We start from the raw sequence: 68507 nt of genomic DNA, 5'->3' as shown, positions 1-68507 counted from the left end.
TTTGCTGGTTTGTGTAAAGATGATAATGTTCCTCCCGGAAAAAAGGCCGCTTGCTTTGCGTGGAACGATTTCCGTTGCTCGCAATATGCTATCAGTTATCACCTGTCGACGTCACACGTGACGCATGCAGGACGTACGTGGACGGTAGTCCGTTGTGCGCCGTGTTCTTCAGCTCCGCCAGACGCGCGCGCCAAAACAAAACCAGTTGCTAGCTACTCGATCAGTAGCTTGCAGCAGCGACGTACGTCGCGGCCGGCCAGCCGGACCTGGCGAAACAATAATGGCACGTCGTTGCTGGCCGGCGCGAGGGACCAATGGCCACGCGCCGAGCACGTAACGCCGCCGGTGGTTCCCCGGCGACGACGGAGGAAGAAAAGGAAAATGCATGGCCGCCCGGGAATGAACGTTCCTTAAAAAGGTTGCAAATTTTTTAAAAGATGCTAGAGAGATTCTCGTTAAAACAAACAGTCGGGAAAGGGAGATTCTTTTATCGTTAGGTACAGTAGCATACCTAGCATTGCATACCCCGCAGGGATGGACGTAACGAGAGCCGGGTTGGTTGGGCATTCACTGTTGCTTGCCTGGGTGTCATCAGCCATCCATCACTCGTTAGACAATGGCAAGAGGGCCGGGCTACTCCGGTGAGCCGGTGCCGTCCCCAGGACGGCGTCCATCCGGACAGCGACGGCTCGGGGCCGCGGCACTAACGCAGCAGCGAGCCGCAATTAGTGCCGTGCTCCCCTGCGATGACGACGACACGGGTCTGTCCGTCTCTCTCACTCATGTCTGTCCCTGCTCTCAGATTGTGCCCACTCCGAAAGGCACTCACGAGGGAGCCGTGTGGTGGGCTCGGCTGTTAGGCGGCCCTGAGAAGGCTTGGGCTGTGTAGTAGAGACCTGGTCAGGCTTGATGGGCCTCGTGGCCTGATTCAAACTGGGCCAAAAGTAGCGACGAATGAACCACCACAGGCCTTGAGTCACACTTAGAGAACGAGGCCCAGGAAATTTCCCCATTTCCTCGACTCTCCCTTCCCCAACGCGGCTCTCGAAATCCCCCGCTTCCGCAATTCGTTTCGCTTCCCGGCGAGCCCACCGCCGCAGCAGCGCCTCGCGTCCCGGTTACCATGGCTTCCGGCGAGGGGGACGGGGAGGGGTGGGAGGCGGCGGTGCGGGCGGAGGTGGGCGCGGTCGGCTGGTGGGACGACCCCGACGGCGCCGACCTCCGCGCCAGGTTCAAGGCCTTCACGGGGCAGCGCCGCGACTGGCCCCAGCCCACGCTCCTCTTCTGGAAGGACCTCCTGCTCCGCGTCGCGCGGCGACTCCGCCTCTGCTCCGCCCCCGCGCACCTCGTAAGCATCCCGCTTAATCGCCCTCCTCTCGCTAGTCGCTTCCCCTCTCCTAACCCTCTCGGATTCGCTCCCTCTCTCGTATTCTGACGCGACGCCGGCGACAAACTGCAGGTGACGAGCGTCTGGTTCGCGCGTCCCGGGGGGCTCACGCCGCTCTGCTTGCCGCAAGTTCTGGTCTGTCCTTCCCTCGACAATTTCAGATTACGTTGTTACTGCGGTGATCGGGGAAACTGTTGAACTTTGAATTTACGGGCATTTTGCAGGAAGAGATGCGCGCAGATGGGGACATACTGCTGAAATCCGAGCTGATCGATCCGTCCACGGGAAGCCTGTACCAGCTGGTCAGGAGGGTGAGCCAGATGGCCATCAGCTCGAGGCGGCCGGTTTTGCAGGAGGACATCCTCGTGTTCAAATCGTTGGTCGAGGTATGCCAAAATGATGGACCCCAAGTGTAGTTGCTTGGTTGGATGCTGGAATTCTGATGTGTTTCGCTGCTAGTCCATTGCAGGAAAGGGCTGCAGATATTGCTAGGCAGTTAAGTGACTCTCATTGGACATCGACATGTGTTGTAACGATCAGCAGATTCAATAGCTTCTTCAGCGATCAGGAGGATGCTCATGCCGCATTATGTTTCTTGACGCAATCTGGGAAAGCTCGGTACCTTGTAGCCAGGAAGCAGGACCATATTGAGGTACGATCCCTTTTGTTGTGCATTCTATTGCTCCCGCTGAAGCAAGTGCCCTGCTGTATTTGCTTCAGTTGGATTCATGCCTGCAGGGTGTCAAGTTTGCACTCAACTCTGCTCAAGTTCCTGCTGTATCCAAGCTTGATCATGACACCTTGCACTTACTTTGGACAGAAGAGAGGTTGCAGCAGCAGCTTGATGTGCTTGATCGCAGATGGGAGATGTTAGTACATTTCGCAATTTCAATCTACAATTTGATATACCACTCAAGTGTTTTGACTTTCAAAAGGACATTCTTTGCATATGTTGCTTTCTATAGATTGCTGACTAAGACTATACATTTCAGCATATGACACTTCAATGGCCAGTTTCATACACAGAAATGCAACACAAGGTTAACTATTTCTGGTTGCTGAACATGATCCATCCGGATTCAACACAATAAAACAAACACATAAATAGTGAGGTTACTATAATTTTCCCTATCTGACTGCATTGGGAAAGGGCCAGTCTGTTGCTTCCAGCCACTGGATTTGACATTTTCATGCTATTGGGTTTTCCATCACATTCTCATCCCTTTGTAGTGCTACTGCTTGTTGTGTTTGTGATATCAAATTTCTCTTAGGGTTTCAACTTCCTGTGTTTGGCTGCTGGATGAATTGTTTCTTCACAATATTGAAAATTAGGTGGTCATACAATCATGGGTATATTAACATAGCATTAGGGAGATCTAGTTTAAATGAAGAACTGAAGAAGACTGTGCACTATGGATTGATGCTGAATTTCATAAACTTAGTATGATTAGAGTGGACTTTGGTAACTGCTGGTGCTAAAATTGTTCTGCTTTGTAAAAAATTATCTTATGATAGTTCAAGGAGAAGGGCATTGGCATTCTTCAAGTCCAGGGACAAACAGGCTGCTTATCGTTATGCGAGGCAGTCTAAAGTATTCTCACAAAGCCGGAGCAGATGCATGCAGTTGTTAGAAAGGGTTGAAGAAGTCATCAGCCTGATTGCTAGTGCTGAATCAACTAAGAAGGTGCCATATTTTTTTACAAATGTATATACTCTAAAATGACAATGAGTAGTTAAATTATTTGTTTGTATATATTACAAACAATAGACATGTTGCATAAAAAATTAATTCTGTACATGCTACTAGGTCTATGAGGCAATACAAATTGGTATCCAGGCAATGAAGGAGAACAATGTCAGCATAGAGGAGGTTAATGTCCATCTGAAGGAGGTTGATGAGCTTGTTGCTGCACAAAGAGAAGTTGATGCTGCCCTGGGTAAGTTGTTTGGGGTTCTTTTACTAGGAATTCCAGAGCTTTTAATCAACCATCTTAACAACTTAAGGTAATGTTGCTTGCATACAGAGCTCTTTCTAATTAAGGAAAGACAATAACATGATCATGATGGACTCTTGAGTTAAATACTAGAACAAGAATTGTGGGTTGGACATGAATTGTATCTTGCTTGTAAACAATGCTGGATAAATGATAATGTTCTCAGTTGTCTTGTGGGAACAATAAACTGCACTATGTTACCATTGCTTCCATTGCAAACTTCACACGTATGGATTGGCTATAGTTATAGAAGGAATTGTGTTAGTGTTAGTCTAGATTTAGTTCATACTGTTTTTGTCTGATCCTTATGCGCCCCATGTACTTCTAGATATATATAGGCATCTGGTTTACAGTCATCTCTTAAAAAGACTAATAATTTTCTATGTAATTTATGTCTCTCTGTTACATTCTGACCAAGTTACTTTGCAGAATCAGCACCACTCCAGTCGATAGATGATGAAGGCGATATTGAGGAAGAGTTCAGGAAGCTTGAAGCAGAATTGCAGGATGAGATCCCTCATATTCAAGTTCAAGAACCAGTGGCTCATTCGAATGAGGAATCTCCTGATGAAGTGATTGAATCATTGAGCAATAACCTATCAAGCATTAAACTCGAGGCCATCTAACTGCTCCATTTTTCACTTAAATCAATTTGATCTATACATAGTGTAATCTAGTTGAATCGTCTTGTCCCCTCTGTATGTGTTGTGTTTGTTCTGACGACATCCTTACAAAAGGGTAACTTTGTTGCAAATATATTCCTGATAAGGGTGCACTATGCTTGCTATTTTATTGATCCTCAACAGTTTGCCTCCTACTTTTTGAAACTTGTGGTATCAACACATTAGTTCATATACTGTTTGACGCATATTGTTCAATTTTACTTGCATTTTACTTCACTATGCTGATATTCCGCCCTCTGTTATGATGTCTACATGTCTGGTTGTTTTCTATGCAGTGAACCTATGGTTCACATTTTTATTTGGCATCTATCCAAAACATCAATGAATTCATCTCACTATAGGATAATGTTGGGCTTTTCGCAAATAAATCATACGCATCACCATGTTTGTGATGTTGCTTTGTGATGTGTCAGGTTGTAACTTCATCCTTTCATAAAGTTGACTTCTTATAATATCAGCTATCTTTGTTGAATTGTGAGCCCTTCTTATCATTGCTACCTGAAGGATGATGGAGAATGGATGGAACATCTGCGGGTGGATCTTAAATATTTAGCAATCGAAGTGATTTGTCTGCTCTGTTTCTTCTTCATGATGCTGACATTTTGAGACCAGTCTTACTCCGAATGAGAAAGGTCAGCAACACTAAATGTAGGACTGAAGAATCTATTTGATTGGTGAGTCTATGGAGTTTCCAAATTAAGAAGTCTTCTTTTAAGCTATTATAAAGCTTTTTCATCTGTATAGATACTCATTACAGGTGATGCTAGTGCTAAACTGCTAACAGTTTATCACAGGCTCAGAACAGGAACATAAAGCCTGAAACTGGAACATGCTTATCTGAGCCCCTTTTTCTATGATGTGAGGATTAAAAAAAAGACTAAAGGGTGTAAACAATTGTGCTGGGCCATAGCCGTAGCTTTCTCACTAACTATATAAGTTAGTTAGGCATGGTGTGCTTAACTTAATATTACGCTAGGAGATTATGGTCAACAGTTGTGGGGTTCTTAGAACTGTTTAAACCACAGGACATTGCCCATCATTTTGCAGCTTCTAGCTAGTTCCCATGGCGTAACAGCTAGTAGATTATACTTTATTAAAACAGGCAAATTTCTTCTGGCTTCACTTGATTTGTACACAAATTTTAACTCCTTGGGTTGAGTGTGTGACAAAAATATAGTTTGCCTAGTTTTTGAATATTAAGAAAATGTCATGATTAAACAATTTTTAGTTATCTATTGTCTACCTGCAACTATTGCATCTATTAACAAACTATTGACTTAATTCAAACAAAAAGTATCAGGTGTTAAGTACCTGAGTTTGAAATGTTGTTTTTTTTCTCAAATAACGTAGGTGAACTGCGTGTTATTTTATTAAGAAAGGAAGTCGTGCAAAATGAGGTAACAGGAGAGGCCGCAACCTCCCCAACACACTCCACTTACACTAAGCCACGGTTAGGCAGATAAACATGTGGGCAGATAAAAGCTATTGAATAATTGTAAATGGGGACAGCTCCCAAAGAAATTAGGGCAGATCCAATAGTTGGTATCACAGCGGATGGAAATGATCCATTAGCTTTTAATGATTGTTATGTACCTAGCTTCAACTGCTTGGTTGGAAGCCAGTCCTTGCTTTGAAAACTGTGGTGCAAATCGAAGAATCTCAGCTGGATCTCAGTAAGATTAACTGTGTGACCCAAATTTTGAGCCTATCATAGTACAAATCTAAGTTTCTCTGGAATATTATCTAGAATAAAGACAATAGAGTTACCTTATCTTGTGCGTGGTCGTGACCAACGAGCACCACATGAAATGTTTTCATTGCTGGACCCACTTCAGTCCTTGAATATGTAAACATCAGTGTTTCCTTTCTCAGGTATCGTTGTCTGTGATTTTCCTTACTGTAGATGATCAGGGCATGGATAGGTGCTGACCAAAAGATACAACTCGGGATGGAGCTTGTAAAATATTGGTAATGAAAAGGGAGAGGAGGAAAAGAAAAGAGAAGCATAGGATAAGCTGGCAAAGGTCTATCTTGCAAGGCGCACAGCATTTCCTCGTTTTGAGGGGAGCAAGGTCCATCAATGGACGATCTGATGATAGGCCTGAAAACTGACGACAACACCTAGGTCTGAATGATAAGACCTGAATTATTGGAGGGGACTTCGCTTGTGCTTTCTCCACATGCATAGATGCATGAATCTATCAGATGCCTGTCCACACCGGTCTTCAAAGTTATGTCAAATCAGGAATAAAATAGGTAGGGAAAAGCAATCCTGTACCTCCATTAAGTAGTACAATAATGCTAGATACCATAACTAGCTTATCCTCTTACACAGTTTACTGTAGACTGATGTTGCAGGGCAATGAAAAACATAAGATTGAAAATGCCAGGGCAAATGAGCTAGTAGTAAACTGAGGTGCGTGCTTGTTTCTTCTTGGCGAAAGATGCACATACTTTAAGACTCTTCATTCATGAGTAGCATTTCTGAATATTTTTTTTCACGACCGGCATTTCTGATAAAATTGAGCCCCATCTTTTCGTTCTTACATTGTACCTGCCTACATGCTGGGTCCTGAACTTATTTTATTATTGTCATTAAGTATAGCATAACAATTATATTGTCACTAATAATTTAATGTCTGCTTCCTGATGGGCAAACAAAGGTGACACTTGAAGTCTGACATGCTGACGCTATCATGTAATCAAGCATAGGTAAATATATTCATGATTGAGCTTTTTGCATGCTCGTCAGAAGCTTCCTTTTTTATGGACCTCTCTTCCGTAACCTGTGACCTTACATCCAAACAATATACCCTTTTAAAGAAATAAATCGATCAAGCAGCATGTAGATTGCATCTTTTGCTGCTTCTTTTTTTGTGGTGGCAAACTAAATAGTTAAGAACATGCGGCAAAAAGCATGTTGGATGTACACATCATCTGCATGATAAATATGCTTAATAGTTTGTTCCATTTAGAATCAAGTAAATTGCTTCTATCTGCTTCTTGATGTTCAAATTATATTTAACTTTAGTGTCACTACTGGCTATTGCTAGAACTTTCATAATAGTTATCTTTTGGCTCCATGTACATAGTTGTGGAAAAATGTGGTTACATATCTACTTAAGAGTGTGGCTCTGGATAGTTAGCTCATTCTTATCTGCACAGGAAGAGATACAGTTAAAGCAGAGCCAGTATATGGTAACTGAGATCCTTTTGCATATGATTCCATAATATGTTTGGAAAATAAGACATATTGATCCAAGAAGACTTCAGTGAAGCAAGAAAAACTACTCAAGGAAAACTGCACTGGCTGTTAAGACTTGCAGCTTGTAACCAGGTTGCACCTACCATCTATATTTTACACAAAACTTTCGAGCATCTTAGCTCACTAAAGCTAGGCCTCCTGCCAACAATTCCATCTCGATTGATTGGGCTCTCTTGTCAAGTGATAGATCAGCTTCGTGGATCTTGAAACACGGTAAGTTGTTCCAGGATGACTAGCTAATTTTCACATATGGAGCTTGTTAGTTGGGACCTGAAAAATCATGAGCTGTGTACTTCACCATGAGAGTTTTGTGCAAAATCCAGTAATTTCACTAAACTTTAGCACTGGAGTCAGGTCACACACTTAGACTTACAGGCTGGTGTTTATCTTTCAGCCCCATTTCTCCCTGCAGTATCAGTCCTGTTGCCGCCACTATCCAGAAACGGACCACTTTCTGTTTGTGCTGATGAGGGTACACTAAAATGCTGGTTCTCAACCTGGAAGAATTGTGCAAATTGGATATATATACATATATACATATATATATAAGAGATCCAGACAAGAACTGGTGAAATTATTTTCATCTATTTTTGTATTATTTGTGAAATGCTACCTGCAGGATGGTCTGTAATTCTGGATCTCCTGTATTTGTTCCCTGTCGAGCTTCACTATTCATATTCTGCTGCTGTTGAGTTGCTACGTCTTGATGTTGCTCCTGCACCATGTTAGCCATGGCTGCTGAGACTTGAGGGGCCAGGTTTGGCCTAACAGGAAGGCCAGCCAAAGATGGGAATGGCTGTACACTAGATGCTGATGGATGTATTGCTTGTCCGGGAAGTCCAAACATTGGTACCGTGTTTCTTCCAGGCATCCCAAGACCTTGTGCTGTCGTGCCTGGGATCATCGAGCAAGGGAAGTGAGCACCAGGCATGGACGGAAAGGGAACCGCTGGGCTGCTGTTCATGTCGAAGACACCCATCCCATACCCCAATCCCATGCCGAGATGAGGGAAATGAGCTATTTGGGGGATTTGCAAGTGCTGCATGGTTGGTGGCAGCAGCATTGGAGGAATGCACAGCCCACTTCCCATGGACATCATCTGTGTGTCAAAGAGAACCGCACATTTTGTCAGAGCATCTGTATTTGCATTCATCTGAAAGAATCAAGTTACATTTGGAATTAGGTGGTGTCAGTGCACCTGAACTTGAAGCTGAAGGGTTTTGAGGTACTCAATCGCTTCGTCTAGCATTGAGGCTTTGTCAATCTGCAAAAGGACGATACATCTGTTGCTACCAAATGCCTCTGGGACCAAGAGATAGACGAGGAAGTAGGTGGTAGAATGACTAGCCGTACCTTGTTGCAGTTGGGGATGAGTTCTTGCAGGGCGCGCATTTTCTCGTTGATCCTGTCTCTTCTCCTCTGCAGGTTTGTTGCATTATAATGCCATCAGCTCAATTGCAGCACAGGTTTGAAGGCAAGGAAATTAGCCTGTTCTGAATGCATTGTGAAGCGGCCTGCTTACCCTTTCTGACAAATTGTGCACCTCGGCGGTGCGGCTGCGCTTCGTGCCTCTGCTGCCAGATCTTCTGGCACCACCGGACTCATCTTCAAGATCCTGAAGAGGACCAGTAATCCTACAATTAGCACTGCAAGGTATATGGTTAGATCAAATACATTGCATATCATATTATCTACTTACATCATCTTGGCTGGCAGAACACTCGGCTTGACTCTTCCTCTTGTGTTGGCGCCAGGACTCATCATTTCCTATTCCAGCTCCATTGCCGGAGCAGACTGACGAAGTAGCGACTGCGGCCTCAGGCTCCTTCCTGGTCTTGACCTGTTTCTGCAGAGTCATGCTGCCAAGTCTGTCCCGGGGCATCTCTTGCTGCAGGTTACCAGCGGTTGGCGCTGCCGTGCATGAGAACCGCACCTCCTTGGGCTGTGACCACGCCGTCCTCTGGTCCGTGAAAACAGGAGTAGTTCTTGGCCCGATGGATGACTGGAGAACCGTGGACTCCACGCGGGTACTCGTGGTGACATTGGACGCCTTGTCTGTGCCTGTTTGTGGTGGCCTCTGTGCGCTCTGCAGGCTTGCTCGCGCCATGGCTGCCGGCCTAGAGAAGAGGGAGAAGTTCATCAAGCCCTCTGCGCCGCCTCCCAGCCGAGTCTGCTTGGTGGCCGCGAACTCGGCTTGTGGTGGTTCAGGCCTGGTGGCTGGACCTGGAACTGGCATGCGGTGGCTTTCCTTCGAGGGTTCTGGTTCTCTGCTGGTGGTGGCAATCGGGGTGCTTCTGTTGTTGGTGGTGTGCTGGATAGGCGGCGGCAGAGAGCTGGGGTTGGTCGCTGCTGCCGCCGCTGCCGCTGCATGGAGCTCCGAGAAGAAATCTGGACTGTAGCTCTCTGCAAGGGCAGGTGCGGCGGCGCTGTCTTCCTCGATGATGGGGTAGTGGATCCAGGGCACGGTATCATCAAGATCACCGTTGTCACGGGTGGCGTCTAGGCCGGAAGAGAAGTCGTGAACCGATGTTACCAATCCACCGGCGCCGAAGACACCTCCCGTCTTGAACAGCGCCACGGGGTCGCTTCCCGGCTGCTTCTCTTGAGCCCGGCTGCTGCTGGCAGCAGCGCAGGTGAAGGGCGGGAACGAAGTCTGCGTCTGCTTCCTCCGGCCGTGCACCACTGCCTGCCCGTTCTCCCATAGCAGCTCGGCGAACTCGTTGCCGTCGGACCTGCATCCCACGTACATGTAAGCAAGCAAGAACCGATGGAAATACAAACATCAGCTGGGAGGCAAAAGGATCACTCACATCTGGGCCGGGAGCTCGGTGGACGACAGGGGGGCTCGCGGCAAGCAGGAGAGGACAGCAGGGCACGCCTGCTGGAGGTGAGCACGCACTGGGAGAGGGAACAGACGGCGGCGCAACAGCGGATTGTCTGTTGATCGAACACGACGGCTAACCGGTTCGCCTCTGCTGCTTCTCGTCGCTCAGGAGCTGAGACCTTGGCTTGGCTACAGGAGGGAGGTTGGGAGCTCTCGGTCTCGGTGGGAAATGGCAGTTAACAGCGAGCGGGGAGGGCAGCTGCACTGTGTTGCCCTGCGGGAGATAAGATGTGGGGACCTGGGCTGGGGCAGGCGGTGGATGGAAATGGACAAGCAGATAAGACGGGCAAAAATGTGCAACGCAACGCAGCGGCCTAGGCGGTGCTCTGTACCCGCCCGCCGCAAGGTATGTGTGTGTGTATCCGCCCACTGTGCTAGCCACAGTATCTTCCTTGTACTCTTCCCCTCTTGGATTTATGCTATGCTCCCCTCTGGCCTGACCCCCTCCTCCTAGTTAGGAGTTGGGTACAGCGTCAATTATTTTCTAGGCGCAGTTGGCTCCGCCGTACTGTTTCAATACTAGGTGCCGATCCCATGCTCTGTAGCTACTACCTACTAGCAATAAACCTTTTTTGGTTACTAGAAGTCAATTAGGACCTGAGCTACCATAAGATAACACACATAGTAACCTTGACATGGCATCTTATTATAGTTTTTTAATTCAATGTTAGTTAGCTTGTCTATCTACTTACTGTCGCATAGTAGGCTGTAAGAAAGATCTATCAGGGTGCAGAATGAATTTATGTATAGATAAAATATGATAGGGTTCATCAGAAGTGTATAGCGCGAATCCAATCCATGGTTCACTACATTCCACCTTGGTAAGTGGAGTAGCTACTACTAGCTGCTGTAGCTAGCACTATTTTCCGCACAGCTAGATCTAAATGATTGGGTGATCGGGGGAGCGGGGGGACCAAATCCATCCATCAAATGAATGGTGAGCAGCAGGGAACACTGCTGCAGCTCGTGCTGCCCTGCCCTGCAGCAGTTGACAGCCTGCGCTATCCGCGACTGCATCACCCAAGTGTACATGTACTTGCCATCGATCCCTGGGCATCCACCTTAACAACTGCAAGTCCCAGCGGCGCATGGCAGGGACTCGTCTGCAAAGCCAAAAGCGGCATCGCTGCTGCTAAAGCAGAGAGCGGCAGAAAAGAACGGGAACTAGCTAGCTGAAGGCATTCAGGCAAAGCCACTTTGGGGCAGCGGATCCAGCCCCAGATGTGTGTGCGGAGTCCGTGCGGGTATGGGGGTCGGTGGTGGTCGCATCGGCCGATGATGACGAGAGGACTCGCCGAGGGCACTCTTGAGGAGACACACTCCACTGATGATAAAGAAAGGCGCGGGGGCGATGATAACGTCCGGCTACAAAGCGTGCGAAAGCTAGCTGCTCCCTCGCGGTCACGCACGTACTGTGTGTGCTGCCACCGCTAATCATTGATCCGGCTCAAGAAGGCTAAAGAGAGCGCGAGGACTTGGTGAGTGGTTTGACTTGCTCCGGCTAAATTAATCTCTCCACGGCGACCTGATGAGTGGTGCTAATCAGAGGGTAACCTAGTACTTTCTTTTTTTGGTGGTGTTGCGAAAACGCAAAAGCAGCCACGGGATCGTCCACTCCCCGGTGACTTTCTCGGGGGACGGGCACGTGGCGTGTTTGGCGCATTAAAAACATATGGCATGCTGAGCTATGGAGAGTATGGGCGTGCTTCTGTCGGCTAGCCTTCTTACTCAATTTGGAGACGGAACCAACGGTGCATCAGAATTCGGGCAATCAGGTATGCATGACGCATGAGCATACTATGGTTTTTATATATAATATATAGGTGAGCTACTGCGAGTATTTAACGGAGACAGTTGTAGGCATCTGCTGAGTAGGTAGCTGTAGGCATCGGAGAAGATTTTCACACGACTGCACAAATTATTTGCTCTACCTTATTAGCTATTACTCTTATGTCACCTAGGTCGTTTTAGTTTATTTAGACTCATACGAGGGTGTTTGGTTGCATGCACCACATGATGCATGCATGGATGATTCTAAATAGTGAGGTTCAACCAATTTATTTGTACCATATGATTCACTCCTATTAGTAAAATAATGTATTAAGTGGGATGGCTTCATCATGAATGAGTTGGTACAATTCACCCAACTAGACAAAATGATCATTATTATTTTGAATCATTTTATATATGAATCATGATACACCCAACCAAACACACCCTTATTATGTATCTAGAGATAACAAATCGTGTATCTAGAAAAATTAAAATGACTTGTACGTTGAAACGGAAGGGTGTTATACTATGCAGAGAGAAGAAAAAACTGGTTAGCCAGTCAGGTTGATCCAACCAAAGCGTATTTGCACTCATGAAAGAACAAATTGTAACCCATCGCGTGGAATTCTGCCGGTAATAATGATCTAATTTCATACTTCAAACCGGCACATAACTATACTCTATTACAAACACTGCATGAATTTTCTTTTTTTTAAAAAAAATGAGATCTGTTGTGGTCATCATTGGTCCAGCCATTCACATGCCTATCCTTCTTGGCTCAAAAACGTTGTTCTTGTCTGCATGCATCATTAACTTGTGGAAATTTTTTGCAATATGCCTTGGTTGGTACGACAAGACATGTTGGTGTAAGCATTGACACAGGGTTCGATCAAATGCTAAATAATCACAATAAAAGACGAAATAATAATGTTCTGGAGCCGATCTAGGTGGTGCTGCACTCAGCTCGCTTGTGCTTTTATAGCATCTATCTACTACTGACGAAATCTCTTCTGATCTCTTATTATGCACGTACTACAATCAATCTCTTTTGATCTATTATATGTGTATTTGTGTTTCAATGAGTACACAACATGTTTCCTCCTCTGGAAATAGCCAACTGCAAGCCCTGTGAAGCATAACCGGGGTATTATATGTAACGCATATATCGTCTCTACTTTGAAATTAGTACTCTAGAGAAATCTTTATGTATAGCAAAATAAAACATAAGCGTTTGGTTTCTTCCCTGCCCCGCCCCTTTCTCTGTCACAAGTTAACAGTTGCATGCTCTAGTACCATCGCATCGCTATCGCCTTTCAAGAATCCTCCATGCAGACATTCTTTTCCTACCAAGTTAATAGTATTGCTTTGTCCATTTTATCTCATCCTGTCATCCGGTTTCCCCTTTATTCCACTCAATCCTGAGCATCCCTTTGGTTTATGCTTCTTCGGACTGCACGTAGGCATCTCACCTCTCCACGTGTTGCTTTGTTGTTTACTGATCTACAGTACCTAAACTACTACATCTATGCAGTGGTCTGAAAATTGGACTTGGGTAGCTAAAATAATTTAAATCGATCTGTACTGCTTTCGTTTCTCACGGTGTAGGTGCCACTGGGACTTGGGTAGCTAAAATAATTTGAGTACTTGGTGGTACTCTCCAGAATTCCAAAACGTGCTTAGGATATTGATGCAAGCAGGGCAAGGCTACTATCCAGAAACTTCCTTTCTGGGACCATACCTTAAATGTGTGGGAGCTTTTTCATCCAAATTATAGCTTGTGAAGACAATGACAAAATGAATAATTTCATTACGAATAAAAAATTAGTATCGTTCATACAAGTTATTATCCTCATTGACCGCATCACTACACATGAGAATGAAAGCTGAAATATGTATCCATAATGAAATTCGCTTTCAAATTTAAAATGGCAACTATTGAGGCTTTGATTTAGTGAAGACACCGATCTACATTTGATCTAATCCTAGGGATAATAAGGCATATCTTATCTCAGACTTCGTTGAGTTAGAACTTATAAACACAACTTTTATAATTAGTTATGATGCCAAGCGCCCGTAGTGACCAACCAGGGGTCAAACCATTTTCTGGTGGGGTTTATCCCCCGTTGCCCACCCTCATTTTTTTTATAGTTAGTTACGATATTTGGCTTCCAATTATAATGTTGTCATTTACATATCACTCTCATGAAATTTGAACTTATAAACACAACTTAGATGAGGACAAACAAAAAATGGAAAAAATATTAGAGGCTAAATTTGATCAATTTAAATAGTTAGGGATTAAATTAGTTAAATGCGTATCTAGGTAGTTGATAAACTGAACAGTTGGTTTGCAAAAAAAAAAAACCGAAGAGCTGATGGTAGCAAACCGAATAGTAACTTAGACTATTCTCCAGGGGTACATATAGGACACATTGCCTTAGATTCTTATCGATGTGCACATTTGTGTAGCAGATACATGAGTCCATCACATCAGCCAGACTTTGCGAGACAAAAAGAATGGTGTACGATTTCTATGGCTCTTAGCCCATTATGTGTCATGAATGCATGTATAACCAATCTGTTGTGTCAAACATCATAGAAGATATGAAAATTGACTTGAATCATACCAGACAAAAAGTTAGTTTGTCGCACATGTTGATCATCATCAAATTTTGCATGTCTCACATGCCCCTCAAAGATTTACACTAGTAGAAGTCATAGTAGAAATAAATGTCCATGAGACTTGTTGAATTTGCTTTTGGCTAATTGATTGCGACACTTGTATGTACTTCGATCCTTTTGCCTTGCATAATAAGTTATGCGGGTGGAAATTGGAGTTGTAAATTCGCTGCACAGGTATAGCATGAACAGGAGGGAAAATCCAACAGGTATAGCATGTCCTAGCAGGAATAACGAGATCACCTCAACTTTGTAGTCTGCAAGCTGATTAGGTTTATTTTGGTGGAATCTATCTACTCGGATTCGAGTTCTGACTTATATATTCAGATATACTTTCAGTAGTAAGTGACATGCCTATGGATAGCGAGACGCATGTGGTAATTTTGTCAATCTCAAGATTTGCTGGTTCAGTCTCTTGGACGTGCTCTTTGCGTGTGTATATTTATAGGAGCTGAGTATGCATGTCCGTTTTATGAATGTCTATGTGTGTATTGTGATTTGGGGAAAACCTTATGGTCCAGGGATCACAAAGTGACCATATCCAAATCATGTGTGTGCATCAAATTAGCATAAACTATACATAGAAATCAATTTGAATTTGAATGTCTGTTTTCTATGCACCATGCATGTATGACTGATCACACAGCCACACACATATATATGATACGTGGTAGCAATTTCCCTGAAACGGATCTGTGTAATGCATTGTGTGCGGTTGTTGTATTGTCGGGTTAGTTTTATCAATCTGGAAAACACGAATGCGTAGGAGGAATTGTCTCTGTTCAACTTAAAATAAAACACGAGTAATGTGAACCATAATGGTCTTGCACATCCCTTCTGATGACTCGTCTCGACTCAAATAATCATTCTCTGAAAGGGAGTCGATCTCCTGCTTCCAAAAAAGTTTGGTTATATATGATGAGTTAGGAAGGAACAGCCACACATTATATGTATTCTTAACGATCTCGTGTCTTTGAAGTTGCACACCGCTGAGCCATATGTACGCCTGCAGGTAGGCGTGATCCACCGCATCACCTCGTCGCCCGGTGCACCGCGTAGACGCACGATGCATCTGTGCGTGCGTGGGCTGTGCAGCCCCTCAGTTTCCAACCTGCCCTTTTTTTTGTGGAACGTGCGTCGCTCTACTGTTCATGTCAGGTAAAGCTGTCCACTTGGCCTTGGATTCATCAGAACAAAGCCCCCACCCGGTAGATTAAAAGCAGTCTCCACGGCTGGTGAGTCTTGCTGACGAATAAAGGTGCGGTGAAGCTTACAAAGCTACAGCGATGGAGGGATCTCGTGTCGCCGGTGTCGGACCCCGGACAGCGCGCGGCACCGAGCCGGTCGGCGACCTCCGTACGGCGGCGGCATCACCGCAGGCAGGGGCGGGGGGGTCTGGGCATCTCTCTGCTCTGTCTGGTTCCGCGCGAGGTGGCCAATGCGCCGTGTCGGCAATCGGCTGGCCGCGCGATCCGTCGTCGAAATCCTTCCCGGGCGAGGGCAAACCAGCCGGACCGCGACCGCGCGGCCCCTGACGCCGCCCCGCGGCTACGTTTCGCGCGCACGGAGGAGATGGGATGCGTGCGCAGGGCCATCGTCGTCGATGGCGAGATGTCGCTGGAGCAGGGTGGCGCCGGGCACGCGCGGCGCGTGGACGTTCACGTGCGCGCGAAAGATGCGCCGGGGCCCGCGCCAAAGGCGCCCGACGACGGCGACGTGCACCGTGGGGCGGAGACGACCGTGGGGAGAGCGAGAAGACGGGTCATTCAGCAGGTTTATTAGCCACCAAACAGTATTTTTCTCTCATAACAAATCAGCCGTTTCAGCTTTTCAACCGGTTTATAAGTCCAGCCGAATAGTTCCGATGCTGCTGGCCGTACGTCGCCGTTGGGGCCGGTGCCCCCTCTGGCTCAAGGACGCCGGCGGCGGGGCGACGTACGTGAGGACGGTTCGGACATCGCGCGCGCTGCTGGAATGTTCGGTACGTAACCCTGTGGGATGGCGACGGCGGCGGAGGCGGATTAATGTGGATGGAGACCGCACGTTGCACGATCGGGCTCGCTCGCTCGCTTTGCCTATGTACACAAGTTGCAAGGCAAAGCCAGCAACGTGCCGTCCGTATCCCTTCAAAAGAGTGTTGCCTCTACGGCTCTACCAGCACGCCGCTCGCGCCGGTGCTATCTTCCCGAGTGCTTGCCATGCCAGGTCCAGAGGCTCCTGGGCGATACCTTGTATGAGGCGGAGAGAAAAACTTGCACGTTACTATTCCATACACAGAATAGATACGTCGCCCATGTTCCCGAGCATTTATGAGCCTAGCTACATCCAGTGTACCTTTTCACGTGGTTGATGTATGGAATGGTTCAAAATAACAATGATTCTTTTGTTTGGTTGGGTAAATTGTATCATCCCATCCAGGATGAAGCCATCCCACTTAATACATTATTCTACTACTTAATATATTATTCTATTAATAGAAGTGAACCATACGGTACAAGCAAATTGGTTGAACCCCACCATCCAGAATCATCCATGCATACATAATGTGGTGCATGCAACCAAATACACCTTAAAAGTTCGTTGTACTTGTACAGTGATATCAATATTGTAGAATTCCTACTCCCTACGTTTTTTACTTATAGTTTATTATCTCAATACATGCTCTATAAGACATTTTTATAGCGTGGATTTAATAAAACTAATTTAATACTGTTGATGTTGATATTTTTTTAACTTGGTCAAAACCAACTTAAGAGGCAATACACGTTGCATTTATTATTCAACTCAAAATTCACACATCAAATAGTGAGGATTACATTGCTTCGCCCTTATATAAACTGAAAGTTCAAATCCTGTATTCTTCGAGAACTCCAGGGCACTTCAAAAAATGTTGAATTTTTTACGATATTGAATTTTGTACAGTGATATCAACATTGTAATACTAGCCAAGGGCATTGGAAGGAAAAATGTTCTGGACTAGTGGCAACCGGGGGCTCCTATATGGCTTGTGGAAGCCAGACAGGAGCTATGGCTTAGAAGCCCGTCAAAACCCGACGCACGGCCCACCACGCCTAGCAGCCACACCACGATTCAATTTTGTGCACGTTGTAGCCTGCAAGACAATATCAGGAGGAGCGTGCATCACCGCATCAACCATAACATGCAGCATGCAGGGCAACAGCAGCAGGAGGCCACTCGGTAGCATGCAAGAGGGTACAGGCCTACAGGGTAAGCAACCGTGCGCTGTTATTTTGTTACCTTTGCAAAAGATTTTGTGACTTCATATATTCAAATATCAAACTAATATACTCAACATTTTAAATATTAGATTCAACATTCTTTCAAACTAAATTCAGCTTTTAGAATAAACTAGTTCAACATTTAATATGAAAAATGTTGAAGTAGCATATTTAAAATGTTGAGATAGATCATCCAAAATGTTGATTTTTAAAAAATAGTAAAATATATTCATATTGGGTCACATCATGTTACATTAATTCTCAGAGTGGTTCAAACGGATTCAAAAAGAGAAAAAGTAGTTAGAAGTTTGAAATCCAAAGGAACACCCACCAATTAGCAACCATGCTAGTCTGGCTTATGCGCATGCATGCGGACCTAATCCAATTCCAACTATTGTGCACGGATCTCAAAAATTGGAAGCCAAGTACCATATAGGTTTCCCGGTGGCAACGGCCCACGAACCAGGCCCAGCCCTAGCAAAAATATTTGGGCTGCAATTTTCCCTGGGCTTCAAATTACGCCAGCAATTAGGGCCCAAGTTCAGAGGGCTAACTACGTGACAGATTTGGATATCCACGGAACCAATCACGCGCGGGAATGCGATTCCCAGCCCACCTCTTCCGTTCCAGTGGGCCATCCCCCAACCACATCGCGTCGCGTCATCCACTCCGCCGCACACGCGCTCCCCGCTCCGCAACGACGACGGAAATGGTCGCCGCCGCCATGGCCACCGCCCCCTCCGCTGGCGTGCCTCCACTAAGAGGGACCCGCGGCCCCGCGCGTTTCCGCATTCGCGGCGTCAGCGTGCGCTGCGCCGCGGTGGCGGGCGGCGCGGCCGAGGCGCCGGCCTCCGCGGGCGCGCGGGTGTCCGCGGACTGCGTCGTGGTGGGCGGCGGCATCAGCGGCCTCTGCACCGCGCAGGCGCTGGCCACGAAGCACGGCGTCGGCGACGTGCTCGTCACGGAGGCCCGCGCCCGACCCGGCGGCAACATCACCACCGTCGAGCGCCCCGATGAAGGGTACCTCTGGGAGGAGGGGCCCAACAGCTTCCAGCCCTCCGACCCCGTCCTCACCATGGCCGTACGCTCCTCGCTTTCGTCCCCCCGGTTTTTCTTCTTCTCGGACTAATGCGGAGGCGTGAAATTCTGAATGGATTGGGTGCGCGCGCGCAGGTGGATAGCGGGCTGAAGGATGACCTCGTGTTTGGAGACCCGAATGCGCCGCGGTTCGTGCTGTGGGAGGGGAAGCTGAGGCCCGTGCCATCCAAGCCCGCCGACCTCCCGTTCTTCGATCTCATGAGCATTCCTGGCAAGCTCAGGGCTGGCTTTGGGGCCCTCGGCATCCGACCGCCACCTCCAGTTCGTGCTCTCCCCGTGCTGCATTCTTAAATCTTTGTGCACTTTGATTGTTCAATTGCCAACGGGGCTGAGCGTTTCTGGCGAAGGTTTCAGGGCCGCGAGGAGTCAGTGGAAGAATTCGTGCGCCGCAACCTCGGAGCTGAAGTCTTTGAGCGCCTCATTGAGCCTTTCTGCTCAGGTGCCTATTGCAGTGTGTAATGGCTGTTTGTTCTGGTCTGCTGCTTGCAGCGATTACAATAAGAAGTTAACAGTTTCGATGCAAACCTAGGTGTCTATGCTGGTGATCCTTCAAAGCTCAGTATGAAAGCTGCATTTGGGAAGGTGTGGCGCCTAGAAGAGGCTGGAGGTAGTATTATTGGTGGAACCATCAAGACGATTCAGGAGAGGGGCAAGAATCCTAAACCACCGAGGGATCCGTAAGAGATTGATCCATTTTTTTTCTTTTGTTCCATCAATCAGTTGTTCTGTCATTCTAATATATTTTCATCTGTTTTAGCCGCCTTCCTACGCCAAAGGGGCAGACAGTTGCATCTTTTAGGAAGGGTCTCGCCATGCTTCCAAATGCCATTACATCCAGGTTTGTTCTTATTGTCTTGTATATTTATTTATAGCGAATCAGTTATCCCTTAAGACATGTTATGGTATTGCTCTCTGAATCATATACATGGAGGAAGGCACCTGCACCTACTATTCAGAAAAAAGTTGATGCAAATTAGGGCAAGCTTATCCTTTCCATCTTGATTTGTGCTGATATCTACAATATAGGTTAGGGATAGGCATTCCATAAGGAATGGTTTATAGAACTTGGAAGTGACTTAGTGTGCATATTCATTGTAATTTGGTCGTGAGCTATCAGTAAGTGTAATATTTAAATTGCTGCTCTGGAATTATGGTGCTAGTCCTCACTTTTATTCTATTATATATTTCCTTCATTTACAGCTTGGGTAGTAAAGTCAAGCTTTCGTGGAAACTCACTAGCATTACAAAATCAGATGGCATGGGATATGTATTGGTGTATGAAACACCTGAAGGCGTTGTTTCAGTGCAGGCTAAAAGTGTTATCATGACGATTCCATCATATGTTGCTAGTGACATCTTGCGTCCACTTTCAGTAAGTATCAAACTATCAAGTTTCATGTTTCCAGAAACTGGAGTACTGTGTGTCTTGATACCCTTGAATGTACTTAATTGGGAAACAGCCAGTCAGTGGTAGGATTTGCACTTCTTTGAAGAATTGATTCTCTCTGCCATTCTGTAGTCAGCATTTCCATTGCCAAATGACATCTGAATAGTTCTTGTTATCTGCTGAGTGTATCATGCTTCTGAAAAAATTGTGGGAAGTTATGATCTTTTTCCTTATTATATTAGTGATGGCAGTAATTTCTGATACTTGATTTGACAGAACTGAAGAAGATTTTGCGAACAACTTAGTTCGACTTGAAGCATTGCTAACCTTTGAAATTGTAGTTTTTAATGCTTTAATTACACAAGAAATTTTGTGTATTTCTAAGTTTATACCATGTTTTAACAAACGGGCACTAGCGATGAATTTACATGATTCTACATGTTAAAAGGAGAACAATTTCCAAGTACAACTTAGGTGCTATTCCAAAAGGAGAGAATACATAGCACCACCCTAACCATGATGCAGAACCAAAGATATGTTGTGATGGTGCTGTACCAGCCTTGTTGATAGGTTACTGCTACAGCAATTTAGTTCTCCTTTTACCCTGTATCTACTATTTATATTTGACTGCCCTCAATCCAGTTCAGTGTGAGTTTAAATGCATGCAAGACTGCAAAGCGTGCTAGATTGGTTTACATGCAACATGTTGTGTCTTATAGATGTACAGTCTATCCTTTTTCTTTTACTATATTTTGTATGTTGTATTAGAGACATTTATTTATTTTTCCTCCCTAGTGCTACATATTGTACCAAATTTAACAAAGAGAAACTTGACCATTCTCTTCAAGGTTTCAAAAATCAACTGCAGAGGAATCCTGGAACTAACAAACTTAAACCAGTCCATTACAGGCTGGAAAAAACCAGACAGTTTGGTATATCAAATAGCCGTGCAAGTTTAACCTGAAAATATAAAATTTGAATTAAAATACCATGGTCAAATACGATAATGTGGCCAGGCACTCGAATCCAGAGCCTATTTTAGTTAGTGTCGGTTACTGGTGACATTTAAGATCCTTGTTCTGCATGCCACAAGTAGGATTGTATTTTAGTAGCATGTCATTTTCTTAGGATCTGTGAGATAGTGTGGACATACACCATGATATCATCATTGAACTTGTCTTTGCCCTCCACAGAGCGATGCTGCAGATGCCCTTTCAAGATTCTATTATCCACCAGTTGCTGCTGTAACTATTTCGTATCCAAAGGAAGCTATTAGAAAGGAATGCTTGATTGATGGGGAGCTCCAGGGTTTTGGCCAGTTGCATCCACGTAGTCAAGGAGTTGAGACATTAGGTATTTCTTGCAATTGAGTATTAAGCTCCAACAGCAACAGATTATTTTCTTTTTTTCTGGTTTGATTTTTTATTCTGGTGTTAATTTTGTCTTCTTTTGTTAAATCCACGATATGAATCAAGATAGTGGTGGTATGCTTTTGTAGGGACGATATACAGCTCATCACTCTTTCCAAATCGCGCTCCTGCTGGAAGGGTGTTACTTCTAAACTACATAGGAGGTGCCACAAACACAGGAATTGTTTCCAAGGTTAGTAATTCTCTATCGAACTTATTGCCTTGTCTTTTGTGATTATGTTATTTTTACTGTAAAAAGAAAATTGTTGTTCTTTAATAATCAACATAAGTATCAACTGCATTAGTTTTCACCACACAAACAGCACTTAGGAGTTCATGATAAATCTGAGCCGCCAGTTATATATGCAATTTAGTTCCGATTTTACTTGATTGCCTGTTACTGGCTATATTTCTTATGACGCCATCTCATTTGCAGAGTGCAAGTGAGCTGGTAGAAGCAGTTGACCGTGACCTCAGGAAAATGCTCATCAACCCTAGCGCAGTGGACCCTTTAGTCCTGGGTGTCCGAGTGTGGCCACAAGCCATACCTCAGTTCCTGGTAGGACATCTTGATCTTTTGGAGGCTGCAAAATCTTCCCTGGACCGAGGTGGCTATGATGGGCTGTTCCTTGGAGGGAACTATGTAGCAGGAGTTGCCCTGGGCCGATGCGTGGAGGGTGCCTATGAGAGCGCCTCGCAAATATCTGATTTCTTGACCAAGTACGCCTACAAGTGATGAAAGAAATGGACCTGGTCGTTGTTTTGCACAGAAGAGGTGAGACCAGGATTGGCACGAAGTTTACGAGCATTTTTCCATCTTATTTTGTAAATTGTACTACCTCTGATCTTTTTCCGTATTAGCAATTAGTTAGGTTGTAGGGCTGTAGGACATTGTTCTGTTCGCCATCCTACAAAACAAATTTTCTTTCACGTTCATCTACGAGATCTATATGCAGACTCATGTAGCGTTTTCCTGTAAACACTAGTTCCAGCAAAATTAAATACTATCTTGCAATAGCAAACAGAATGTGTAACTGAGACTGCCTTGGATGATTCTTTTGCTTCTATGCGAAGAATAAAAAAAGTTGTGAATAAACATGTGAATCATTGGCGGCATTTTTATTAGCAGCAATACTAATTGCTACAACGTGATCCGGGAGCATATTGGAATGGAAGGGCATCGGTATACGTTCTAAAATCCCCCACTGGACCGTCAAACAAATTCCATACTATGATTGTAGCGTTTGATAATATGTACTATACTGAAGATTCATCACAATCGAGTATTAAAAAAATTGAGATAGCACGATCCTAGGATGCAACACAGTACTATTGTACTAAACAATAGCACAGTAGCAGAACCTTCAGCTAGAAGGATAATTATACTACACACTTGTACTCCGGCCAATCAATCTGAGCACTTAGAAAATTAGCGTGTAGTGCAATCCCAGGGTGACAAGCGAACACCCTACTACTCGAGAGCCCCAAAACCCTGGGCTGGCTGCACGCTGTCGAGGCAGCAACGATGCCAGTTGACGAGGGATTCGACGCACACGAAACCATGGCAGATCACGGGGGATGAGGAAACCCTGCCTGGCTGCCGATTTCTACCCTACCACCCGGTTACCTTTCTGGCCGGTTTCTACTTCTACTACCCTTGGCTGCACCTGTTCCTCTGTCTCCTGAAGCCTGTCTGGCCCTTGTTGCTGGTGAAGAGCAGAGAGACCATGGCATGGAGACATGGAGTGAGGGACCGGGCCGGGTGATCCGGCGACCAGCGCCAGACAAGGGCACAATCATTAGGGTTCACGCATCGGCCCCCAACACACCTCCCTTGGCGTGTGTGCAAGCATGGCTGTCATGCAACTTTCTAGCCTTTTTGCTTAATACAAGAGCTAGCTACTTGTCGTGGTGGTGCTGAATTTCTAGACATCTAAACCAACCGAGCAAAGAACAAGGCTGACATTGTTGGCTACACCATGCACGGCGTGCAAAATGTACTCGCTCCATCTCAAAATAAACGCATATCTCACTTCTCGATGAGTCAAACTTTTTAACTTTGATCAAAATTTATAAAAATTGTACTATTATTTATGATGTATAATAAATATTATTAGATTGAGCATTAAGTATACTTTTTTAATAAATTTATTTGGAGATACAAATGTTGATACTATTTTCTATATTCTTAGTCAAAATTAAAACGTAACTCCTCGAGAAGTGAGATATGCATTTATTTTAGGACAGACGGAGTAGCAGGCACTGCGATGAATTGAAGCCTCCCGGGGAGTAGGGTCCTCGAAATGATGCTTGCAGCTTTTGCTCTTGGGTTTTGTATGCAACTTTTTGCTGCGCACGCATCTCAATGCACGAGTGAGAATCTCACTGTGAGATTGAGGGCCACCCTGTGCTTGTGTGAGTATTCTGCGCGAACAATAATCGTTAATTTGTTTGTTAAGCGCACTGGTTATAGGCTAGTTGTTCCAGTGGACGCAACAGCTGAGGGCAATTTATTCAGATGGTATGCACATACATAGTATTAAGTACTAGCTGAGTACGAGCTCTGTCCTAATCAGAGCCTTATTTATAACGTTGGGAGTGTGAGATTGGTTGAGACGGCAGCCATAAGGCAGCCCATACACATCGTTATATAATGCCGGTACATAAGGGATTGGTACTCTACTTTTTTTTTTACTCTAAGTCCTACTAGGACACGAGTAGTAACAGAAACCAAACCTAATACATATTGTATTTCTACATCCCCTCAATCACAACTTGCACAAGTTGAGATTGGTTCTAAACTCACGCAGACGATTTAGCGTCTGAGACTTTGTGAAACTATCAGCGACCCGATCACTGGATGAAATAATGCGTATGTCCAACATCTTGGCAGCAACCCTTTCACGAACAAAATGATAATCAACTTCAATGTATTTAGTACGAGCATGAAAGACGGGATTGGGCGTTAAATAGGTGGCACCAATATTATCACACCAAATAACAGTTGCTTTTGGATGAGGTACACCCAATTCAGTGAGAAGGGTCTGTACCCAAATAACTTCAGCAGTAGCATTCGCAAGAGCTTTATATTCAGCCTCGGTGCTAGACCGAGAGACCGTTGCCTGCTTATGAGCATTCCACGAGATCAAATTTTCTCCCAAGAAAACAGCAAAGCCCCCTGTAGAGCAACGATCATCCGAGCAACTAGCCCAATCAGCATCCGAGAAAGCACTCACAAGAGTCGACTTAGACTGAACAATTCGGAGACAAAAATTAATAGTGCCACTCACATATCGAAGAATGCCCTTGACTATGGAATAATGAACTGTCGTGGGAGTATGTAGATATTGGCAAACTTTATTAATCGCAAAAGCTATGTCAGGACGAGTAAGAGTCATATATTGCAATCCACCAACAAGACTACGATATCTAGTAGCCATGTTAGTTTCCAACGCCTCACCATCATGGGCTACAAGCTTTTCTGAAATGGACAATGGAGTAGGAACAGGTTTGCAATTCTTAAGACCAGCCTAAAGAATAAGATCAGAGGCATACTTAGCTTGACTGAGAAGCAACCCACCACTAGTAGCCGAGATCTCAATGCCAAGAAAATAATGAAGATGACCAAGAACTTTTAAAGCAAAGTCATCTCGCAAAGCAACGAGAAGAGCATCCACAGCTTGTGAAGATGAACTGACCACAATAATATCATCAACATACACTAAAAGATACATGACAACATCATCTTTGTGAAAGAAAAACAACGAGGTATCAGCCTTGGAGGCAGAGAAGCCAAGACACTGCAATTTGGTGCTCAACCAGGAATACCGTGCCCTAGGGGCCTGTTTCAACCTATACAATGACTTGTCAAGTTTGCAAACTCGATTAGGGAACCAAGAATCAGTATACCCAAGTGGTTGTCGCATGAAGACATCCTCCTCCAGAACACCATGCAAGAACACGTTCTGAACATCCAGCTGCTTGATAGTCCAATGATTCGAAACAGCTAAGGAGAGCACAAGACGAATAGTGGCAGCCTTAACAACCAGACTGAAAGTATCCTCATAGTCCAAACCATATCGTTGTTTAAAACCTTTAGCAACTAAACGAGCCTTATAACGATCAACACTTCCATCAGCTTTGGTCTTGACCTTATAAACCTACTTACAATCAACAATATTTTGACCAGGATGTTGATCAACAAGATGCCAAGTATTATTACGCATAAGGGCTTGATATTCATCATCCATAGCCAATTTCCATTGCGGAGAATTAAGAGCTTCATGAAGAGTTTTAGGCTCCTGTACATCTAAAAGCATATCATATCGCACCGTGCTGTCATAAAAAAAAACCTTGGGCTGACGAATGTTATTTTGCAACCTTGTCCGTGGATGTGTGATAGGGCCATGAATCGGCCAGGGAGGGCTAGGAGGCAGTGCTGGTAACCGATGGCGCGGAGACACAGCAGATACAGCAGAAAGCAGGCAACACAGAAGATCTAGCTGCACCAGGGTCTGTAGGAACATCAAGACAAGAAGCAGCGACAGCAGGCGTAGAGGATCCCGGCGCCATTAGCGGGACCGACGCGGTCGGAGGTGCGAGCACATCCCGCACGGCAGAGATAGGTGGCACGACCGGAGCGGCTGCAGGCGAATCAACCCCGGTTAGCGCAGGCGTGTCCGACAGACTGCCGATCGAATCTGCATGGGAGTCCGTGGATGCACACGGCAGCAGATCAGAATTGGATTCAGCGCCCGTGTCTTGCAGCCTAGAAATGGAAAGGTCTTCAACGGCTCCAACAGGAAAGGTGATTTGCACCGGATTTATCACCAGATCACGCGACAATGAAGGCTCCTGGACCAACTCAGATGCAGCACCTGAACCACTATCATTACCATGCAACACAAGCTCAAGTAAAGGATTAGTCATATGATAAGTCCTATCATCCATAACCCCAGACGGATTAAAAAGAGTAGATGGTAATAAAAGGATTTCATATTTCAACCGAGAACCAGCATTAGGGTGAAGTGTAGAGAAAGGAAAAATAGTTTCATCAAAAATAACATCTCTGGAAATATAGACACGTCCAGTGGAAGTATCAAGATATTTATATCCTTTGTGAAGATTGCTATAGCCGAGAAAAGCACATTGCTTAGAACGAAACTGAAGCTTATGCTTGTTGTAAGGGTGAAGATTAGGCCAACAAGCACAACCAAAAACTCGAAAAAAAGAGTAATTTGGCTTTTCATGAAAGAACCGAGATAAGGGTGTAGTGAAATCAATAACACGGCTAGGTGTTCGATTAATGAGATAGGTGGCTGTTAGGAAAGCTTCATCCGAAAATTTTAAAGGCATGGATGCTTGAGCTAACAAGGAAAGCCCAACTTCAACAATATGCCTATGTTTGCATTTAGCCGACTGTTTTGTTGATGAGCATGAGGACAAGATACATGATGAATAATGCCAATTTCATTAAAAAGGGAATTGAGCTTTTGATATTTTCCACCCCAATAAGATTGAACAGCACGAATTTTTTTATCAAAGAGACGCTCAACATATTGCTGAAAATTATGAAAAACTTGAAATACTTCAGAGCGATTCTTGAGCAAATATATCCATGTAAACTTAATAAAATCATCAATAAAGCTTACATAATATTGATAATGACCAACTGATTTAGGAGCAGGGCCCCAAACATCCGAAAAGATTAACTCTAAAGGAGAAGAAGAAGTACTATCAGATTGGGGATAAGGTAATTGATGACTCAGCTTGTTGGCAAGCATCACAAACTAAAGGACTCGATTCACTACTAGAGGACAAGTTGTTGTCACGAAGCACACAATTGACTATGATAGAAGAAGGATGTCCTAAACGATGATGCCACAGGGACGTCGTAGGCTTGACAGCGTGATGAACCTCGGAAGAGGACTGTGGCATAGGATAAGGACCATCTTGACATCTACCATGAAGAAGAGGGGTTTTCATGTTCAGATCCTTAACACAGAAAAAAGTAGGATGAAATTCAATAAAAGCATCATTATCCTTAGTAAACTTATGAACTGAGGCAAGATTTTTTGTAGCAGATGGGACATGAAGCACATTATTGAAAGAAAAATCACATTTGGAGGTATGAATAATGGATTTACCAATATGATTAATGCGTATACCTTTGCCATTAGCAGCATGGATCTGATCTTGACCAGCATACTTTGTCTTTGTTGTGAGATTATCCAACGCTCTTGTGATATGATCAGTGGAACCAGAGTCCATATACTAATTTGTATCAACTCCATAAGAGGGCATAGCTGAAGAAGCAGACTTCCGTGTTTTGGATTGTGGAGGTCTTCCTCCATTGTTATTGGGTGGAACAAACTTGCGGTTGAACCTATACCAACAATTTAGAACAGCACGACCTATACGGTCAAATAATTGGCAGATTGGCACTTCATCTTGATAATCAGAACTAGGAGCATTGTAGGATCCTCAGGCTCCATTATGGAATCCACGTCCTTGAGTAGAACCACGGCCACAAGTGCTAAAACCACGCCCGTGACCTCAGCCACGTCCACGAGCAGCAGCATTGGCAGATGAATAAAAGTGCCCTCCATCATTAGCTTGTTGAGTTAATCGAGCTTCATAGGATAAAAGTTGGCCATAGAGATCGCTCAAAGATAGATTGTCCTTCACAAACATGGCGGAAACAAAAGGATTATAATCTAGACCAAATCCATTGAGGATATTGCCAATAACATCATCATCATCAAGTTTCTTCCCAGCTGCAGCCAATTCATTAACTAGGCTTTTCATCTTAGAGTAATAAGCCAAAGTAGTATTGTCCCCCTTATTTTCTCTAGATAATTGAGCACGAAGTTGCAAGATTCGTGATTTGGATTGAGATGAAAACATAACTGCCACCGCCTTCCATACTTCAGATGCATGTTCCAGCGATGATACTTGAACCAAGATTTCCTTGGTTATAGATGAGAGAAGATAGGACAATACTTGTTGATCCTGCACGATCCACTTGTCGTAGGCAGGGTTCTCCACTTCTTCCGACGATTTATCGGCCTTCTCCACTCGCAACGTCGGTGTCGGCATAACATAGGACCCATCTAGGAGACCAACAAGTCAAGCACCTCGGACGGCAGGGAGGACCTAGGCTCGCCACATCAGGAAGTTTTCCCGAGTAAGCTTCTCGTACACCGGAATTGAAAAAGAGATTGAAGCTGAAGAACTCGTCGAGGCCATGGGCGTCGTCGAGAAAAATAAGGACTGCTATTTCGCAACTAGATGATTCTCTAGGAGGAGTAGGCTCTTGGTACCATGTGAGATTGGTTGAGACGGCTTAACCATAAGGCAGCCGATACATATCATTATATAGTACCGGTACATAAGGGATTGGTACAAGATTAAGATATACATGCTCAGGACTCTAAGTCCTACTAGGACACGAGTAGTAACAGAAACCAAACCTAACACATATTGTATTTCTACAGGGAGTTTATTAGTGAGCCTTTTAATTTTAATTCCTTGTGTGACAAAGCTAACGGTGATCGAGTTGTTTGTTGCTCAGTTTTTTTCGGAGTTGCTTAGTTTAGTTTACTCCTCCCGGTGCCCGTCCTAGGTGCTTTGACAAAGATGAGCATCTTTTGATTATTTATTAAGCACATATTAGCTAGTAATCCTACCAGGTGATGTTACCGCTACCACCTGATGTCTCATCTTTTCACTGCTTCGAGAGGAGAGATCGATCATGGTAGCCGCCGATGCTTCGAGTCATCATCACCTGCCGAGACGGGGGCAGCCGGCAGCGTTACGTGAAACACGTTCAGGTGTGCGACGACTGAACCACTAGCTTGCCTATGCGTCGCACATAAAGCGAACGCGTACCGTGTGCCAGGGGCACGTATGGACACGGAGGGCACAAAAATCTCCTGCTACGCTGCTAGCCCAGGAGAAATCCTTTTGACATTCTTGGTCGTGGCGAGTCACTTTTTACAGACACGAATGGCGTGTTGCGATTTGCGAGGAAGCAAGGAAGGAACACGAACAAGTTAAAGCTGACGTGGGAGACGTCAAAAACAGAGGGAACGGTGTCAAATCGATTGCCCCCTGCCGGCCTGAATATTCAGTCCGGAGACTGGAGCAGAACAGACCATACGTGACCGCTGATTTGAGGACACAGTGGATGCAAATCAGCAGGCGATGATGACTGTCATGCGCCCGCGTGGACACGGAAGCGAGCACACGTAGAGCACGCATGCACTAGAGTAGTAGAGTTACTAGGAATTTGCAAACGGCCAAGGCACGACACGGCCGTGGGCCGTGGCGGCGTAATTTGTCTACCTCTAAGCTGACGACGAGCGACTGCAAAAGGGACTGAGTGCCAAGGAGCATCTATTCTCCGGCGCTAGCTGTTGCTGTCAAGGCCCCAAAAGCGAACGTAAAGATGGGCTCCATCCATGCCTCGTATTTCCGTCGACTAATTCAATTTGGTGGCGATTCGATCTTTCAATCACTTCACTTCACTTCACACTGCCCGCATTCCTCGACATAAGAATAAAGAAAGCTCATATTGCCAGCTGCTTTGCAGTAGTGTTCTGTTTGGCCTTTGCAAGTTTCCTTTTTTTCTCCTATCCATGAAAGAATCGAACCAGAACATTGCGTTGGTACGATGAAATGCACGGTTTCGCCTTTGCTCGTTTAAATTTCCTTAAACTAAATCGTTGCCACCGGCCGGGACCTGGCTGCGGCTGCGAGAGACAGCGTAGCTGGTGTGTCCTCTTGTGCCTGCTAAAGGTTGGTGTCGCGGGTATAAAACAACGCGCCTGCTGTCTGCGCAAAGCCCGTGCACATCTCTCTGCAACCGCAGCGCAGGTCCCCCTCCCCGCCCCCTTTTTCCGCCTCCAGAATGCCGCGGCTCAATTCGCAATCTTGCGTCTCACAAAAGGCGCGAGCGAGCTGTGGCCGGCCTACTGCCTTTTATGCTTTGTCTTGTTGTCTCCTTCAGGCTTCAGCAATAGACAAAGCCCCGCCTCAAGTAAAGCGTAGTGATAAAAAATCGATTTGATGAAGGAATAGCCATCATTAACAGCATCATATCCATCGCTTCGATGGGATCGGTTGCTTGCAGACTCGACCAAAAAAGTGGTGGTTTCTCCGGTATGTTGTTGCATCAGTTTCACAGCCAGAAGAGTTGATGCCTGCTCTAGGACTGATGACTGATGGAAGGTCCGTTGCCACTAAGTAGGGATGCAAGCCCTAATCTTTTAGGTTCAATTTAGTAGGGGGAGAGATAATGAATCAGTAATGGTTAGCTCCGCAACTAATCAGCTGACTTAGAGAACACCATCTGATACCCGTTTACATCTAGGGAATAACATAGCTACTTAGGGCTTATCTGGGTCCAGCTAAACTTCCTGATGATCCAAACATGTAGCTAAAAGTGAACTAAAAATTAACCACCCCTCCAAACCCAGCTGATGGGAGCTAATTTCAGACCACGGATGCTAAAATACCAAAATATCCTCCACTAAAAGAACGAGGTGTTGCAGCAAGCTTCACTAGAAATATAATAGATTTTGATCGATACATGGCTAAAAGTTAGGGTCTGTTTGGCATAGTTCTGGCTCCGGCTAAAACAGCTCTGGCTCTGGCTTATCCGGAAAAGTAGTTTTTTTGACTCTGGCTTGTCTTGTTAGAAAAAAAACACTTGGTAAAACAGCTCCTCCTAACTTTTTAGAATGAATAGAACCTATGAAATGTCCAAAACACCCTTATCTTTTCTTCCTCTACTCCTTTTTCTAAATTCCCTTTTCCATCTTTTTTTTTCCTTTTTCCTTCCCCTACCAATTTTTTTCCTTCCCGTCTCCTCTTTCATATCCACTCTGTCCACCTCTCTTGCGTGGCTCTCTTTTTCCTTTTCTTTTTCTTTTTTTGCCTAGCGGGCCTTGTCTCCTTCGTGCCGTGGCTTGCGAGGCAGCAAAAGCAGTGCTCGTCCGGCCTCTCGCCTGGCGGCTGGCGCCCGCTGAGGAGCTCGCGCGGCTGCCCGTCGACCTCGAGCTCACGCGCTGCGAAGCTCGCGCGGGGTTGACGCGCGGCCGGCCGCCTGTGGCTCGCACCGCCTGGGAAGCAGGCTCCGCGCCGTCCACTGCCACGCGCCGCGCGCCTACGCTCCGCCCGCTGGTCCTCCCTGCCCTGCAAAGCTCTGCGCGCCCGTCGGTGAGACAGTGAGAAGCCGACGATCAGGTACGCCGCTGCCATGAGCAAGCAAGAGAGAGAATCATGGCAAAATCTTTGTAATTTTTGCGAAAGAGCAAGGGCACATGCGTCTTTTCGTTTGTGATGGAAGATGAGCCGGAATAAGCTAATTTTTTTTTTTGCCTTGTGGGCGCAGTACAAAATGGAGGCTGGCTTTTAGCGGCTTTGTGATGGAAGCCGTTTATGCGTGGAGCCTTTGGCAGGTTCAGCTTCCGCATGTGCTTTTGTTATCAGAAAGCTGAACGCTAAGGGTCGAAACTTGCAACAGTTTTGAACGAACGTAGTGTAATTTGCAAAGCACCTTGTCCCTGCTTCCGTGGCTGCGAAATCCAACCTTTCAACGAAATTACCCACGCTGCCGATAAGTTACATACCGCTTCGTTTCTTTTCTTCCCCAGCCCGCTCGAGCCATTTCCCAACCGGAGCCACGCTAGGGTTTTGCGCCTCTCCATGTCCGATCGGCGGAGGCGCACCCATCGGCGCCCCCCCCCCCAACCAACCGGCGGCGCCCCTCTCCGGCCGCCTCCTCTCCACCCGGGAGCAAGCAAAAGGACACGGGGAGTCGCGCACACCCTCCACCTCCCCCGCTCATCTCCGCCTCCCCCGCCCATTGCAGGAGCGGCCGCCCTCCCTTTCAGCGGCCTCCCTCCCTACTACCGGCCTCCCCACCGGCGGCCTCCCTCCCGGCTGCCCTCCCCACTTTATAAACCGGCACTGAAGCCGCTTTATAAGCCCCGCCAAAAGGGCACTTAGTCATGAATCCAATCAGGACAGGTCTAATTTTAGCCAACAGATCTGTAATCAGGTCTTCATCCCTCCAGTATTCACAAGTGAGTGTGACACACACATACAACGATTAAAACAAGCTAATTTAATAAACAATTAGTTTGTCTTATGTTATGTATTTTAGAACGAAGGGATGAAGTATATTGAGACAATTTACAAACTTAAAATGCAAGCCCTTTTATTCAGCAGTTATTATTGCATCCATACTTCGCCGGTACGGCACCCTTTCTATATCTGCTTATTGACGAACAGTGCACAACAGATGCAATAACACCGCCGCACCGACTACACCCGTAGGTCCACCAGTACGCTACCACTGCTGCTACATGCTATCGCTGGCCACAATCATCCTGCCTGCAGAAGGCAGCAGGTGTCTGGGATTTGCATCATGCCGGGCGCAGAAGAGGAACGGAGACGTGCCAACAAAAGGGGGAGGCGCCTTTTCTCGTGTGGTTTTCTCCCGTGCCGTGCCCGTGTGTTGTCGTGTGCAACAGGAGCGCGTCTACGGCAGAAACGGTGGGAGAAAAGGTGAAGAAGGTGAAGAAGTGGCGTCCCCTGTGTCCCCTCCCTTCTCAGGAACGTCTCGTCCTTTTCCACTCCAAAACGGGGCGTGCTAGCTAACTGCCGCATTTGAGAGTTGAATGTTTGGTCGATCGATTGGGAGAAATTAGGTGCGCGATCACCACTTGGGCGGCAATCGTGCGCAGACAGTTAATTTTGGTTGCGCATCACATCTATCGTTGATTGATTTCCTTGAGCTTTTGGTTCTCTCAAAAGAAAACGTTTAGATATTGTATACTAGCTGTAATTCTAGTACAGTCCCTACAAAATTCAAGGTAATTCCCTTTTTATTAAAAAAAAAGTGGATTCCTACTAATTTTCCACGTTCCAAATGTTTATTCCATGCTGCTTAATTATTTGCTTCAGAATTCATTCTTTTATTTCCTTAACTGAATATCCTCTTCAGCATCGACATACTCTATGCTATCATTTTTATATTCTGCAGAACGAGCATGTGACAATTCAATAACTAAGATCTATATATAGATTAAAATTTTCGTTCTAGGAAAAAACAGATGTACTTTCAGGATACGACCTTCACCAATCAACAACAACAGAAAAAGAAGATGGAGTATCGGCTAGGAGTTACGGACTTACGGTCCTCCAGAAGTTGATGGCAAGCAAAAGGCCTCCTCGTCGCTAGCTCCTGCGCGAATCCCGCACCGCAAAGTCGCGCCCGGCCGGCTAACCGACGCCACTAGCTCCTGATCCCTCTCCCTCCCGATCGTCTGAAACAGGCCTGCAACCTCATACTACATGGATGGCAGCAGTGGGGGAAAAAACCAGGCAAAGCTGGCGCGTCGCGGTCACTGCGGTCTCTCGGCAAATTGGATTCGATGGGAAAACGACCCCCGGGCCCGGCTCAATCCGCGGCGCGCGAAAGGCGACCCTGTCTGACCGGTCGGGGCAACGAGGCGCCCCCGATCCGTCGCGGTGACGTGCCCGTCCGGGCCGGGCAGGGCGGGGTGGGGCGCCCGTGCCCGCGGCTGAAAACGACCGAGCGATCGGGTGCCCGGGACAAACAAAGCGGCCGCTCGCCGCTCGCGACCGTCGCTCGTTCCCGGCGAGAGGAAACGAAGGATTTCCTGCGGTTCCGTGGCCAGTTCCCGGCGCGGGGCACGGGCAGGGGGGTCGCTTTCGGGTGGCGGGGGCGTGTCCCCGGGCTGTAGCCCCGAGCCGCGGCAGGCCTCGCGCGGGTGTCAACACCGATCCGTGTGGCGCCCCCCCGGTCCGCGTCTTTATGACCGGGGCGCGCGCACGCACGTACGTTGACGACGCAGCGCTGCCAGCCACCTCTCGATGGCCGGCCGGGACGCGCTAGTAGTACGATCGAGTTGGTCTCTACTGCACGCCATGCCGGCCGGCCTCCGGCAATAACTCATGTGCCGGGCCAGCCCATGGGGTGGGATGTACAGCAACGTCTGTGGCGAACTGATCGCATCACGTACGCATCCATCGATCGATCGTGGGCGCGCGACGACTGCTCGAGCGTGCGCACATGATTGTGCGTGTCAGGATCCGGGACACTACTTGCTGGTGGCCCGGCGTGGACGATCGGTGCGTGTTGGTGTCTTGGTGTGGGGGGATGATGATGATGGATGATGGAGGGGACGAGGCGCGGCGGGGCTCACAGGAGATTTTGGTGGTGGTGGCCGCGCATCCATCGCATCCCCCGGGCGCTCGAGTGCACCCCGTACCAACCCAACACGACCGCTGTCGTGGAGAGGCCGGAGGGTGCGTGATATCATTGTTTTCTCTCGTTCCCTTCTTTTGATTTTTGATTAATCGATTAGCTAGCTAACGCACGTTTGTGTGTAGCGCTTGTATACGCGTATGTGGGCGATGGAATCATCTGGGCCGGGTAGGCGGGTACGGTGGTTCCGCTTTGCTGAGAGGCGTAAAGCAACGCATCGTTTAGCTCGAAATGGAATGGGGCTCGACCGGTTGTTTACACCCATCACATACAAAAAGAAACCATTGGGGGTTTTTTTTTCTAACACAAAGCATATGCAAAAAGAAGGTAAACATAGTAGCACCACCTCTCTCTCCTGTGCACATGTTTTTTTTAGCTCAATCCTTTGGCTTTGTCAGCCACTCAGCTCCCATCGCCCGCTATATATACACAGATCGCTTGCTCTCTTGCTTTCTCCCTTCCCTTCCTGCTTGTTGACGATTAGTTGTGAGATTCACTCCACACCCCTCCCCGTTTCTACATCGCTCCCCAGCTACCTCGGCTTCGTGCAATTAACAGCGGCTAGTGTATGCACGCCAGGCAGCATGGCGGAGTGTAAGCGCGGCGACGGCGGCGGCATGTCGCCGTCTTCGTCCATGGACAGCAGCACCCACCCGGTGCTCTCCACGACGTCGTCGGGCTGCCGGCCGGCGAGCCGGCGGGACCTCAGCACCGACCTCCAGCTAGGGCTCAGCCTGTCGCCGGCGTCATCCTCCCTCCTCGTCGCAGAGACCAAGAGCATCCCTTCTACGCCAAGGTGCCTTTTCTTCGCCCGCTACTCCTTTTCGATTTCTTAATTAGTAACTAGCTTTTGTGGTAGATGTTATCGGCAAGTCATACATGCAAGCAAGGCTTCCCCTCAGAGAAAGAGTTAATTAGAAACATGCATGTCTGATCTGTTGTTTTCGTTTATTTTTTTTATTTTAACCCATTACTCTTCTTAGATGAATCTTTGCCATCATTTCTCTGTACGAGATCAATCATATGCGTATATACATGTGGAATTGAGGGTTCTATAGTTATCTGCTTCTTTATGTTCATATTTGGACCTCTTCGCTCGCAATTCTCAAATAGATCATATGCATGAGCCATGAGTTCATCACCTTGCCCCCCGGTTCTTTTCCAATCTGTTGTTGGATCAGAATCCTAAGACATCTTAGATCTTGGGTCGTGTACTTTCTTGTTTATCCATGCATGCCTATATACAAACATCTTGATTATATCTGATAATGTTCAAAGTTTGTTTGCAATTTTTTTAGTAGTGGTTCCTAATTGAGGAAAAACTGCGATCTGAACTCTCACGTGGGAAACGACTTGTGGTCTTGAGTTTAGTGAGTTTTAATCAGGCAAACACTTAATTTTGCATCAATTTTCCTTATTTTTCTCGAGGGCATAAGCTTCTTTCATTGTTATGATTAACTGGAAGGGCAATTTTATCCTTAATTGATCATTGCCATCTTCGCAACAACTTTCAGATTCATGTTGTCGTTATCATATTTCAGAGATATACAGCATCCCCGATTAATATCCCAACAGTACTCTCCATCTAATTAGTTTCCTTGTGGACATCATCTACATTTATTAACAACACTGTCAACACGGACGGATGATGGGCAGGAACCAAGTACTCCCTGATTGGCCCCCGATCAAGCCATTCCTCAGAAGCGCCCTGACGGCGTCAGCACGCCGACGGCGGACATTGTTCGTGAAGGTGTATATGGAAGGCGTTCCAATCGGTCGGAAGCTGGATTTGCTCTTGCTGGATGGGTACGACAGCCTCCTTGCCAAACTACGCCACATGTTCAAGACTCCCATCACCTGTAAGTATACATCCAGCAGATCACTGCTCCAAGTTTTTATGGATGTGAAAACTGCATAAATAAAAATGTTTTTCGGAGAATATATGAAACCATCTAAGCTATCTGATGTGTATGCAGAAATGGATAAATCTACATAATTGAGCGACAGAATGGATTGTAGTAATGCCATGCCAACACTAGCTTTTCTTGAGATTCTAGCCACAAATATTTGCTAGCACCCGACCAACAATTTCTGAATTCTTTAATTTTAGGAGGAGTTCCTGTCTCACACATTAAATTTGAATAGATAAACTCAAGACATGCTGTCACATCTCACTATATTATTGTATTGTATGGCGACGCTTGCTGGTCGCTCTATAATCAATATGTGATATGATTAGATGCTGATGTTATGGAGTACCATCAACGAATTCCCCGCGAGAAGGCTGCACATGTCCTCACCTATGAAGACCAGGATGGAGACTGGATGATGGTTGGGGATGTACCTTGGGAGTATGTTTCTTCTGCGATTAAATGATTCACTTGTATTTCATTTACTTTCAGTTAATCTTATCTCTGTTCATTGTTCTGGCAGGCTCTTCCTTGCAAGTGTAAAGAAACTGAGGATTGCAAGAACAGATAAATGCTAGTTAGCAAACTTATTCATGCGGTGGGCTTTATATTTCTTTCTTCTTTTATATAGGTTCATTGAGAAAGATTTTGCTGAACAGAGTGGGCATGTGAAGCTGAGGCTATACTAACTGTGTACAGTATACTTAAGAAAATCAAACCTGGCTACCTCCCTAGAAAAATTAGAATTCTGTATTTTATATGCTCCTTTAGTCCTTTTCTGTTTCTTCAACTTGCCTTGTAAATACCATGGTTATTCGTTGAAGAGCAGAGAATTTGTATTCCAAATACTGTAATCCAATATATATATTTTCTTGCAAGTACATAGTATTTGCAAAGCTTTTCTTGTTAACAAGGTACTACAAGGATTACAGAAAACTATTTTAATTAGTGATCTCTTTATATAAGTATTGAAAGAGTGCGCCCACATTAAAGAGATATTTTCCCCCTTTTATGAAACCACATAATTCCCATTTTGTATTTATCCTTCTGAAAAATGAGTGGAGCAAACTTGTGCTACCATTTTGAGATTGGGTTTGGGATATCTTGATCTCTGGCTTTTAACTGTTTGAAACAAAACAAGATATCCTACCTTCATTACCCAAATTATTTAATAAGATCTAATATTACTAAAATGCGAGACACCTAGACATAAATCATAATTGCACTTGTTACAAAGAGGGGAAATGTAGTGGGAGAAAATACGAATATAGTCTCTAGGTTCTTGTAAGCTTGTCTCCAAGTCTATTGATGGGCATGGCCCACATCAACAACTGTGTAATTCCGCTTTAGTAAAACTTGAAACATGGAGACACAAGGCTTAAATGAGGTCAATCTACCCACAATATGTGGCATTTCATTTACCTTAATTTCTGCCACATATGCAACTCTGAAACAAGGAAAAACAATAAGCTGGAACAGATCTTGCCTGATGTGGAAGGAGGCTACAACTTGGAACCTTAAGTCCTTAACCTGAGGCCCTTGTCAGACAGCCAGGAGAATGTGATCCAAATATGATCGAATCACAATCCAATTGTTGCAACAGATGCTGAGCTGCTTGGTTCCTCCTTTTGCTGTGTAATTCAGCATGTAGTAATGGTGATCCAACTATGAGGAACACGTGCATTGACCACATTGTTAGTAATATAACTATTCTTCATTTTGTGTGTTCTGCTCTCACTAACATAGAAGTCAATTTGTTCACATATGATTCGGGTCATATCTTGCAGAATCCATGGCTGGGATGTTCATGAACCCTTGAGTATGCAGAAACCTGTTTAACTGTATGTATGTCAAACATGTAGCAAGCTTTTCTGCCTGACAAGTTCATCCATCATCCTTGAGACACCATAAATCTCACCTTTGCTGAAGTATTCATAACATAGAGGTTTGGTTCTTACTGTTGACTAAGCTGCGTCCCTTCTCCTTCCTTAACTCCTGGAACATCATCCATCTCCGCACCTCCTTTGCCTCCTCCAATCTTCCATGTGACGCATAAATATTAGCAAGCAAGACATAGTTCCCTGAATTTCCTGGTTCAATCACAAACAGCTTCTTAGCAACCTCCTCTCCTATCTCAAGGTCCCTGCAGTTCATGCAAGCCGAAAGTAGTGCCCCGAGGACTGATGCATCTGGCTTAACATTCATCTGGTCAATGAGTTGCTTTGCCTCACTGAGAAGGCCAGCTCGCCCAAACATGTCAACCATGCATGCATAATGCTCAGTTGAAGGTGTGATGTTATGAACTTGAGTCATTGAATTGAAGTACCTGCGACCTTGCTCAATAAGTCCGCTGTGGCTACAGGAAGAGAGAACACTGACAAATGTAATGTGGTCCGGAGGGATGCAATTCTCTAGCATTTTCTCAAACATACCAACCGCCTGCACTCCATGTCCATTCTGCTGCAGTGCAGTGATCATGGCTGTCCATGACATTACACACAAGCGATCTTTTGCTAACTGAAATGCTCGGAGTGCATCGTCCAAGCTGCCACATTTTGAATACATGGTGATAAGCGAGCTAGCAATGCCATCGCTGTCCAAGAAACCTGTCTTGATTACAGAGGCATGTATGCTTGCTCCAAGAGCCCATGACAGCATACATGCTGACGCCTGCAGAACAGTAGCAAAGGACACATCATCTGGCACGACACCATCCCTGACCATGGACTGGAACAGCATACAAGCCTCCTTGAAGCGGCTCTCATGAATGCAGGCACAAATGACAATGTTCCAAGTGATGACATCCCTGTGATCCATAGCATCGAACAGAACCAAAGCTTCCCGTGAGCATCCACACCTGGTGTACATGTCAAGAAGGCCGTTGCTAACACAGACCACGTCCAGCTCCAGCCCCACCTTGGCGGCGCACGCATGAACCTGGCGACCAAAGTCCACATTGCCCGCCCAGGAACAAGCGCTGAGCACACCTGACACGCTCACCTGATCCAGAGGCACCTCCCGCCCCTGCCCTGCCAGCTCCCTGAAAACCGACAGCGCTTTGAGGCACATCTTGTTCCTGGCGTAACCAACGAGGAGCGCGTTCCAGGACGCCGCGCCCCGGCTAGGCATTTCGTCGAACACCTTCCTGGACGCCGCCATGTCCCCGGCCTTGGCGTACACATCGACCAAACCGGTGTAGACGAACACGTCGCGAGGCGGCACGAACTTGGTGGCGCACGCGTGGACCTGGCGACCGCAGATGGTCGGGAGGCCGGCGCAGGCGGCGAGGACGGCGGAGACGAGGTGCGGGCTGGGGAGGAGCCCTCGGCAGGCGCCCGAGAAGAGCGAGAACGCGAGGCCCGGGCGCGGCCGCGCGAGCGCGGAGACGAGGACCGCGTAGGTGCGGAGGTTGGCGGTGGCGAGGTGGGCGCGGAAGGCGCGGAGCGCGTCGGCGAGGCGGCCCGCGGCGGCGTAGAGGGAGACGAGCTGCGTGAGGAGGACCGGGTCCGGGTGCGGGTCGGGGCGCGCGCCAGCGGAGACGATGAGGCGGGCGTGGAGCTGCGCGGCGTGCGCGGGGTTGGGGTGGCGCGCGTCGCCCAGCGCAGAGAGGAGGGCCGTCAGCTCGCGGACGCTGCCGCCGCTCGCGCTCATCAGCACTGCTGCGTGCTGCTCGCCATCCGGCGCGTGGCGCGGGCTCTCATGCGCCCCAGGGGCGCGCGCGGATCGCCGCCGTGGACCGTGCGGGCCTCCTCATCGCAGCGTGGACCAGGCCATTGCGGTCTAGCATTTTGACGATAAAGGTGGGCCGTGGGCTGCGGCTCCTCCAGGTGGGCTGGGTGGGGGAGTTTCATGCGAGAGAAATGCTTCCTTTGGGCCGTTTTGCCCGCCCGGCGTAGGGGGATGATGATGATGCATGGGTCCACGGCCGCCGCCGTCACGGTATCTTTTGTCTTTTTTGAACAGAGAAGTCCCGTACGCAGCCGGCTGCCCGCAGCAGGTTCTTCTCACAGTCACTCTCGTGCCAGCCGCCGGCCAGAGGCGTGATTGGCCAAGACTCTTTCTGCCTGTTTTTCCTAGCCTATCTTTTGATGAAGAGTATCCGTTGGGTTAGCATTTAGCAGACCACCAAAACCCACCACGATCTTCTGAATGACAAATCAAAGGGTGACACGGCTCACACGTGATTTGTGGGTGGGGAGTCGCTATCCGGGCTGTACCTGATGCCGCGACTTGGATGAAGCCGCCTCTCCTAGTACTTTCCTTTCTTTGCGAGGACTGTATGGTTCAAAGTCAGCTTGTGAAGTTGTGATGCCTTCGGTAGATAGAGAATTAAGGATTGATGCATGTCTAATGCCTTTGATTAGGCCTCCTCAAAATACTTTTTAGCTTTTGCGTTTTCTTAAGCTCCGCTGCTTAGCTATGTACCACCGAAGCCATCAACAAACCATCGGATGAAGCAATAGTCGTAGCAGCTAAAAGATAATTTCTCTCTCCTTGCTCAGAGGTCGTCTCCGATGCTCCACCGTTATAAGCCAGCCATCATGTGAGATTCTTCGGATGTATTCCATCCATTTCAAAATGTAGATTGATTTGACTTTTCTAAATACATAAATTTTGTTATGTATTTAGACATAATCTATAATCAGGTGTTAGAAAAATTATATATCTAAAAAAGTCAGAACAATCTATAATTTGAACGGGGAGTAGGAGGGAAGAGGCGAAGAGTAGTAAAAAGTACTGTCGAACACGAATATTTTTTTTTGTTAACTCTTAGTAACGTGTACGCAGAGAAAAGGTGAATATCGACTATTTGAGCTGGTGAAGTTAGTTCTCACAACAACCCGTAACAAAAACGCTCGTGTCGAATCGATCGCATCGTCACTCAGCCCACCCACAGACGAGTCCTCTGTCCTCCAGCTAGTTATTTTCCGCACACGTATAAATCCCCACACCACCCTTCGGTCTCCTGTCGCGGCTGCCCATAGCTGTTTACTGTGGACACATCAAACAGATAGCTGTAAGAGAAAGAGAAGCAACCTCTACGGATCGGAGCAAGATGAAGGAGGGCACGGCGAACTGCGTCGACATCCTCATCGCCATCATCCTGCCCCCTCTCGGCGTCTTCCTCAAGTTCGGCTGCAAGGTACTTGTACTCTCCATTCAGCGCCTCAATCAAACGATCTGACTGACGGGCGGTTTGTGCTCTCTCAGTCTCACCTGAATACCTGATCAAATTTTTGTTGTCCGGTGCCCTCCAGGTCGAGTTCTGGCTCTGCCTCTTGCTCACCTTCCTCGGCTATCTTCCGGGGATCATCTACGCGATCTACGCCATCACCAAGGAATAGCATGGAAACAGAGCAACCATTCAGGAGAAGGTGAGAACTGAGCAACATCCTGTCAAATTCTCATCTGTAACAATCGATTGAGCGCTTAAACAAGCGGAGTAAGGGAAAGGAAATAGCCGCTAACAGCATACTGATCTCTTGCTCTGCTGTTAATTTCTGGACGCAGGAACCGCGCAGGATGTAAAATTCTTGATTACCGGAAGCCTTTTGATTTGGAGATTGATTGTCAGCTGTCAATAAGCTACTACTAATTGAGCTTTAGTTTCTTGCTTCGTGTCCATGGATCGGTCTGATTATTTGTGGATCTTATGACGATATAGATTGTCGCGTGAAAAATTCCTGCCAATTGGTGCTTTTTTGTATGTAAGCAGTGGACTGTGCAAATTTGTCTGAAAAGGTAATAAATAATTTACATTGCCTGGTGAAAAATTCCTGCCAATTTGTGTTTTTTCTTTGTACGTATTCACTATTCAGTGGGCTGTAAATTTGTTTCAAACCGCGATAAGTAGATAATTTACATTGCTTGGTGATTTTGGGTGGTTCTCCACGTGGCGCTGTCATGTACTATGGGTATTGGGTAATTGCCTGGGGTTGCTTGTTACCTTGAAAGTGTAGCCAGCGTCAGCCTGGCTTGACTCAAAGCATGAAGCATCCCATCAGGCCAGGTACCGTTGAGAGAGACGCTCATGACACCGACGCCCAACGGCCTTCTTCCACTCGGATTAGGTGTCTATCTTTTTAATTTTTCCACGTTGATAAAAATCCTACCTATTGTTCATACACTAGACTGGATCTCGTTCTTTTAAAAAAGAAAATTTGAATAAGTCTAGTTGAGCTCATGTAACTATTATATTAGCCTATTTATCTCATGCCAAACTACACGTCTGAGTCATTTGGTGCCTATAAACCGTAGTCGTCGTGTCTCCACTCCACCAAGCCACGATCTCAGTCGCCACCCTCGATCTCCTCCTCCCATGACCAAACCAGCGTTGAGGTAAGCACCCTAGGCGCTCATTCTACCATCTCCAAACTTGTTCTCCCTCTCCTTATCAAAAGAAAAAACTTGTTCTCCCTGTCTCAAGTCTCAATCAGAGCTTCGACGAGCTGCCGTTTCCGCCTCTATTTCACCGTCGGCCACCGGCGATCCTTATCTGGGCTGAACCGAGCAGCGAGGAACATGCACCGTGACCCACTAAGCCCCCTTTTGGCAGGGCTTGTGAACCGACTTCAGCTCCGGCTTATCGGCTTCTCCTGCCAAACGCAAAAAGTCGAAACGGCTCATAGGGAAAAGCTGGTAGAAGCCCCGCGTTTTATGGTCTCTGCTTTTCACGAGCCGGTGGAAGGCTCATACCGGCTTCATCTCCACCTTCAGCTGTCCTCGGCAAAATTACCCCCATCCACACGGCACTCGTCGACGACGCGGGGAAGGAAAGAGAAGCGGTGCCCCGTCGGCCTGGCGGACCGCGCGCGCCGGCGGAGGCGCAAGCCGCACGCAGCGAGGCTGGAGGGCGGGGCTGGCTGTCGCGACGAGCGGTGGCAGGACGGACGCGGAGCGGGGCAGGGCAGGGCTGTTGCGACGAGCCGCGGAGGCGGGGCTGCAGAAGAGCGGCGCTGAAGAATCAGAGAGGAGTGGCCTGGCCGCCTGAGGAATGGAGTGGTGCTGCAGTGCTGCGTTGATAAGGCCGAGAAAAGGATGTGATTAGGAGAAGGACCGGATAAGGGAGGAAAAAAGAAATATAGGTGAGAAAAAAGAATAGTAGGGTAAACAAGAAGGAATAAAGAAATAGAAGGAAAAGAGGGAAAAAAGATAAGGTCATTACAAACCTAATTATTATTATCTTTTTATTTCACAAAATCACATTATCAACATAGGAATAGATAAAAACTCATATAATGTAAGGGCACAATCGACAATTGACATCTTCTACATATCTAAAAAGTTAGGAGAAGCCGTTCTGCTAAACGTTTTCCTACCGGATCAGATAGAGCCAGAAAAAGCTGCTTTTCAGATGAGTCAAAACCATAGCTGATTTTTCACTAGTAAGAGCCGTGCCAAACGGACCCTAAGCCTTCTCTGTGCACAACAAGAAACTCGACGCAAAACAACTGTTTCAACTACTCCCTCCGTTTATTTCTATAAGGCATGATATGACTTAACACGATCTCCTAGATTACACTTTGATTGTGTATTTATCTTACGTTATATTATTTATAGTTATAAACTTATAATCATTGAAGAGTACCCTCATTGGAGAGCACATTTAATTATAAATCTAACCCTTATCAAATTTATATTATAAAAATAAAAAATATTGATTAATTATTGATTAAAGATTGTAAAGTTTGAATATTAATATACTTGTTTGTAAATATAAAAGAAGGGAGTACAGCTTAAGGCCCCCGGCTGCTCAATTGCTCGCGGTCGCCAGGATCGGAGTATTTCGACAGCAATAATGCCAGGCCAGACTGTAGTCGCTGGCGGCTGGCGCCAGTCGTAGTCGTACAGCCTAGAACGGAAGTAGCTTCCGTGCTCGTTCGGGGAATGGACGGGATAAGGCAGGCTCCCTTCATCTAGCGTGGGGCAGCGACGTGATAGGCCAGGACTCTCTCTCAACCTTTTTCTTTTTACGGTAGATGAGCTAAACACCTCAAACGAGAAGAAAAGAAAATTACATATACTGGCATTTACAAGGCCTCGAAATCCATGATCTGAGGTTGACAAGTAAAGGAGTCTCCCAACTCCTCGTGATTTCTAGGTGTGATGTCGCTAGCTCTTGGTTCTGTAGGCCGTAGCTGAAGCTGCAATCTGACGAAGCGGCCTTGCGCTCCCAGTCTCCATTCCCCACTTCCTGCCGCCACAGTTGCTGCCATCAGTGATCAATCTACAGAGAACAATGGATGGAACACATAACGGGCATACTAATCCTCACTGAATTCAAACAAAATGCCCACACCAAGACCTACCAAGAAGCCATCACTCCGTGTCTCCATCGAACCGGTTAACCAGCAGTCCACCACACACAGACCAATGCACTTATGCACCTTGTGGCTTGGGTCGCGCCCGGCTGCTGTGCTTATATAGCGGTTTCAGTGCTCTGCTTACACATAAACCAACCAGCGTAGGGAAGAAAAAAGAGGATCCTCTTAGGGAAGAAAGAGGATCGTCGTCGGAGCCACAGACACCTGCTTGCCGCCGTACGGATCGGAGCACCATGTCGGAGGGCACGGCGAACTGCATCGACATCCTCATCGCCATCATCCTTCCCCCACTCGGCGTCTTCCTCAAGTTCGGCTGCAAGGTAATACAGTGCCTACAATCTCCTGGCCTGATTGATGCTAGTCGTCACTCTGAATACACTCTCTGCATCCATCCGATCTGACTGCTGCATGAGCTGATTATTGAATCCGGTCGCCTGCTGCAGTTCGAGTTCTGGATCTGCCTCTTGCTCACCTTCCTCGGCTACCTCCCTGGGATCATCTACGCGATCTACGCCATCACCAAATAGTAGTATGAGCACAGCAACAACAGCTCGGCCCGGAGGTGAGATGCTGATCAGGTTCTTTTTTCAGCAGGTGGACGTAGCCATGTAGGGTGACTAGCTGCCAGCATAGTCGATCTCTTAACAATACCTGGATGCAGGAACCTGTGCCGGATGATGTGTGTGCTGTGTCGTTTGGAGATTTGTCATTTGTCGAACTACGTACAAACCGATCGAGCTTTTCTTGCTTGTGTTTATGTATTCAGACTGTGTATGTTTCGTCAAATCATCATCTGAAACTGTAATAAACCGATGTACGCTCTCCGATCCATCTTGTTGTTCAGTTGAACGAGCTAGCTCTGGACTGGATACTATGTACTTTCTCCGTTTCAAATTATAAGTTGTTTTGGTTTCTCTAAATTTATAGATGTTTGTATGCATCTAGACATACACTATATTTAGGTGCATACAAACATCTATACACCTAGAAAATGAGACGGAGGGAGTAAAGTCACTTCTAGCGAGGGATTTCATATTTATGTTCAGCCACATAAGCAACATGGTGTTGAGTTCATTGTTGAAATAGCTAGTGTATGGCTTCATTTTTGTTGTTTCATAGGAACGAATTTTCCATTGGAAGTAGCTTATAAATTGTATGATTCGGCAATTCCGTATGGTAAGTGCCTTGATTTATGGGAGGTTGCTACCACTTGCCTGTCATTCTCAAAGTCCAGCCTAGCGAGCCAAGCTAGTAGTAGGGCACGCAATAAGGCTCGATTGGCAGCTTCGTTTCGTAATCTCGGTGTCCACAGTTTTGTCAGCAAACCTACTATTGCCGATTCATACGTTACTCATCATAGCCAGCCGGACAGATTATGATGCCTATAATTTCAACGCACCGTCCACCACAATTTGAAGCTTGAGCATGGCCCCGTTTGTATTAGCTTATTGCGGCGGTGCGGCAGCATACCACGCACAATGGCACCAAACGGCGCGCGGCGGCCGCGATTCTGCACGTCGCGCTTCAGTCCCGCGGCGCGATTTGAACTGCTCGCCGCGAAAACGCGACAGCGGAAGAATCATCACGGTCCGGCGCCGCGCAGCCCTGATACGCGTGATCCCCGACCGCGGAAACAAACACGGCCGTCCTCTATCTGAGCACCAAACATGTGGAGAACAATTTGAAGCCATCTAGTTGCCCCCCTATTTGTACCTGCAGGCCGTGTCTGAGTCCAGTCCATTCCTTGGACTGGGCTGAACGGCAAAAAGAGGCTCATATAAAATAATGAGGGTGTGGCCCATGCCAGCCCAAATCTAGTGCGATCGATCCTCTCTCTGCAGTTGACACCGGCCGGCAAAGCAGAAACTGTCCGGCGGCGGCGATAGCGGCGAATCCGGCGATTGCCGCGATGCACCGCACCACACGATCGCGATTCACGACGTCTTCATTCTTCTTCTTTAGGTCGCTTCTACGCAATACACATGACAAGTTGCACGCTCGTGGGGGTAAATATAGGCCTACAGCTGGGTATACCCAGTCTCTAAATCCACACCCACTTCAAATAGGTAGAAAATTATATACTCATCAGAAATGATCTGATGAGGAGGTTATTGTATAAGAAGGGTACAATTAATCAATTGGATATGTATATATATGTAGTATAAAGTTAACTATTTCAATGAGTGGGATTGGGGAAGATAATGAGTGAATAATAATTATACGAATTTGGGTGTGAACAAGAGTGAGTTTGCCTACACCCTCCCTAGTGGCAGGCCTAGGTAAATACATGGGATTGCGCGCAATGTGTGGCAGATTTTCTTACAAGTCATTTAGCAGATGATTGGGTTAACCAAATTCGGGGGAGAAGAATTGACGTCGACAACTTTACATTTACATGTGAAAAATGGTGTTGTTGAGTCCTGAATGAACATTCATCTCAAGTTGCCTTGCAAGTGCGGCGGGACCTTGTCCTACTAGGAAGAGGGGGCGCGCTTCGCCGCGCCTGCTTCTACTCTACGCGCCAATGCGCAGTGACGTGCGATGTATATGCATCAACATTCACTACTTCGTTGATGCGTCGTTTTGACAGCTTGTTACATGAATTTCAGTAATCGGAAATGGTCAATATTAGCAACGATGCTGGGTACGGAGTATTTGGCAAGTTGGTACCATGGCTAATGCAATACCCTGTCAATGACTTATAATTTATTGTTCTGAAGCTCTAATTTGTAAAGCAACCTACCATAAAAAAAACTACCTATAAGTTTGTAGGTGCAGAAAATAAAGGGACTTACCCTAAAGAGCAAACAATATACACCGGCCGTCACATAGTGTAGTCAAGAACTAAGTTACATATAGATCACACCGCTGACAGGGCTACCATTCCTGCAACTTAAATGGGAAAGTGAAAACCTAGAAGCGAAATGAAGCAGGCAGTACACTCAGGAAATTGGAGTAGCATAAACAAAGAAACAAAAAAAAAATGACAAAAAGTAATACATCTTATCAGCATGAATCCAGTAGAAAACCTAGCTGAAGATGGTTGAGCATGAGCTTGAGCATGTCCCTCGCACCAAAATTCTCATCATCCTGTAGAAGACCGAAATTCTTCATGAGTTATAAGAACCACAGATGCATTGCTTATTGAATCACTCAAAATAGTGCAAGTTCTGCATGAAACCACAGTAAGAATTATTAATAATAACCTCAAAAACAAATATAGTACCAAGCCATGTACTACTTCAGCTATTGATGACTAGTGGAAGGAGAGTTCATATAATTTCAGTAGTCGTCTTTGAGATGCCACATTCTTAAGTATAATTTTATATTAGTATTATTTATTTGAAGGTGTCCGTATAAACAATTCAATTAGCCGATAATTAAATCAGAAAAAACATACAAATGAAAGGAGACAGTGGAATACAATGGGTGACAGTCAGGAAGGCTGAGGCCAGCAGTAGAGGGATGTGGGTGAAGGATGCTGCATCGATCAAAAGAGATTGGAAATTACTGAACTCCATTGCAGTGGTAACAGGTAAGAAAGCAAAACATAAACGTAAAGGCACATACTGAAAAATATAGAGGGAGAACTAACCTGGCCCGTGCAGAGACGTGCAATGAAAAAATATTATGAATTCCAGTGCATAAATGCAACCCAGCTGCACCAAATGCATGCGCTGCTCCCGGGCGTAGTCGCCGTGCCCCTGCTGCAGTGCTGGGCCAATCTTGTGGCCTGCGCGCGAGAACGCTCAGGCACCGTCGTGGGACCTCCAGCCCAAGTCACGGCGCCCGCGCGCGGCCAACGCCCGCCGCCATCGCCATTCGCCGATCGTCGTTGTCTCGGGGTTGCCGGGGGACACATGAAGCCAAATCTGATGGGGTCGTCGAATTGTGCAATTGGTATTGCTACCGATATTGCTACTTCGATACTAAACGGGAGACTTTTAGTACCGGGTCAAAGAATCGATACTAAAGGGGTATTAAAAAATAAAAAAATTAACAGCGCTCGACCCCGCATCCTGCCGGCCGCGCCCGGCTGCCCCGCCACTGCGCCTCGTCGGTGCCGGCGGCCCCTCCCCCGCGACCCGCCGGCCACCCTTTCTTCCCGGGCGGCTGCTGCTCCTACTTGGCGGATCTCTGAGGCACGGCGAGTAGGAGCAGCGGCCGACCGGGAAGAAAGGGTGGCCGGGGGGTCGTGGAGGAGGGGCGGCTGGGTGCAGCCGGCAGGATGCGGTTGGGAGAGGAGCAGGTCCAGCAAGGGGAGAGAGAGAGGGAAGTCCCCGTCGCCACCCTTGCCTCCTACCACCGCCATTACCCCCATCGCTACCCTTGGCCTGTCGCCAAGAAAGAGAGAGAGGTCGCCGCCCTTGCCCCCGTCACAGAGAGAGAGGGTGAGGCCCCATCGGCCCGCCTTGCCCCGTCACAGAGAGAGAGGGTGAGGCCCCGTCGGCCTGCCGTGCCTCGCCCCACAGCTCCCTTGCGCCGGATGCCGCATCCTCCACCCGCATCGTCGCTCCTCGTCCTACGCCGCATCCTCCACCCGCGCCGCTGCTCCTCATCCTCCACCCGCGCCGCTGCTCCTCATCCTACGCCACATCCTTCGGCCGCCGCCTTGCCCAGCGCTACCTCCACACCTCACCTCGCCGCCTTTCCTCACCGCTAGTGAGGGGCAAGCGGAGGGGGGAGGGGAGGGGCAGCAGAGAGAGAGGACAGAGAGAGAGGAAGATAGGAGGTGGGGTGGAGAGAGAGGACGGGAGCGGGTATGGGGGAGTGGATAAGGCAGATGGGGCGACGAGTACTAAAGGTTGGGAGTTGATCAAGCGAAGCGTGACACCAGCGCCGCTGAAGTTGAATGCGAGGGTGAGGAGAAGGCAATGGCTGCAAGGCACGCATGATCAGGTAGGGACGATTTGTTGCGCTGGCAAGGACGTCACCTTTTTTTTCTCACCGTGTGAAGTGCCGAGCGCCTGTTCGTGAACAGTAGCAGAGGCTCCTGTAGGTCAGCATTCCTTTAAGCGATATGTATGTAGATATTCATGTCATTTGTCTTTGAGAGAGACAGAGTAGCTGTAGCTGGACCTTACACATTTCAAATGATGATACGATGAGAGAGAGGATGTACTTCCTCCGTCCTAAAAATAACTCTCGCTTTTCGAGAAATCAATAAATTTGATTAAATTTATACAAAATAGTACTAATATTTATCGTACAAAATAAATATGAATAGATTAAATCTATTTGGAGATGCGAATGTTAATATTTTTTTTAAAAAAATGGTCAAATTTAAAACTGTTTAAGTCCTTGAAAAACGAGAGTTGCATTCTTTTTTTATGGAGAGAAAAAGTCTACATAACCCTCCAACGTATTAAGAGTCGATCACGTCACCCTCTGAAGTACAAAACCGGATGTTTAACCCCCTCACCTTTGCAAAACCATTTAAATGACCCCCTATGGTGGTTTTCCTAGGTGGTTTTGCCAAACTGGAGTGCTGAGGTGGATTATGTTGCTGATGTGGACCGCTTACATGTGGAGCCCGCGTGACGGTCTCTCATCTTCATCTTCTTCCTCTACTCTCTTTACTGCTGCCTGCCATCTGCCCCTCCCCCACCCGAGCCGCGATACGTGGTCTGCTCCCTCCCCAGCCTGCGCCACTACCCACCATCCTCCTCCTCCCTCACCCGGGCTACTGCCCGTCATTCGCCCCTTCCCATACTGCACCGCCACCCGCCGTCCACCCCCTTCCCAGGAGCAAAAGCTCAGGAGCTTTGCAATGGCGGACGACAGCTCTGGCAGATCAAATCATCGGCGCTTCGGGCGGTTGGGAAGGAGTAAAAGCTCAGGAGCTTTGCAATGGCGGACGGCAGCTCTGGCAGATCAAATCATCGGCGCTTCGGGCGGTTGGGACTGCGATGGAGCAGCGTTGATGGGTCCATAGACCCGGGATCCCCAACGGAACTACTTTCCCATGACACTTGGCCCAACAAAGGCCGCAGCAACAACCCGTACCTGGGCCGGCCCAGCTACGCGAAGCCAGGCCGAGACCACGATCCTGCCACCAGCCGTCTCCTCCGACCAGGAAGCCTGGTTGGCGCCCCGACCAGGAGTCAGTCGGGGGTAGGGCCGCAGTCCGACCCCGACTGAGTCCTCCCGATCGAGCTTTCCCGACTGGGGATACGCAATACTGCCCGCACCGCTCCCCCCCGACCGACTCGGTCGGGGCCGACTGGGACAACCGACCAAGGACGCTCGCTCAGTGTAGGTCCAGGAAGCAGGTTGAATGGATAACGAGGAAGCATCCGGGTCAGCCAGCCGTACGCAGAGCCGTATCGTGCCACGCCCTGCGCACGTGTGTACAGTGCCGTCGTAAACCTACTCGCTACGATGGAGTGGCCTGACAAGTAGAACAGGGACCGAGGACAGAGGCCATACCACGCCCGGCGACGTGGACTTCGACAAGACTAGGCAGCGTCCGTACACTTGCTCTCTTATCCTTTCCGACCTGTAAGACCGTTCCCTTGTACAATAAAAGGGGACGGACCCTCCACCTCTAGGGGAGAGGTCCAGACACACACCCTCTTACACTCTTACGTTGCCACACTCTCTCGCACTTAGTGCTTGTCTGAGCTCCTGCCACTCTCTTCCACTGAGACGAGAACAAGGTCAGAACTCAGGCACCCCCTTTCATCCTCCTCTTGTTTGTACCCCCACTGCAAACTTTGAGCACCTGGGCTCAGTAATAAAGTCGACCGACCGACCCTGACTGGACGTAGGGCGCGTTGCCTGAACCAGTATACATCTTGTATCATTGTGTGCTAGGCCACATCCGATCTAACGCACGGCAAAACTACAAATATTTACTTGTAGGCTAGATTTTGCACCGACAGGCGTTGTGCGAAGAGGAGAGGAAGGGATCATGTAGGATGGATCACCGGAGGTGGGTATGGACGGAGATGGCCGAACGGCGATGGAGCTCGGGCGACGGCCGGTCTTCATGGCGGCGGAGCTTCCCGGCGGCAAAACAACGACAGCAACTGGTAGAGCACATGTGGCTTGATGTCACGAAGCTCCTGGTGACGTTGGCATGCTCCGACGTGCTCGGCATGAGGCGAATCGGCGAGCCATGGCGGCGGCTCCTTCGGCTCCGGCGGCGGCAGCGACTTCAATCGAGCGGGCGGTGCTCCGACGACGAGGAGGTGTTGAGGATCAGTGACGGAGCTTCAGCTTGTCGTCACGGAGGTCCAGGTGGAGCTGGCCGGTGACGCTCTGCTCAACCCCGCTTCTTCCGGTGAGTTGGCAGGCCGATGCGAGCGGCCATGGGTAGGGAAAAAAGAAACCTAACCTGTCCACTTAAAAGTGGGGCCCACATGTTCATGTTAGGGTCTCAGTCCACTTCTGCACTTCAGCTAGGCAAAAACACCCATGAGAACCATTACAGGGGGTCATTTAAATGGTTTTGCCAAAGTGAGGGGGTGACGTGGTCGACCCTTGTGGAGGGAGAAAATTTTAGTAGGTTGACCCAAATGACCCACTGCTTCCCATTGGGCCGGCCCACTAGAGTTTCGTGCCAGGCCGCCCTTGAGCTACCAGCCTACCACCGGGTTGTTTCATTTCATCCCGTTCGTCGCCGGCTCGCCGCCGGCCGGCCTCACGCCGCCCGCCCGCCTCTTCTCGCCGGGGTGAAGCGGTTATTCCTCGACTCCGTTAACTGGTGAGCTCACCTCCTCCTCCATCTCCTCCCCCCTGCTCCGCGCCCTTCGGTCTCGCTCTCGCCCCCTCTCTCTCAGGCCGTCGGTTCCGTCAGGTTGGGGCACCTCAGGCTGCTGCTGGAGGTGTTCCCGATCGTGTGACTTTGGTGTGCTGTTCCTGCGTGTTTTATTTTGGGGGATATGCGGAGATGTTTGCCTTGAGTTCTCTCCCCAGATCGAGTGACTTCTCTCCCTGCAAGGATTTCCCACTTGATGAAAATTGTCATATGTGGCGAACTGAACATTGTTCGTGACCGCGTAGGCTGTAGCAAACTTGTTCTTGCTGAAGAATCAAGGGTTCAAGTTCCCTTTGAGATACTTCATTTCAACCCTATATGCTACCGGGCCACCCAGAAGGTATTTCAGGAACGAACATACTGAAATCAAAGTTAAGGAGACACTTCCTCGTCTCACATTTAGGAGACAATGTCTATGGATTATTACTTTTTATGCTTTCCCAAACTAATTTCATACTTGTAAGCCAGTTGTACTTATTTCACCTCTTTCTTTCTTAATTTAACGATTCACCATTTGTTTGACCCATTCACCAAACCAAATGTTAGTTTCTTTGGAACAATGTCATCTTAATCCATTTTTCAGGTTTCGGTGCAATAACTGTTCATTTACTTTTTGTCTCGTGTCATGTCCTGACGGTTTAGTAGGGTGGCTGCATCAGGTTACTCTGGTGCGAGGTTTCTGTTTCGTGTTAGTTTTTTTGGAACCTCGAAACGGTGGTTGATAAAGATAATGAAATCCAGGGATGAAAACATTAACTGCTTGGTAAATTGTCAAGCTACACTCTGACCGCTTTAATTTCACCGGTTTTTTATATTTCTTAATATAATGATACACAACTCTCCTGCGTGTTCGAGAAAATTTCACCGGTTTTTGTTCTGTTAGAAACTGCCATCTTATGCATCAGATTCTAGCTGTCAATTTTCTGAGTTTGTCATTGCTAGTTGATTGATGACAGTTTTTATTCTCGATTCATAACAAAGTTTTGCTGAGTTTGTCAGTGTTGCTTGCTCTACGATCACTGAGTATTAAGTGTTTAGTTTTGTTTGAGGTGTTACCTGGTGCTAGGCTTGCAGTTACAGCAAGTTACAGTTATATAGTTCTTGTGCATCATCAGATCCTAGCTATCTCTTCTGCTGCTTTTGGGACTGTAAAGTGACTTTGCATAACTATGCCTATTGTTTGTCTAACTTGTAGGGTCACTGACTAGTGATCACTATTTGCAATTACAAACTGTTGCTTGATGTGTGATCACTGAGTACCACAGAATGTCTATAATTTTAGCTGCGGTTAACAATGATATCACTCTTTTTTTAGGTAGATATGCTTCTAGAGTTGTGCGCTACTGCTATAGTTGCAGGCTCATTGAAACAGGAATGAAACTTTAACTTTTGCCAAAGCTCCTAGCCAATATTTCAGAGAAGAATGCTGAAATATTTCAACTCCCGCAGCTGCTATCTCTCCACTTTGCGCTCTGAACTTGTAGTTTGTCATGTTCTGTGATTTTTTACTTCTTCAGGTTCAGGTTTGTGGCTTGATAGTTATGTTGTGTGATCGGGTTGAGGTACGTAGCAAGCAGCATCAGGAAGCCGCCTCAGCTTCTAGACTCCTACTGTCACACCAAGCAAGAGCTATATTCTCTTATCTATTTGTTTTGGCAGAGTTTTTTATCCTCTTATGTGATTTCCCCATTCCACTAGTATAAATGATCAGATGGTGTTCTTCTGAATCTCATTGAGTTGCTCAGACTTATCCTGACATCTGAAACTTTTCTTGCTGTTCCAGAGCAATATGACAGAATTAGTTTTTTCTAGTGCCATGTAATCTTGTGAAGTTCGGTTGCCCATCTTGTTTGCTATAGACTGAGAATTTGAGATGGTGTTATTGTTTGTTCATGAGTGGCAGCCTTGCAACTGTGACAGCAAGCGCAAACTGCAACACATTCACTCAGCAGTGGCCCCAGTATTGCAGGCAGCGTGTCAACTGGCAGCAGCAGCGTTCACCTGGCAACAACACCATATTTCAGCCTTTCTGGTACTTATTGGGTCAAGCCAACAAAAAAAAACCCATATATAGTTAAAAGTGGGTAGCTTGGGTCAGGTCTTGGATCAACCAATCCCAACCCATTTGCTAGGCTAGATACAGGATAAGGAGATGATGAGTCAAGATCAGCCTTCCACCGAAGATAGGTGTGGGAGATTTTGGAATGGGATGGAATTGCTCAAGGATGTCACTGAAAAAAAGCATCTCCTCCCTACTGGGCTTGAAGGGTACTCCTATCTTTAACATAATCTTGCCCTCTCTTTTCATATTGATCTCTTATTGACATTTTTATATCCCTTCCATGCCAGCATTGACACACTTCTTGGAGGTGGCCTGCGCCGAGGTCACTTGACAGAGGTTACTGGACCATCATCTTCCGGTAAAACACAGGTGAGAAAATGAGTTATCATTTCTACACTCAAGATACTCGTGGTCACCACTTGGTATGATTATCTTGGAAATAGTATGGTGTATCATAATCATGCTATTGTCCACTCCATGCACGCCATTGCAGGTTTGTCTGCATTCTGCTTCACTTGTTGCAGCCAAGCATCTGGGGGTGGTTATGTACTTGGATACTAGTAACTCCTTCTCTCCTAGTCGCGTTGCTACCATAATTGATGGGACTCCTGACCTATTTGGTCATAAAGGTAGCCAATCGACCATATTTCTTCAGTGCTCTTTCCTTTTGTCATTCAGTGAGTTTCTGTTTTAATTCTTAAGGTGTAAGTAGAAATTTGTTCCTGCAGTTGGTTAGCAAAATCTGTAGCATGTGCTGTACATATAGCTTATGAGTACCAGGTTTTGACTTGCAGCCAAAGGATGTGAGATTGAAGATGTCATGAGAAGCATCATCTGTGAGTCCGTGTTTGATATATTTGCTTTGTTTGAAGTACTAAATCAACTCGAAATCTCTCTGTCGAATGACAAGGTAAGTATGATGGAAGTCTTCCATATGATTTCAGATTTCATGTCAAATACTTCTATCACATGGCACATGCTTAATAGGTAAACAATGGTGGTAGCAAAATTTGCTTGCTTATCATTGACTCGATATCATCCTTACTTGCTCCCATCATTGGAGGCAAATATCCGCAAGGTACTTGCATAGCCTTGTCTATAATTTGTTCCCCTCCTTGGCATGGCATACTCCAGTAATACAGCAAGTAAATTGGATTGAAACTGCAATTTTGAGAGGTTGAGACAAATTAGAGGTAGGAATTGAACCAATTTAGTGTGCTGAGCTGTTCGTACAAGAGAGCTTATGAATTATGTTATATTACTTAGTAACAAATATGTATGATACAATTGTTCATTTATAGAATCAGTCCTAAATTGAATTTCCCTTTATTAAGTTCTTAAAACAATAGTTGCTTGGTTCATTCCTCTATGAGGAAGGTGTCATAAAATTCTTGAAGTAGCTTTCAATTCTTTCCTCTGAAGTCTGAACCTGCATTAATAAACTGACAGGGCGGTCGATGATGATATCAGTGGCAATGATTCTAAAGAAGTTAGCAGATGAGCATAACCTATCTGTTCTGGTAAATTTTTCAACTCTAATTTTTGGGAACCAACCATGGACTGCTAAATGGAATGAGCACATTTGGAACTATATATTTCTAAAATATCATTGTCAGTAACCAAGTCCAGCTCACTTGGTGTACACCCCACCACCTAGATTTAAATCCTTAGGCATTCTTATTGGGCTAATGCATGTATTCAACTTTATCCAATTCATTCTGTAGTAACACTTACATGCTTGGAGAAAATCAGAAACTGTAATACTGCGGTAATTATCTTAGTAGAGCACCTGAATTTGCATGCCGAAGATTACTTAGGCTTCAGGAGCACTTCATTTTTTTATAGTTTATGCGCAAATAGAGAATGGTAGGAGATCTCCACTCTTGATTTTGGGCAACCATTGTAGATTCTGCTGCTTGTGCACATTAGTTTCAATAAATGATTTTAGATACCAGGAATTTCCCAAGGAACTTCTCTCATAATGGTCAACATTTCATGGATTCAACATGAAAATATTTCATTTGTTTCCTTGAGGTCTCATTCTGGTTACAGATGGGGCACAAAAAAATTGTGGTCTTGATCTGTTTTGGAAAGTGCATAGTTACCTTCCATTGGTTAAAAAGTTTCACATTACCTAATACCCAGTTTTAATGTGTCCAAAAAGAATATGATCTCATAGATTTCGTTTAATAATGTACTTTTATTGGGGTCAGACCGTGAAATATTATGTAGTAGTAATGCTCTTGTTTCTATACTCCCCTTTCCCTGATCTGATTTAGTTATTAATTAGCTCCTATTTGAGTGGGGAAGCCTTCGACTCCTCCCAAGGATGGACCAGTATAAAAGTTTTTGTTCTTCGATCATGATTCATCAATCATTAAAAAATTTATTTCCTTGTAATAAGATGTACTGATGGTCTAGTAAAATGGTTAACATCATGTACCAAGAATGTTTACCCTGTCTAGGACGTTTCATCACTACATGGTAGGTATGGAATGAATGCCAAACACCACCTTCGTACTGCTTGGCATCCTGTAGGCATTCAAAAACCATTTGTCTTAACAATTGATTTTACAAATTGCTTTAATTCGACCTTTATAATACATTTGGCAAACAATACGAATGTGAACAAAATGGTGGTTCTTAGACTCATTGATTAATTTACTCCTTTGCATTGGGTCCAGGTAACCAATCATATGGTTTCTGCTGGCAATGGAGCTGTCAAGCCTGCTCTTGGAGAGAGCTGGAAAGCTGTTCCACATGTCCGCCTGGTGATATCTCGTGAATGTAGGAGTAATATCTGCACTGCAACTGTGCTGAAGCACACACTACTGGTATTTTCTTTGACAATTTGATCATACCTTTTTAGCTTTCACTGCCTCATCAGTATTGCTTGTTGTCACTGTAGAAATTGCATGGATTATAATAAATAAACAAGCAGTACTATTTTGTTAAACAGATGAATTGTCATGATCTGATTTTTAGCACTACCATTTTATAAACTCACCATTACAGCATTATATACCTTTGCTCTATGTGTGTATATTATGTTTGTACACACTGTACACTGTATATGTGGTCAAGAGAATCGCTTTTATTTTTTTGGCCTGCATGCATAGTTTCTGATTTATGCTGTGACAGCAACAATGGTAGACAGATTTTGTTCAAAAGAAACAAGAAGCATGTGAAACCAGCAGGAAGCAATGAAAAAAAAACTCGGCTGGTGGGGGGAGAGACCGCCCCCATGGTTTTCTATAGGCAGGGAAGACCCCAGCCATACTAGCCGAGAAAACCCCCGAACTCTGGCCTCATCCTATAGAGCACTAGTACTTCTTTTACTTATGAAAAAGCTGTAGAGAGGAGTGATTGGGTGAATGATATGCAGCTTTTCCCCTAAAAATTTAAACGCAGCCTTTTTCTCTACAAAAATGCAGCATATTCCCTAAACAAAATGACATGCATTTTTGCTTGAGGTCAATCTCTCCATAGTCTGTATAACTATTTCATTGGAGCTTACCCCAAGTTTCTCGGGAATAAAAGGCATTATTGTTGCTGCTGCTGTTGCTTTTATGAAGAAATTATGGTTCCAGTCTATCGTGTTCAGATGCTCCCATCTGTTTTGCACTTCCTTCCGGGAGCAAGGATGATAGTCAACTTTATTGATCACCAAGCCCACAATCTTGTGAGTCGGGGAAGACCTTTTTTCCTGTTTCATGAGGCATGAAAAAGTGGTTGCCTAGCTTTGTCACCAAATGATGGCTTTTCTCTTCGATATCTGGACAGCGAAATAGTACTGCCTGACATTTGGAGGGATGGGAGAATTCTTGCTCTGATGGTTTGAAGCAAATTTATTGCCTCTGCTCAGTGCCACTAAACGTCCTTTCATGTTTGTTTTTCCTGACCTTGTTACTTCGTCACAGGCTTCTGGCAGTACTGTGAAATTCACGGTACCCAGCTGATCTCAGAGCTCAGAATCGGATAGACGGATGATTGATGGTTCAGGACCCAATGAACTTCACCCATAGGGAACTTGATAAGCTGAGGAGCTGGTGTACATATATTTATTACTCGGCTGTTGGAGTAGCCGCTGTATTTTCTTTTTTGGCAACAAATTGTAAATGTATTATATCTTTTGAAAAGCATATGCTTTCTTCCATTAGTTAAATGTATTATCTATCTTTCTTTTGTCAACTTATATACCGAATCCGATGTACATATGGTGTCAAAATGTGAGATTGGCGTTATTATGTTATCTTACAGCGTACCAAATTCCATGGCTGCATCCTTGTAATGATGAATGACTACTGCACCAAAAAGCATTGTTACTTCCATGTTCAATTATTATTGACCGAAAGCGCATTTGCGCCGTTGTAACAACGATACTTCCAGGTTGTTTCACGATCGAGCAGTTCTGGAGTTTTGCTCCTTTATGCGATGCTGCCAAAAGGAATTTCAGCTCTTTTGCCTGATGTGAGCTAGCTTGAGAAGAAGCCGAAGGCAAAAGCCGACGGACTGACATCCCCCTGCAGTGATAACGTCGGTGCGGTGTGGATGCTGCGACTGGAGGGAAAACTAGCGAGTAACTCATGCAGATGATAGCCCTTTGTGCCAATGTTGAGGTAGCCGAGCATGAGGACGAGTAGCCATGGTCGAGGATGCCGTGCGTAGAGTAGCTGTGGTCGACGTAGCTGTCGAGGTTGTCGAAGACGAGGAAGTCGCGCATGAAGCCACGGGCACACGAGGAGGCACCGTGAGGATGGTGGTGCATAGGGGAAAACGCCAAAGACGAAGATGGTGACGCGCTGAGGCAATCGTAGAGGAGGGTCGATACCGAAGTCGATGCAGTCTAACCATCAGGCGAGACATTCCCGGGTTTTCCAGGCCTGGGAACGCATCGGGGATGATGGCACGCACCGGTGTTGCCAATACCGGACGTGCAAGGGAGAGTGCACAACCAGGCACTGTTGTCTGAGAGACCAGCAGAGAAGGCCTCCACGACGGTCACAGGTGCAGAAGAACGGCGAGGTAGAAGATGCCAATGCAGCCCGTGGTTGCTAGAGTAAACGAACAAGGTGGAGAACGGATGGTGACGCTGGTGACGAGGTGGTGCTGGATGAAGCAAGGAGGTAGACCCGAACGATCTGACGCAACGCCTGATGATCCAGATGACGCGGCGACGAAGCTTGAAGGAGATGGCAAAGAACTCGAACAGCCTGATGAAGACCATGCGCGCAAGGCGCAGCGACTCGTAGTCGATGACGAGGTCGTTGATGTGGTCAGCGGCGGTGAGGATGCAACGGCGAAGGAGACCACGGGTGGCGCCGCTGCTACTCGAAGAGGTGATGCAGCGGTAGCCCTCCATACTCGGGGAAGTGGCACACAACACGAGGACGAATGTCATGGGAGCAGCCAGGTGGATCACGCACATCAGCTGATCGGAATGAGTATGCACGAGGCGAGACGACGATGGGCGAAGTCGGCAGAAGGCGTCCCGATCGGTGGAGGCGATGACGAGCCGGCGGAGGTTGACATGCGGACGAATCAGTGAGGAGGGCGGTGCACACGAGCATCCCCTAGGGTGTCGTCCATCTTGCCAAGCCGCACAGTCAGAGATAGGGCAAGAGCTGGTGAAGTCGATGTCGATGTCGAAGTAGAGGCGAGAGGTTGACGGGTGGTGGGTGATGCAATCCCGGATCGGGCAAAAGAAAAAGGTACAACAGCAACAAATATCCGTGTAGAGCTTGTAGGTGTCTAGCCTGACTCCGCGTGGACCCTTCTCCTCTTTTTCCCATGGTCAGTCGTGTACAGGAAAGAGAGAGGGAGGGGGAAGATAGGCCAGGCTGGCCAGCAGATGCTGAGCAGAGGCCAGCACACGCCTTGCATAGAGGCACAACCGCACGAGGCAACGCGGGCCTACTGGAGCGGCACGTCGGCCGGCAGATCGAGTCCCATGGGGACCCGACATGGCCCTTCTTTTTTCTCCTTCTTCCTCTCTTTCTCTTCTTTTTTCTCCTTTTTCTTTCTCCTTCTCTTCATCCATGGCTGAAATTTTTAGGAGGTTTCGAGGACCCCAATGGGCTGCGCGGGAGAAGAGGGGCTATAGCCCCCAGCCAACATGCTGGATCTGCCCCTGCGGGTGGTGAGCGACGCCTCAAGTAGGCCCGGCAAATATTGTGTCCTGGTGTCATTAATGACAATACCCTAGCGAAGACATTAACACATTTGTCATAATATAATAATTGATGGATAAAAGATCCGTCATCTTTTATAAGTCATTAATTAGTGATATTTGTGGTGAGGAGCTCGCCATCACTTGTAACCTATTTTCACATGGTGGAAGTTCTTAAGCCGAGAGAACATGAGCATGAACACGTGGTCAGTTCATCCAAAACGCCATCTACTTAATCAATCCTACTGACAGAAAAAGCAACTACTCCCTCCATCTTTAAATATACGGCGTTTAGGACAGCGGCTGGTAGTTTAGAAATGGACTAGCTAGCTTTTAAGGACGGAGGTAGTGAAACGAGATCGAGGGCGTTGTTTCGGCATCACGATCCCGTGCTTATTCACTGGTAGCTAGTACGGCTGCTGGTGCGCGCAGTCGAGGTTGAGCCCGGCGTCGACGTTGAAGATCTGGCAGTATCTCTGGTAGAACCCTATCCGGTTGTTCACCCTGGCGTCGTCGGTGCGGTTGCACTCGAGCCCCCCGTTGACGATGTTAGTGACGAGGCCGAAGCCCGGCGTCCGGTTGGCGGCGAGGTCGGCGGCCGAGGGACGGTACTCCCCGACCATGACCTCGTGGCACGACGGCTTGGGCCGGCGCGGCGTCATCCAGAACCAGAGCGCCGTCCGGAACGCCGTCTCGGAGCAGTTGGCCACCACCTCCGGGTTGCGCAGCCCGTCGAAGCCCAGCGCCCGCCCCGCCGGCCCGTAGTTGAAGTTCCAGGAGAGCTGGATGGGGCCCCGGCCGTGGTAGGACTTGCCCGGGTAGCACGGCCACTGCCTGTCCGTGGCGTCGCAGTAGTTGCTCCCCGGGCTGATCTCCTCCTTGTAGCACAGGCCCCACGAGTACTCCCCGTCCGGCGCCGTCGCCCAGCCACCTGCAGAAGAATAGAATGAAATCATTTCACTTAATTTGTTCATGCAAGTACTCTATGATCATGGCCTCGATCTGTATATAATCTTCGATCGATACCGTACCTGTGGTCTCGTGGGAGATTTGCGCGAAGAAGGCGGCGATCTCGCGCTTGCGGGTGTTGAGGTCGCCGGTGGCGGCGAACTTGGGGAACGTCCGGGCGGCCATGATGAAGGAGGCGTAGGTGTAGAACCCCTTGGCCGGGCAGGCCGGGTCGTCCTTGTGCAGGAACAGGGAGTTGTACAGCCGCTCGCTCACCAGCGCCGCGACGGGGCTACACTGCCCGGGGCCGCCGTACCTCGCCTCCGCTACGCCGGCACTGCCGGAAGCGACAACGAAAGCAACCACGGCGATCAATAAGGTGCCGCGCGTGGCGCAGGAACTCGCCATTGCCGGCCGATGATGATTGCAATCTGGCGAGCGCACTGGCAGCTTGTTGTTGTATTGGATTGTAATCAATCAAGTTAGCTCTAGTGCGTGGGGCTTGTATTGGATTGCATTGCGGACTTAGTGTTGGAGCGGCGTGTTCGCACGGATGTGCGCTATATAGAGGTGGCCGGCCGTCTAATGGCACGAAGCGTCGGGACGCATGGAAGAGACAAGGACGGCCGGCCGATGGTGGTAGTGGCGCCGGCGGCTAGTAGGTAGCTTGAGGTTAGAGCTTGGACCGATGGACCGCGCCATCACTGGTTGACTTTATCTTGTCTGAGCCAGCCATCATCATCCGTCGACCGTCGTGCAAGCAGGTCTCTTTTCACCGGAAAATCAACAGAGTGAAGCAGGGAAAGAGACCAACCAGAGTAAAGCAAACCAAAGATATATCAGCAAAGGAGGTTCCGTTGTCATGTTTCTACTTTCGAGCTAATCCTTCCTTTTCAAATTATAAGTGATTTTAACTTTTAAAATATATAGTTTTTAGTTTTTATACGTAATTAGATATACGCTATGTCTAGACACATGTTTTACTAAAAAAATCAAACGATTTATAATTTGGAAGTAGTTGAATTGGTTTTTCTTGCTAGGCCGGTCTAGAAGATTTTGCACACTAGTAAGCAAAGTGGAGTTGGTAGTGCAGGCCAGCATTATATCCAGCGATAAAATGGGTGTTCCATTAAGAAATGAAAATTGTATTGGGCTCACATGTGCGTAGGTGATTTGATCAGGTCAGCTAAAAGGTGCCACTCCAGTTAGTGCATGCTCAATCTAATGTGCGTCTTTTCGGGTCGTTGACTGATGTTGGGTGGAGTCGATATTTGCTTATTTTAGTGCACGGCCTGCAAAAATTATCACGTGCCATTTTATAGTAATTAAGAATATATAATTGTGCATGAATCTACGACGTGGGTAACACATGTCAGTGAGAGTGTGAGACAACCTATGGTACAAGGCGATTAGGAAATTGTCCATTTGCAAACAAAAGAATTGGCAAGCGGACAGATTCAAATTACACGGAGATTGTAGGGTACTTTGTCATTGACTTTCTTCCATAAAACTTATTTACTAGATTATATCTAGTAAGACTAATTACCAATACGTATGTTGAGCACAAAGATAACATTCACTTTTTGACAGGTAAAAAAGTATATACTAACAATTGGACGGACCACTGAATCCTTCCGCAAGAAAAGTTTCTCATATTCAGTCGGAAGAGTTTAGGTAAGATTTTCGAAAAAAATCTCAACGGAAGAATCGAATCTATTCAGGAAGAATTGCAGCAATTCTTCAATCCTAACTAAATTCCGGAGGAGGAATTTATCCATTGAACAACAATTATTACTTAGGATCAGCTTGTAAATTTGCAGCACCGTGGTAGAATCGTTACCAACAGCATGCTGTGCACCTAAGTACGAAAAGACAATGCAAGCTTTGTTATGGCCATGTTAGGCTACGTGGTCGACGCCTTGGGAGTAATTGATGGAAAAGGGGCTCTAAGCACTACTAGAAATATGAGCATTCGTCCTTGACATTTGTATCGGACAGTTTTTTATCCGGTACTAACGTGCGAAATTAGTACTGGGTAGAAATTTTCGATCCTTGGAGGCCTTTTAGTATTGGGCAATAACACCAGTACCCCGTGAAGTACCATTTAGTACCGGTCAATAACACCGACCAATATAGTACTGGTCGGTGTTATTGACAGGTACTAAAAGTCTCTCCACGGGTTATTTCAAAAGGAAAGCATATCTAATTCAATCATATGTGCTGTGTAGGTGAGATGGTAAGGAAGGTTCGCACGAAGCTTGAGGTCGTAGGTTCGAATCCCAGAGACCACGCACGCGCATATTATGCGACTTGTGACGATGCGCGTGTGTGGGGACTCCTGGCTGTTCGTCAATTTTTTCCTTATTTTTTGGGCGTAAAGCCGTTTAGTACCGGTTGGTAACACCGACCGGTACTAAATGACGTGGCATTTAGTACTGAACAAGTGGTACCGGTCAGGCGCCCGGTACTAAAGGGGGTTATTGACCGGTACTGAAGGTCACTTTCCCAGTAGTGAAGTGATCACGAATGAAGACGTGTCGAAGTGAAAGCCCCCAGGGATTATTGAACGTAAATCTGTCCATGAACCTATGCAAACAGGCTATGCATGACGGATATAATTATGTCATACAGAGGGGCCAAGCCTGACATTTCGTTGCAGCATTCCGATTCAACCTCTTAGCAATCAGTTAGCAGCATTGAAAAATGGTATCTTAGAATCTGTAGCTGCTCGATGGCATTTATAGCAACCAACAATCTCCCAAGTCTGAGGGCCGCCGCAGCCGTCAGTGGGGTGACGTCCTAGGGTCCCTCCAGATTCTCGGCTTCTACTGTTGTTATCGTGGATTCCAGGTCGATACCCAGCGGTAACGTCCCAACTTCAATTGGGCTTGTGTGACCGTTGGGGACTTGCAACAGCACTACACTATCAAATTAAAGTCACTGAGGAATGCCAACCCTCCCCCCAAGCGTCGGGGACAAGAAATTAGTGATGTGGTTGGGAATTAGGGTCGCTAGCATCTCTTACGTTTTTGTCCTTGAAAAGCCGTTTCTTTGGTTGGCTCGCAACTTATGCGTGCACATATCATATGGGAGTTTCGAAACATGTACCTAACTCGATAACGCTTTTGGTACCGGACCCTACCATGTGTGGATCACTGAATCATCAAATTTGACATTCATATGTTTCTCTTAACTACAATACTTCGAGAAATCTGGATGTTTGACTTCACATTTTGAGGTGCGGGATCCTCTTTCTAATTTCATTTCATTTTCAAATACCTGCAGTACACCAATAGTAATAGGTCTACAACCAGGATTTAATAAATCCCCAGGCCACAAGTTTGCGGCGTATAAGCTTAATTAAGTTATTTGTTTATTTACACATATATGGAGGAAATGTCTAGGAGTTTGGTCACGCCATGTCGATCTGTCCATCATTTTTTTCAAGTGCTGAAGTATTCGTATCAATGCTGGAACTATCATTGTAAACTTTTAGTAAAATTTCAGTATCTCAAGTAGGCTTGCATTTTTTTTATTGATGTGTACTAAACATGTAGATACTGGATATGTTCAAACGAGATCTAAGAACATAGATCTTTGTTTAAACCTAGAATTTTTTTTCCCAGAGTGATATATGTTTGCGGTTTAGAAAATTTCTGATTAAAGCAAGGGATCTCCTTGCACAAAGTCCTTATTCGTTCAAACTATTAGCAGCCTTTTAATATATTTGTAATTCTTTAGCAGCATTTATCGCCTGGTATAGTGGTATCTGTAACAGCCTGGCGGTTGCAAGGCAGTTACAAAGTGCCATGACAACGGTCACATAATTTCCTCGGAGCCCTCCTTACCGAAGACGAGGGCTGTACTGTCCTTGATTCAAGCCAGTAACGACCGTTTGACCGTCTATCCTATCATGCGATGCTCGTTATGTGCCTGAAAAATAGCGTATTCCCTTAGCTATCTACTCATTATTAACCATAACTGCTCTAATTTTATAGAAGTAAATTAATGTATGCCAACTATGATCACATTTGTTGTCATTGCCACATCGACATTTTCATCTCCCTAGGCTCCTCTTCCGATCTATATAAACACCACCCTTCCCCTCCATTCACCTCATCTCCAAAGCAATCATTTTCCTTTGTTTCTTTCTTTTGAGAAACACTATATTGTAGGCACTAACACAACCTAAACTTCGACAACAAGAAGGATGAGAGTTTAAATGTATAGGATTATGAATAACGGGGTATAGGGTGAGGAGGAGAATCAAGCTACACGCTCTCTGTCGTTGGGTGTGTGCAGTAGGGGGTCCAACATTGTATTCTAGCTAGGTTCCTTACTTAGGTAGGCTATCTAGGGATCTATATATAGGCCCATGGCTCGCAAGAAGGTGAATCTCCAGTTGATCACCAACACCTTGTCCCGGCGTGCGACATACAAGAGGCGCTGCCAGGGCCTGATGAAGAAGGCCAGCGAGCTGGCGGCACTTTGTGGTGCCAAGGCATGTGTTGTAGTGTACGGCGAGAGTAAGGCCCAGCCAGAAGTGTGGCCGTCTTACCAGGAGGCCAGACGGCTCCTGATAAAATACAGGGACATGCCGGAGCATCAGCGTTTCAAGAAGGTGGAGAATCAGAAGGACTTCCTCGGCAGCCGCGTCACCAAGCTCCGTGGCATGGTGAACAAATCTGAGAGTGAAAATAACAAGCGTGAGAGTTTTGACATCCTCCACGAGAGGATGAACGGAGGGCGCCCGGGCCTCTTCGGCACCAGCACTGAGGAGCTCACCAGACTCCAAAAAATAGTGAGCGAGAGGAAGAGTCAGGCTAAAGAACGTCTCCTAGAGCTTGGTGCCGGTAAGGGACAGGGAGCACCCCTGGAGCCCCGAGTGCAGCTGCTGCCAGGGTCCTCCTCCCAGCCACAGGATCCCAACACCCAGCAGCCCCAGCCCCAGCATCCCCCAAACGGTGCGGTGCTCGGCACCTTACCTTCCAGTGCCTTCCCTGGTAGCAGCGGTGGCTGTGCCAGCCCCAGCAGCACCGGGGGCGACATGATGCAGCCTTACAGTCCAGGGTGCTACTCAGAGTTCCCATGGACATGGGAATGGAGCACTTTCCCCCCCATGGAATGAGGAGGCTGCTCAGTGGCTGCCATGCATGTATTGCCAGCTATAAACATGCATGCCGATATCAGTGTCTGAGTATCTGTTGTTTTTTTTGTTTTCGTTGCATCTCATCTCTTGCTTGTAAGGGTCCTATCTTAGAATCTCGGTTGTTTCGTGTCTCATGCTCACTTAGAGTGGAGTAGTGGTGTCATTGTCTTCAGTCTAGCATGCATTATCCCTGTATCCCTTTCAGTTGTTTAGTTATAATTATAATATTGCTGGCATGCTATATCTTTGTGGTGTTGCTGCTTTTGCATATCCAAGATAGATCTTAACCCTAGTGTGTAAGGAATGTGAGAAGTTCATATGAATGACCCTGATGGTATGGTGCTACCGATATACCCAGCATGATGGGGCTAAGGAGTTCGATTAGACGACCACACGAACGGCCATCAGGAGGCCTAGGATTCAGCACTTGCAGGCTGTTCACCATGATCTGTTACAAAATAGTAGCCAGTACTATTAGTGGCTATCTTTACCGTTTGTTTGGCTTCCTTTGTATGAGGGTGGATGGCAGTCCCGTCCAGGAAACGGAGCGATCCTTGCTGGTTCCGTGAATCAGATGAAATGGTTCATGAATCATGATGTTAGAAACTGATATCTCTAAAATTACATGTAGCGTGGCATCGAATCTTGATGGAATATTCGAGTATGACACGAATTTAGATCGTATCAACAACCGACATAGATGAATGTTGTACAAAACCTTAGATGATGTCGATGAAGCAATCATGAAAACAGTAAGATTTTGGTGAAGACGATTGCAATTGTTTTAAGCATGACTCGAAAAGAGTGCACTTGATTGTCACTCTCACAAGTCACAACTCTACGTACACATCCCTTTAGGACAAGATTTTTGTCCTATACAACAATCTAGTGCTATAGAATTAGGTACCAATTTTCTTGAATGCTCTTAATTACCCCTAGCTCCTTACAAGCCTTGGATGGGATCTTGTGTTAGACCATAGTTTAAAATTCAATAAAGCTTCCATTTTTAGAAAAAGATCATAGTTTGATAGCACCAATCCTCTTGTGTAAATAGTCCTCTCCGAGACCTCAAATATGCCTGCGGG

At 46.7% G+C, this 68507-nt stretch overlaps 8 protein-coding genes and 4 long non-coding RNA genes across 19 annotated transcripts; 8 read left to right on the top strand and 4 right to left on the bottom strand.

Annotated features, from left to right (window-relative positions):
- The first annotated feature begins 1052 nt into the window (after positions 1–1052).
- LOC101785548 lies at positions 1053–4198 on the top strand. The gene is made up of 8 exons (XM_004971475.3): positions 1053–1348; positions 1460–1522; positions 1612–1773; positions 1857–2039; positions 2126–2256; positions 2903–3071; positions 3195–3324; positions 3811–4198. The coding sequence occupies exons 1-8, from the start codon at positions 1124–1126 to the stop codon at positions 4005–4007; spliced, it is 1260 nt and encodes a 419-aa protein (XP_004971532.1). The 5' UTR covers positions 1053–1123; the 3' UTR covers positions 4008–4198.
- A 3058-nt stretch (positions 4199–7256) lies between these two features.
- Positions 7257–10477, bottom strand: LOC101757582 (transcription factor APG). 7 transcript variants are annotated; one of them, XM_004967583.2, is made up of 7 exons: positions 9029–10078; positions 8852–8944; positions 8683–8748; positions 8528–8593; positions 7943–8428; positions 7703–7826; positions 7257–7614 (listed from the first exon to the last, which is right to left on the bottom strand). In XM_004967583.2, exons 1-6 carry the CDS (start codon positions 10076–10078, stop codon positions 7713–7715), a joined length of 1875 nt encoding a protein of 624 aa, XP_004967640.1. In that variant the 3' UTR covers positions 7257–7614; positions 7703–7712. The 7 variants fall into 7 exon arrangements, with proteins under 7 accessions (XP_004967640.1, XP_004967641.1, XP_022682498.1 ...); XM_004967584.1 differs by having other exon boundaries at positions 7259–7614; positions 7693–7826; XM_022826763.1 differs by adding an exon at positions 10140–10477 and having other exon boundaries at positions 7261–7826; positions 9029–10061.
- Positions 10478–18563: 8086 nt separating this feature from the next.
- Positions 18564–22890, top strand: LOC101757191 (protoporphyrinogen oxidase, chloroplastic). Its single transcript, XM_004967582.2, has 9 exons — positions 18564–18985; positions 19078–19263; positions 19357–19441; positions 19532–19679; positions 19760–19840; positions 20203–20374; positions 21583–21742; positions 21888–21991; positions 22235–22890. Exons 1-9 carry the CDS (start codon positions 18614–18616, stop codon positions 22532–22534), a joined length of 1608 nt encoding a protein of 535 aa, XP_004967639.1. The 5' UTR covers positions 18564–18613; the 3' UTR covers positions 22535–22890.
- Positions 22891–31182: 8292 nt separating this feature from the next.
- LOC111257433 lies at positions 31183–32355 on the top strand. The gene is made up of 2 exons (XR_002677959.1): positions 31183–32046; positions 32195–32355. It is a non-coding gene; the product is annotated as an uncharacterized LOC111257433 (long non-coding RNA).
- A 3067-nt stretch (positions 32356–35422) lies between these two features.
- On the top strand, positions 35423–37918 carry LOC101756773 (auxin-responsive protein IAA4). 2 transcript variants are annotated; one of them, XM_004967581.4, is made up of 4 exons: positions 35440–35894; positions 36755–36957; positions 37338–37449; positions 37532–37918. In XM_004967581.4, the coding sequence occupies exons 1-4, from the start codon at positions 35683–35685 to the stop codon at positions 37584–37586; spliced, it is 582 nt and encodes a 193-aa protein (XP_004967638.1). In that variant the 5' UTR covers positions 35440–35682; the 3' UTR covers positions 37587–37918. The 2 variants fall into 2 exon arrangements, with proteins under 2 accessions (XP_022682759.1, XP_004967638.1); XM_022827024.1 differs by lacking the exon at positions 37532–37918 and having other exon boundaries at positions 35423–35894; positions 37244–37448.
- Positions 37919–38940: 1022 nt separating this feature from the next.
- LOC101784752 (pentatricopeptide repeat-containing protein At2g33680) lies at positions 38941–40659 on the bottom strand. The gene has a single exon (XM_004971474.2). The coding sequence runs from the start codon at positions 40657–40659 to the stop codon at positions 38941–38943; it is 1719 nt and encodes a 572-aa protein (XP_004971531.1).
- A 1222-nt stretch (positions 40660–41881) lies between these two features.
- On the top strand, positions 41882–42792 carry LOC101755557. Its single transcript, XR_001164137.1, has 3 exons — positions 41882–42151; positions 42267–42383; positions 42520–42792. It is a non-coding gene; the product is annotated as an uncharacterized LOC101755557 (long non-coding RNA).
- Positions 42793–45007: 2215 nt separating this feature from the next.
- Positions 45008–45565, bottom strand: LOC111257400. The gene is made up of 2 exons (XR_002677863.1): positions 45318–45565; positions 45008–45235 (listed from the first exon to the last, which is right to left on the bottom strand). It is a non-coding gene; the product is annotated as an uncharacterized LOC111257400 (long non-coding RNA).
- Positions 45566–45853: 288 nt separating this feature from the next.
- Positions 45854–46244, top strand: LOC105913526. Its single transcript, XR_001164138.3, has 2 exons — positions 45854–45894; positions 45994–46244. It is a non-coding gene; the product is annotated as an uncharacterized LOC105913526 (long non-coding RNA).
- A 6652-nt stretch (positions 46245–52896) lies between these two features.
- Positions 52897–59413, top strand: LOC101755153 (DNA repair protein RAD51 homolog 4). The gene is made up of 9 exons (XM_012845753.2): positions 52897–53040; positions 54998–55362; positions 55444–55525; positions 55650–55785; positions 55951–56066; positions 56144–56234; positions 56606–56676; positions 57841–57990; positions 59077–59413. The coding sequence occupies exons 2-9, from the start codon at positions 55247–55249 to the stop codon at positions 59113–59115; spliced, it is 801 nt and encodes a 266-aa protein (XP_012701207.1). The 5' UTR covers positions 52897–53040; positions 54998–55246; the 3' UTR covers positions 59116–59413.
- A 2102-nt stretch (positions 59414–61515) lies between these two features.
- LOC101754746 (chitinase 10) lies at positions 61516–62816 on the bottom strand. The gene is made up of 2 exons (XM_004967576.3): positions 62357–62816; positions 61516–62256 (listed from the first exon to the last, which is right to left on the bottom strand). The coding sequence occupies exons 1-2, from the start codon at positions 62679–62681 to the stop codon at positions 61733–61735; spliced, it is 849 nt and encodes a 282-aa protein (XP_004967633.1). The 5' UTR covers positions 62682–62816; the 3' UTR covers positions 61516–61732.
- A 3832-nt stretch (positions 62817–66648) lies between these two features.
- On the top strand, positions 66649–67401 carry LOC101783945 (agamous-like MADS-box protein AGL80). Its single transcript, XM_004971472.1, has one exon. It carries the CDS (start codon positions 66649–66651, stop codon positions 67399–67401), a length of 753 nt encoding a protein of 250 aa, XP_004971529.1.
- Positions 67402–68507: the final 1106 nt, after the last annotated feature.

The sequence above is a fragment of the Setaria italica genome, chromosome V, assembly GCF_000263155.2.
Source record: "Setaria italica strain Yugu1 chromosome V, Setaria_italica_v2.0, whole genome shotgun sequence".
NCBI classification, from domain to species: domain Eukaryota; kingdom Viridiplantae; phylum Streptophyta; class Magnoliopsida; order Poales; family Poaceae; genus Setaria; species Setaria italica.
Note: the sequence above shows the minus strand (reverse complement) of the source record. Positions and strands in the feature narration are given on the sequence as shown.

Coding starts and splice junctions, on each gene's coding strand:
- LOC101785548 (XM_004971475.3), top strand. CDS start 1,124: ATGGCTTCCGGCGAGGGGGACGGGGAGGGGTGGGAGGCGGCGGTGCGG. Junction 1,523..1,611: donor TCTGCTTGCCGCAAGTTCTG/GTCTGTCCTTCC, acceptor GGCATTTTGCAG/GAAGAGATGCGCGCAGATGG. Junction 2,257..2,902: donor CTTGATCGCAGATGGGAGAT/GTTAGTACATTT, acceptor ATCTTATGATAG/TTCAAGGAGAAGGGCATTGG.
- LOC101756773 (XM_004967581.4), top strand. CDS start 35,683: ATGGCGGAGTGTAAGCGCGGCGACGGCGGCGGCATGTCGCCGTCTTCG. Junction 35,895..36,754: donor AGCATCCCTTCTACGCCAAG/GTGCCTTTTCTT, acceptor GATGATGGGCAG/GAACCAAGTACTCCCTGATT. Junction 37,450..37,531: donor GTTGGGGATGTACCTTGGGA/GTATGTTTCTTC, acceptor TTGTTCTGGCAG/GCTCTTCCTTGCAAGTGTAA.
- LOC101757191 (XM_004967582.2), top strand. CDS start 18,614: ATGGTCGCCGCCGCCATGGCCACCGCCCCCTCCGCTGGCGTGCCTCCA. Junction 19,442..19,531: donor CATTGAGCCTTTCTGCTCAG/GTGCCTATTGCA, acceptor ATGCAAACCTAG/GTGTCTATGCTGGTGATCCT. Junction 20,375..21,582: donor ACATCTTGCGTCCACTTTCA/GTAAGTATCAAA, acceptor TGCCCTCCACAG/AGCGATGCTGCAGATGCCCT.
- LOC101757582 (XM_004967583.2), bottom strand. CDS start 10,078: ATGTACGTGGGATGCAGGTCCGACGGCAACGAGTTCGCCGAGCTGCTA. Junction 8,749..8,851: donor TGCACAATTTGTCAGAAAGG/GTAAGCAGGCCG, acceptor ACAAACCTGCAG/AGGAGAAGAGACAGGATCAA. Junction 8,429..8,527: donor CCCTTCAGCTTCAAGTTCAG/GTGCACTGACAC, acceptor TTTGACACACAG/ATGATGTCCATGGGAAGTGG.
- LOC101754746 (XM_004967576.3), bottom strand. CDS start 62,681: ATGGCGAGTTCCTGCGCCACGCGCGGCACCTTATTGATCGCCGTGGTT. Junction 62,257..62,356: donor AATCTCCCACGAGACCACAG/GTACGGTATCGA, acceptor ATTCTTCTGCAG/GTGGCTGGGCGACGGCGCCG.
- LOC101784752 (XM_004971474.2), bottom strand. CDS start 40,659: ATGAGCGCGAGCGGCGGCAGCGTCCGCGAGCTGACGGCCCTCCTCTCT.
- LOC101783945 (XM_004971472.1), top strand. CDS start 66,649: ATGGCTCGCAAGAAGGTGAATCTCCAGTTGATCACCAACACCTTGTCC.
- LOC101755153 (XM_012845753.2), top strand. CDS start 55,247: ATGATGAGTCAAGATCAGCCTTCCACCGAAGATAGGTGTGGGAGATTT. Junction 56,235..56,605: donor TGGAGGCAAATATCCGCAAG/GTACTTGCATAG, acceptor ATAAACTGACAG/GGCGGTCGATGATGATATCA. Junction 56,677..57,840: donor AGCATAACCTATCTGTTCTG/GTAAATTTTTCA, acceptor CATTGGGTCCAG/GTAACCAATCATATGGTTTC.